General features: G+C 39.8%; 1 protein-coding gene and 1 pseudogene across 1 annotated transcript; both read right to left on the reverse strand.

The window, feature by feature from the left end:
- Positions 1-3088: 3088 nt before the first annotated feature.
- On the reverse strand, positions 3089-59555 carry SPMIP7 (sperm microtubule inner protein 7). Its single transcript, XM_027124178.1, has 9 exons — positions 59003-59555; positions 50752-50849; positions 35483-35559; positions 32985-33123; positions 32078-32145; positions 19311-19352; positions 17951-18058; positions 8014-8121; positions 3089-3283 (listed from the first exon to the last, which is right to left on the reverse strand). Exons 1-9 carry the CDS (start codon positions 59553-59555, stop codon positions 3160-3162), a joined length of 1317 nt encoding a protein of 438 aa, XP_026979979.1. The 3' UTR covers positions 3089-3159.
- Positions 47064-47642, reverse strand: LOC113629592 (aspartyl/asparaginyl beta-hydroxylase-like; annotated as a pseudogene).
- Positions 59556-61662: the final 2107 nt, after the last annotated feature.

Genomic DNA, 61662 nt, shown 5'->3' on the forward strand with positions numbered 1-61662 from the left:
GTATATTCATGGACAGCAGTTTATTAAATTTTCTCTTGTTGAGCATTGAGTTGTTTCTAATTTCTCAGTCATGAAATGCTGTACCTTCAACTCCTTTGTAAAACATATTTGCTCACTGGTGAAATTATTTGCTTGACAAAATCCTAAAAGTGAAATTGCTAAGTCTGAACTTATGCCACTTGGAAAAGCTCTTGAAACATTTTGCCAAATGCCCTCTGGAAAGGTGTTAGCAATGTCAAGACCGACTAGTGGAAGGTAAAGGTACGGATCTCTTCCCACGAGCACCGACCATGGAAAGAGAAATACTACTGTTATTTCTCTAATACTCCAACATTTATTTATTGGCCACTTATATTTCTTGCTTTGAATGTATTTGTTAATATCCCTTGTCTTATTTCTATTGGTATAATATATATATTTTTATCATTGGCTGCTTTTAGAATGAGGATATGAATCTTCTGTCTGACGTATTTTCCCAACAGGTTTGTCTTAAAATTTTTTGGCGGTATTTTTTAATATTAAAAGTTTATTTTTTTCTTCATGATTTCTGGCTTCAGCGGCCTCTTTGGAAATATTTTCCATTATCCACATGTTATAAACCAGTTCTCCTGTATTTCAAGGTCACCTGTCGAAGGCTGTAAATTATCCATTTAAAGCTGTATTCCAGGAGCAGTTTTCTTTTGTTCTATGGTGAGACCTGGATCTTCCTTTCTGTTTTGTTTCCAAATAGTTGCCACCATATCATCTATTGAAAAAAATCTGTCCTGGGCTCAGGGGTTTAAAATGATTTCTTTATCTGTCCATTTCTAGATTCTCTCTTCTGCTCTCCCATGACTGTCATATTTTCCATAGTGTTACACTTGTGTAACGTTTTTACAATATTACGCTGCAATATGTTTATCTGCTAGAATAAGCTCATTCGTGTGCATTTTCTCTTCCAAGTGAACTCTTTAATAATTTCCGACACTCTCTTCCACCTATGCTTTACAAAAGCTGCAGAGGTTCTCTGTGTCTGTGTCATCCCTGGTGATAAATGAAAGCTGAGGCGGTAACACTGTAGGGAAGACTGGGCTTGGGGACAGCAGCGGCGGGCAAGCGTCAGAGTAATCCAAGACCAGAATTCAGAACCTGGAGAGCAGATGCAAATCCCTGAAGCTATCTTCCTTGATTTTTATGGTTTTCAGTTGAACTGCTGACCATGGAAACCCAAGTCATACAACTTGCACTTGGAGGTAAGGGCCACGGACACTGGTGTTGCTATGTTGGCCTTGGACTCTGGATCTGTGGTGAGTGGGGTTTGCATTTGAGCTTCACAGGTGAAAAATCTGAGCCAGTTGTTGTGAAAGTGAAGAGCTGCCATCTCTTTTCTGGATGTGGTCCAGGGATGCTGCGGACCAAGCCAGCAACCTTCTAGAAGCAGCTTTGGAGGTGCTCAGTGCTCTGATGGGTGCCCAGGGACCTGCACCGTGGAGGATGGAAACAGTTATCACAGGCTGCAGGGTGTTAGGATCGGGTGCTGCTGGTGCCCCGCCATAGAAAGGCCCAGAATGATAAACAGGCGCCTCGGACTTGGAGCAACAACTCCTCCTGACAAAGTGACCTGCCGGGGATGTTTACCGCAACTGTGATCTCAGGTCTCTGAATTCATCTACCCCCTGGACAGGGCTCATCCTTCCCATCTGTGTTTGGGTGAGAATCTTGCAGAGGTGAAGATTTTTGCTTTAGTCCGATTTTTTGATAGAATTGCTCTTTCTGAAAATAATTACACTGCACGACTGGGTTCAGGTGAAGCCATTCCTTTTCTGTGAAGGCAAGTCAGCTCCGCAGGATGGTTGGAGGGTGGACGCCTGCCTTCCTGTGCATCCTGGCAGAAAAGCAGTGTGCAGGGGGGGTCTGCAGTCAGCATCTAGGTCTGTAGAGGTGTCAGCTCAGGCAACAGATGAGTCCCAAGCCAAAACAGGTGATTTTGCCCTTCCGATGGGAAAGCAGGGCCAAACTACCCCAGGTGATTTACGCATCTGTTTGGAGTTCTGTGGGATCCCTAGCTCATTCTGAATCTCTTGGGAGAAGGAGAAGTCATTCTGTCTCTGTTTGTGTGTTTTTTAATAACTCAGGGAAGGTTATTCGGTGTGCTGAGAAATGGAGTGGCCAAGGTTCTAAACCCGGAAAGCCTGGGTTCTAGTTCTAATTCTGCTAATTATGAGCGTGTGACCTTCAATCAGTATTTCCCTTCTCCTAGTCTCAGTCTGCTTATTCATAAAATAGCAAGAGATTTGAAAAATGCCTGCTGTGGGGTTGTGGATCAAATGTGCTAAGATTGGGCTTCCTGGTGGCGCAGTGGCTGAGAGTCCGCCTGCCGATGCAGAGGACACGGGTTTGTGCCCTGGTCCAGGAAGATCCCACATGCCATGGAGTGGCTGGGCCCGTGAGCCACGGCCGCTGAGCCTGCACGTCTGGAGCCTGTGCTCCGCAATGGGAGAGGCCACAGCAGTGAGAGGCCCATGTACCGCAAAAAAAGAAAATAAAAATGTGCTAAGGTTTATGCAAGCTAACGGGATCTACAGACATGTGGATACAAATATAACCACGTGTGGGAGGATGGAGGGATCCCACACAGCCCGCATCCATGCCTGAGAGGTTCTGGAGCTGGAGCTCCACTTGGTCATGGCCCAGCCAGGCCACACGCTGACCCTAATGTGGTTATGTGTGGTCACTCTTGCCTCAGACCCCCACGGAGCCTGGGGTGCTCTTGTCTCTCAGGAAGAGAAACACTGGAGCCAGGCGAAGGCCGGCTTCTGTCTTCTGTATCACAGGCGCTGTCCCCATGCGATACACTCTGTGTGAAAAGAATGCCCCTTTCTCTCTTCATATTCAGTTTTCTCATCGACAGCATACGGGCCTTGGACTGGATAATCTGTGATCATAGAATCTGTGATCTAGGCTCCACCGTTAGAATTCCCCACATGAACCCCAGACCTCTAGGTAGCCTGGGGGCTTCCAGAAGACCTTGGCTGCCATCCTGGAATGGTGGCACCACCAAACCTTGTCCAACTTATACAGACACACTGGGAACGTGCTTTACCTGATTTCTTTTATTTCCCCATTGTACTGTGCATGGCGCCTCCCCAAGGCTCAGGTGTCACTCAGGGCAGGTCCCTTTTAGTAGCCTACTGTTTCCTTTTCCTTCTTATTGAAGGGGTTGTAGGGTTTCACAGTTGTGACCATTCTAGACAGTGGCCCCTGATGACGGAAGAGGTCAACTGCCGTTTCTCTCCGTAAGATGCTGTAAGGGAATGGAGGGGAAAAAAGACACATAAAATAAAATAAAAGCATATAACCTCATCTATCCTCCAACTAATGATACACACGTCGGGGTGCAGGGGGGCAGGGAGAGAGAGAGGAGGAGCACAGAACAGAAAGAAAATGGTTAGTCCTTGTGTGTATTGTTTCCTTTATTTCATTTATTTGCATTCAGTTCATTGATTGCATTCTATGCATTCTATTGCCATCAGTTTCATTGACTGAAAATCTACTTTGTGCCTAGAATTACAGTAGGTGCTAAGAATACAGAAAACACAGACAAAGGAGGTGAGGCTGCAGAGAGGCAGCTGAATAACCCAGGGCTGCCACACAAAGCCTCCGTGGGGGTGGGCTCAGGGTGTGAGGGCACCCAGAGGCAAGGTCACCTTTCGGGGTTGGGGAAGGACATCCACCCACTGTCTATGTCAGGGAGGAATCAGGAGGGTCACAGTAAAGGCCAGCTGGTGCAAAGGTCAGAGTTCAGGGAGACAGGAAGATGGGAGGGCATGGAGCATGCCGGCGGGGCTGGGAGGGGGAGAGGGAGACAAGGGCAGAGGCTGGAGGGGCCCCGTGCAGGGCTGAGCGCTGGCTTCACCCTGCAGGTGGGGTAACCTGGTGGCTCCCTCATGATACGCTCAACCCACACCTTAGTCTGCTCGTCTCTCCAATGGAAATGATGCCCTACCAAGTTTCTGCTGAGAATTACAAGAAAGGAAATAACCGTGAAAATGTAGAATACTATGCATGTAAATGACGCTTTCCAAACACCTGTTGTGTCCAGAGGTGTCCACCTCAGCATGGACCTGGGTCACGCCATCTCTCTTGAGCAACTGCACACAGCCTGTAGCGATTCTCCCATGAATCTGCTGCTACTTGAATCACACACACACCGCGATGCTCATATGGGGCAGAAGTTATAGAGGACACGGCAGATGAATCTCAAGCACGCTGTTTTTATGCTGCGATTATCATGAAGTAACAATAGTTTTTTCTGATGTTGTGAAAAAATGCTGTTGAAATGAGAACTCCTGCTTCTGTGAAGGTTGAATTCTGGTGTGAGGGATGCACAGGAAACACTGAGCTGTGATGGAAACAGGAGTGGACGCCCTACCTTCAGACCTGGAGACTCACAGCATCCCTCTGACCCATCTCCTGCACCCCGTCTCCCTGCCTTGAACCCCTGTCCCATAATCCCTTCCCTGCTCCTTTGCCTCTCCTCTCAACAGTACCCATCCTAGGGCACTGCTGGTGTCCTGCACACCGCCCTCAGCATGTGTTATGGGGGCCGCACAACCCTCCCTCCCTTGGCATCGACATTCAAGGCCTAAGCCACTCAACCCCACTCAACCACCACTGCGGCCCATCGGCCACAAACTCCACCGCAAGTGCGCCATTCTTGCCCTGGGCAGGAAGAGGGGCCCTCAGTCCTTCCCCCGGTTGTCCTGTGGGAGCTCTTCATGTGACTGCGAGAGGAGAGCCATGAGCTGGAGGAGGGAGAGGGCTGGGGGGGCGTGGAGCTGCAAGGGAGGGCAGGCTGGCTGCTCCAGGGGAAGGTCTGATGTAGGGAGGCCCTGGGCCTGGCCAGCCAGCAGCGAGGGAACAGGGTTGAAGGGGAGCTGGAACTCACAGGGAAGGAAGAACCTTTGAGGCAAGTGGGAGGTTGTCTTTCCGGGAGGAAAGGAAACAGGAGTAGTGGTGGGAGTAGCGATTCTGAAGTGGGGGGAGGACACGGGGGTGGTGGTCCACTGGAACAGGTAGGCGGGGGGCCTGGGGAGCGGCAGGGCGGCCCTCTGAGGGGGAAGGTGGAGGGCTGCTGCCACCACGGGGCGGAGCCAGCTTTCCACGGAAGGAGAGCCACGAGGGGAAGCCGCGAGGAGAAGCCACGAGGAGAAACAAAGAGCGCCTGGAGGCCGTCAGCTCACTAAGGGCTCGTGATACTCAACAGACAGAGACTCAGACTCTCACGGCCGCTGGAAGCTTTTAGCGAAGAGAAAACAACAAAAACACATTAAGTGTAGTGTCACAAAAAAGCAGAGGCACTACTTCGCCACGGAGAACCTCAAAGACCTGACTTTTTCTGATCACAGGGGCCAGGACAGGTGCAGACCACTGGCCACCCTGCTGCAGGCCACCGGCCTGTGTCAGCAGAGTGCTGTTAAAAATCTACGCGCCTCCCTGTGCCTTCTCACCGCAGAGCCCCGCTGCCACGTCAGGAGCCCTTGTTTGGGGGGACGCAGGGGTGATCTGGGCTCCCAGCCCAACACGACTCTGTCATTTCGTGTCACATAGTGGGTGACACTGTCTGTGTTTCCAGAGCCGGTGTGCACCCTGAGAATGAGAACCCCAGAGAAGACAGCTCCACGGGTCCTTGGGCCCCACTCTGGGACAGCAGGTGACAGCTGTGTGTGCAGTATGTGTGGGGTGAGTGCAGGGCTGCCAGGGGTCCGCAACCAGCCTGAATCTGCCGTTGTGGCCATTACCCCAAATGGCCTAAAGACTCAGCCTCTTTTCTCAGGTAGCAACAGTGACCACAGTAGGAACAGAAGTAGTAACGGTGGAGGCTAGTTTCCCACGTAGGAATAAAGATTCCTCTGAAATATATTAGGGACTTTGGACCGCTAGCTCACGTGGCGGCAGAAAAACGCCAGACCACAAGGCTGTCGGGGACGAGGTCTGAGAGATTTGGGGTGAGAAGATGGGCTGTGGACAGAAACGGCGACGGGTGAGAACCGGCTGCATTTGCCAGAAAAAGTATCCTCGAGTTTGCTCTCTCCTCGATCGTGAATTGCCCAGACGCAGGGCGTTACCCTGACTTTTCTGGGCAGTAAGTCTAAACGACAGATATAAGGATGCATTTAATTTTCACGTAGTTTCTTTAGGTCCTTCAGAGGAAGTAAAACACTGTGTCTAAATTTCTACCAGCCCTTCCTTTGGAATTTGTGTGACGTTTGACAATGTGTCTTGAGAGAAAACGGACTGAATGCAAAACACCAGCCTAGAAAGCCAATGACCCGCTTTAAAATGTTTCCCACCGGGTGGCCCAGAGATGCCGGCCAGTTGGCAAACTGTCCGAGCTAAGCTCAGTTGACGATGCGCCCCGTCGCCTTGTGGTCACTGCCCTTACCACGCGGCTCTCTACACGCAGTTCACACCGCGGCGGGCGGTGACCTGAGAGCTGCCTCCCTAAGACCCCACGGCTGCACGATGAGGGCTGCCTGGGGCAGGCAGAGGCCTGCCCTCGAGTATCTGTGAGACGAAGCCCACTGCCCCGAGAATCACGGCGTGGACCACCTCCTCCTTTCGTGAAGTCTTCGCTGCACCCACACAGATGCCCTGCTGGCCTGGAGCCTCAGTTTCCTTACCTGTCAAATGGGAAGACAAGAGACCTTCCTCACAGGGTCACAGGGTTGATGAGACCAGTCAGTCCTTACAGGGCAGTGTCCCAGAAGCCCTCAGCTGTTAAGTGACTGTCACTATGAAGACACTGGGCATCCTCCAGGGTAACTGTTTATCCCTCGCTCACCGCTAGACTGGGAGCTCCTTGCAAACTGGGTCTAACTCTTGTGAATTCCTGGCACCGTAAACATTTGTTGACACAACATTTGTTGAATGAACCACACACACACGAGTGTGTGACTAGTGAACTGATGTATGAACTGTGGGCCGAGGTCCACGAGGCCCCGCCACGTCCTGCCTCTCGGGATGATCAGGAAGCCCATCAGGGCAGGAGCTCGGACTCTGCCTGCAGGTCAGCACCCACCAGCCCCCCTGACTGCCCAGCTTCCTGGGTCCCTGCCCAGGCTCTCTCTCCGACGTCACCCTGCCTTTTCTTCTGCATAGCATGTGTCTCTGTCCAAAATCGTTTTAATTCATGTCTTCAGATACTTGTATGCCTCTTTGCTTCTGTCTTTCACGCCAGAACGTAGGTTCCTGAGAGCCTGGAGCTTTCCCGCTCAACCCGGTGAGCACAGAGCCTTCAGCAGTGCCTGGCCCAGGGTGGGTGCTCAAAGAATGTTTCAGGAATGAGTGGATTCTCCACCAAAAAGGAGAAAAGGCACCAATGGAGGTGGGGGGCTGCATTGGTCCCCCTCCCAGATGCACACCCACCGACCCACCACGAGAGCGTATTTACTGGCACGGGGCCAGCCTCTGGACCCCGCATTTGCATCTTCAGAGCTGTGTTATCTTATTTGCAAGGCCAGGACGTCCATAAGACGCTTTCAAATTTGAGGTGTAATGAGCAATAATGCGTTGCTTCTCACTGGCAGCTTCAACACACAGGGTTTGTGCTAAACTCCCATCAGATGTCTCCTGTTTTCAATTTGCAAAACAGTGTTTAAAAATATATATGGCTTTCAACCGAATGTTGTCTTTCGTGAAAAGTAAGGTGGCTATTCACAAGAAGTGAATACGTGTCCCGTGCAGTGTGTTCCATGCACGTTCTGAGGATCATGCAGAAGGGTGATGTGTATGCAGAGCTGAGCCCAAGAGGCAAAGATGCCATCCACCTAAGATGCATTAAACACCTTAATATGCTCCTTTGAGCAGCAACAGTAGGGAATGGACTCTTCTGTCTTTTTGGACCCGACACCCTATTTTTTAAACAACGTAAATGTACTCTCAGTACTGAATGGCTCTTTAATGGGCTAATCATCATTAGGACACCTCCCCACCGCGTATCTGAGCGCACTGAGTAATAGGACTCATACTTACTGGTGCACTCCTGGATCGGGCGAGGGGGTCGTTGATGGACGACGAGAATTTGCTGGATGGGTGGCTGCGAAATGAACCTTACCAGTGTATCCTGGAATATTTGCAGAGCTAAAGGAAAGAGGGCAAGAAAGGAAAGGAAAATAACCATCTGTGAAATAGTCACGGTCACCAGCACCCAACTATGAAAACACAAAGGAGGACGCAGTCTAAAGGTTTTGTCCCACGTCAGGGCTGGAAATCTGGCTGCCAGACAGGAAAGCGTGCAGGCAGGGGCCAGAGATGTGCAGATGACAGCCCTGCTCTAGGACTAAAGAAACTTACTTCAGGTCCATGTTTTTCTACTGTTTCAATTTGCATGTGTTTTACATACATGATTCACAGCTGAGCTCTGTTTTCTAATGAAGGAGGACAGGCTTTCCTTACCAAAGAGTGGACCTGGGTCCCACACTGAGCTCTGTGACACCAACTCCAATATCAGTCACAACTGTGATTTTGTTTTTTTGTTTTTTGTTTTTGATACGCGGGCCTCTCACTGCTGTGGCCTCTCCCGTTGCGGAGCACAGGCTCCGGACGCACAGGCTCAGCGGCCATGGCTCACGGGCCCAGCCGCTCCGCAGCATGTGGGATCTTCCCGGACCGGGGCACGAACCCGTGTCCCCTGCATCGGCAGGCAGACTCTCAACCACTGCGCCACCAGGGAAGCCCACAACTGTGATTTTTAAATAATATTTATGTCTTGCCACCGTTAAAGTACTGATTTCATATAATTTCCTGAAATTGCACAAATTTAACTCAATTCCACTTACTCCTCTGCTTCCCTGGTCCTTTTCCCCTCCAGAGAGAGAGAGAGAGTAAAAGAACAACACGAGAAGGTCTGGCAGGGTTTTTCAGTGTGGGTATAAAGTCCCTCTCTAGAGCGGCAAGCAAACTTCCAAAAGAAATACTTTAGTGGGTAATTCAGAGAAGTGTGAATAATAAGTATTGTTTTTGCCATTTTTACAGCGTATAAAACCCTTTCCATGGATTATTTCCTGAGGAAGAGGTGGGCCCAGTCCCAGAGCCGCTTAAGACATGCAGCCTCACCCTCAGGTGCGAGGAAATGTGAGGTTGAGACTATTTTCAAAGAGCAAGCACACGCTCTCTGCAAATCACAAGGTTCCCTCCAATAACACCCATCGCTGTGAAGTTCAGCTCTCAGGGTCCTCTTGCTGCCATGGCCAGGAGAGCACCAGGGCTCAGCTTGCCGCGGCCACTCCAGGGCCCCTCCTCGGGAGCGTGACATTCCTCTGGCGAGGGTCCTTATCCTCGACGGAGGCCCAGACGCAAGGCGAAGAGCAGCGAGGACCGAGCCCCCATGGAAGGCAGAGGGACGGCTCCTCCGAGGGTCTCCTGGTTTCGTCTCATGCTTTCCACACAACCAATAAGACAAGGAAACCTCCAATCAGCACTGACCGCAGGAGGAATTTCCAAAATATGGAGCTTCAGGGAGGGTGCGGCGTACAGCCAGGGACGGGCAGACAGTGGAGGGCGGGGCAATGAACGGGGTGGGCTCAGGGCCGGGGGCTCAGATCTGGGCCTCAGCTACGAGAGGGGCGACAGTACCAAGCTCAAGGGCATGGGCAGGAGGGAGGCCAGATTCTACTTGTGTCTGTGGGCAGGCACATCCTCTGGTGTCCTTCTGGGCACTGATGACGTGCCCCTGGCATCAGCACGTTACGGGAAATGACGTATCAGGTAGGAATTGCACCAGTAAAGTCCTGTGTCTCTTCCAAGCGCATCAGTCTACGACTTGCTGGCTTGCAGGCAATAAAGCAGGGGACCCCGATGCAGACAGAGTGAAGGGCAAGCACATCAAGGGCAACAGCAGGGTAAGCAGTGCAAGCTGATGGATCTTGTGAGGCCAGGAATATCAGGGAGCCAGGCCTGCCCTGCCCTTGTCTCGGCCAGCTGCAGCCCGAGGGTGCACGTGGCCTCCCAGCGCCCTGGGGGTCAAAGGGATTCAGTGAAGGTGAAAGCAACTGGCAAGTCTTTAGCACTTAGTAGATGCTCAATTAATCGAGCATGTAAGATTGTAAAGAAATAAGAACTGTACAAAATAGGGGCCTGGCAGGCGAGGAATGCAGTTCGTCCAGGACAGGCAGCCTGAGAGAGGTGAAGACAGACAGTGGTTTCCAAACGCTGCTGCGCCCTGACGACTCACGGGGATTTTTAAAAGGTACTGATGCCTTACTCCTACCCCCAGACATTCTGATTTAATTGGCAAGCCGTGTAACCTGGGAATTGGGGTTTTTAATCTCTCCAGAAAACTCCCATGGGCAGCTAGGTTTGGAAGTCTCTGTTTCAGGCTTGTTGCAGGGACCTGGGTGAGTAAACCATTGCTGTCCAATTCTAGGCAGGGCCCTTCAGGTTTTCCCGGAATTTTCTTAAAGAATTGCAGCTGTATGTCACAGAGGTAACAAAAAAATGGGGCAAAATCATTCATGTATTGTGTCTCTCCCCAAACATTCATTAAAGCTTCCATGCATGTTACAAAGGAAATCCCCTTCCTCCGCGCGAGAGGTTTTTTCCACTGCCCCTAAAACACCTGCAGAATGAAAATGCTTCTGAAGTCATAACCTTTCATCAGAGCAGTTAAGAAGTCAAAGGTGGAAGCAAGTGATGTGTCAATCACAAGAAGGGCTTGATATAAAACATCACCCCACTATATGTGCCTTGTGGCATTCAGGTTATTGATGTTAAACGGTATTATACATTACGTTATAATAATGATATTATATTACATCATATCTAAAAATAACACCCATGCACGAGTGGACTGAATTAAAGATAAGCTACTTAGGCCTGAGAAATGAATTCAGTTGCATAATAAACTGTCACATATTTGAAAACGAAAGTCCTCACCCACGCTGCTTCTAAAATCTATTCCATTTAACCCTTTGGCAGGGACATCACAGGGGGACTTTTTTCCGTCTTCAGTGCAACATGTTGACCTTATATCAAGAGGAGAATAGTCTCTGGGGGACACTCTGCAGACCTGCGGCTGATGGGTGACACGATTTTTCAGATGGAAGAAACAGAGATATTAGAGACACGGAAATGTACAGGCTCTAAGAGAATTTCCAGAGCAGTTGTACGTTCAAACCCACTCCCCCATTTAAGGAAAGCGAGAGAAACAGGAAACCATTTAAAGATAAGTGAAGTCTTCATGTTTGCCTTTGCTCCATAGTCTTTTGGACACCTTCTTTGGTGCCCAATTCCCACAATAAGCCTAGAGTTGGTTCACTAATGGGTAAATTTGAATAAATTGTTGCCTAAGTTTACAGCTAATTGGTTTTGCTCAGCAAAGCATAATAAAATAGAAATTAAATAACTTGAGAAATAAAAGGAACTTCAGTAAATCAGTTAGAACGAGGGAGCCCAGATGGTGTGTAATGAAAAGCTAAATAGAACATAAGGAAAACATGGAGGAAACCATGTTATATGTAGACTATAGGTCATGCATACGTGGATTAAAATTCCAGTGCGCACACGTTCTCTCTCTGTACCACAGGCCTGACGAATCCTCACTGAGTGTGCGCCCTTTGTGACACTTAACGTGAGTTGACTGGTTTAAGCTCCCAACACTCTGGGTCGCTGGTCCTGGTATCATGCCCATTTCATAGATGCAGGCACTGGGGCCTCAGAAAGAGTCTAAGTCATGTGCCCAGAGACAACCAAGCTGGCAGGCGGCGGGACTGACCCGACCCAGAAGGCCCTGACACCCAGACTGCCAGCCGTGCCGGGAGAGCTGTGCTGGGTCAGGGTGGTCAGCGTCACTCAGGGTGTGGGTGTAGTGCACATTCAAGCCACGTGGGCCCTCGTTCATCGAGAGCTATTCTGTGTCAAGTACAGATCGAGAAGAACTCAAACAGGCCTGACGCCTGACAGCTTTCACGTTAAGCAGTAAAGTTGTTAAATGCATGACTAGAGGTTTACAGAATCCAGGTGGGGCAAAGACCGCTGATGCAGAGTAAGAGCCAGAGGGTGTGAGAGGGACGCAGAGGGAGGCGCGGGCTCAGACTGCCCCAGGGCTGGCATCGGCCTTCAGGGCTGCCCCCGCCAGCCCTGTGCTCCTGGACACAGGATGGGAGCTTTCTGAACCACCTCTGCCCAAGTCAGGGGTGGGGGGATGTGCAGCTCCCTTGCAGGGGGCTGGGGGCCGGGTTAGCTGGGCCAAGTGCTGGCCCAGTGCACGTGTGGCCAGAGAAGCTGGCGGGCCTGGGAAGGCTGAGGGGAAGGAGGGCCTGGGAACTGGGACTGGTTTTGCTGACCGTTCTGTGAGAAATCTAGATAAGACCAGAGTCATGCTGGCCACTGGGCTGTGCCTCCCTGAATGTGGTAAGATGTGGTAAGATCCCCAGGACCTGCTCAGGAATTAGTGTCACTCCTACCGTCACCATGCTCTAGAGGATGTGCTTCTCCCTCTGTTCTCAGGGAACCTTCCCCTCTGGCATCCGGGAGGGGACATGGAAAGGAGCCGACAGCCCCATCAGAGCAGGGCTGATGCCCAGGAAGCGCTCACTGGCCAGAGGCTGCCCTGGGGACTGAGCGCTCATGGAATGAGTACCTGGGGCTCTTACATAATTTACTCTGCTTCAACCTCCCCATCTGTAAAGTGGGGAGAGAACCTATTCCCGCACCTCTGGCTTCATCACACTGCTTTGAAAAACAAATGAGAGAGTCGATGTGAAAGTTCTCAGAAAAGGCAGAAGTGTGGGCTAGTGTAAGGAACTGCTATTCATAGCCTGTCTTGAACCTGCCTTGTGGTCAGATTTTGTTAAAGGTGCAGTGCACCCGGGACAGGGGCAGGGCGGCCCCTTCTTCCATCTTAGACCTTGGCCCAGGGGTGCCTGGAGGTCACTTTGGACAATTACTCATGATTTGCAAATGCTTCATCAGAGAGACGACAGAGGTAAAGGCACAGTGAATACGAAACTGGGTGAAGTCCTGAAATAAAAGATTATGATTTAGTGGAAGACAGAGCGGTGGAGGCACCAGGCTGGTTTGGGAAACCAAACGGCAAACAGTGTCTGGAAAGCACCGGGTATGGGGTCGGAGGGCGCAGCCTCTGCTCTGTCACCTGGACGTGCCTCTCTCCTGCTCAAGCCCCAGCGTCCTCCTCGTTGGTAAAGGGAGGGGCTGGACCAGCTGAGATGCACATACATGAGCGCCCACGTGGTCCATGGCAAAAGAAAAACATTCTCCCTTTTCTTAGGAAAGGGCAAGGTTCCATGCTTTTGGATCCCAGGTCTGCACAGATCTGCTGTTACACATCATTCTCTAGTCAGGCTCTTTGCACTGATGACTCCTGAATGCTAGGCATTTTCAAACAATGTGGGCCACAAAATAATTACTAACTGAAAACAAACTTCTCTTCCATCTCATTTTATAATAAGCTCTTGCAAAGAATATGGCTCTAGTATTTAAGAGTAGGATGAAAAAACAGATTGGGAAAAAAATGGGGGGGTCCCTACATTAGTCTTACCTTGTTTGCTTGACACAGATTGTGAGTGAGGATGGACTTTTTACCTTTTTTTTGTGTGTGTGTAATTTCTACTCAGTGCCTGAGCTTCAAGAACTGTTGAAGCCAGTGGATATCGTGGATTCTAGCTCCTAAACTAGGCCCAAGTTAGAAGTTAGGAACCTCAGTGGAAACTGAATTAATGTCTTGAGTTCCTTAACTAAATATCTTTTAATAACTGGCCCATCACTACCAAATCAGAAACTATTTTATTAATTTTAATGAGAAAACTCATGCAACAATTCTGCTCTTAAGGATTTGTTCTATAGAAATGGATGCATAAAACTGTGCAAAGATATATGTGGAGGATGTTTACTGCTGTATTTTTTTTAACAATAGGAAAGATTTTAGTAACTACTCGGCCTACGTAAACTATGATATAGCTTGTAGTGGAATATGACGCAGCCATTAAAAAAGATTTCCAAAGCCCTGCATAGAGCCTGGGAAAATGTCCATTGCACCTGTCGACCCAACACCGCCCCACACTCACATGCACACACAGCGACATGCAGCTACCTACAGGCAGAAATTCATGCACGTTTGGCGGTAAAGTCTAAAACATGTATCACTTTTCAACACTGGCCCTGAAAATGAAAGAGGTATTCTGCTTTTGACAAACATATTTGAATGGTTTTTATAATAAACACATTTGGAAGGAAAAGAATATGCTATTTGGTGAGCTTTAAGGCTAGCATTGAAGGTGTGTGTGCATACACATTGCACATAAACTCTGGTTCCACTGTAAATTTTTATAATACTTCCAGGAAAGGATTTTGTAACATGCTTAAAAATGTTTATATATTTTGACCTCATAATCCATTTCAAGGAGTCTCCCTTAAGTAAATAACTCCAAATTAGAAGAAGATTCACTTAAAGAGTGTTTGACAGCATTATTTATCATAGCAAAAAATGGGAAGAATTTACATATGTAACCTAAGTGAACTAGTCAATGACAGTACATCTACACCAATAAAAATCATGATGAGTTCATAATAACATGTACCCATGATGATGTTGCAATGTTAAGGTAGTAAAAATTATATATGTAATATGATCATAGCTATATAAATATACAGATACAAGATTCAGGATGACAGATGGAAATATGTCAAAATATTAATAATGCCTATGTTTCTGTGTAAAAGTTTAGTTATATTTTTATTGTTATTAATTTTTCCCATACTTTTTTCTATAACGATCAGATTCAGTTCTACAACTTTAAAAGTTATTTTTAAAACTATTAGTATAGGGCTTCCCTGGTGGCGCAGTGGTTGAGAGTCCGCCTGCCGATGCAGGGGACACGGGTTCGTGCCCCGGTCCGGGAAGATCCCACATGCCGCGGAGCGGCTGGGCCCGTGAGCCATGACCGCTGAGCCTGCGCATCCGGAGCCTGTGCTCCGCAATGGGAGAGGCCACAACAGTGAGAGGCCCGTGTACCGCAAAAAAAAACAAAAACAAAAACAAACAAACAAAAAACCTATTAGTATAATCACCACCAATACATTGGGCATGTCGAATGAGATGGTGGCCAGAATACAAAATCAACGAATGAGGAAAATTTGAAAACATTTACCCTTTGGGGAAATTGGTGATTCCAACCACCTGAACCCAAGAGGCAGTAGCCTTGACTCTGTCTGCAATGCGGCTTCCACTGAAGGATTCGGGGCAAGTACAGCTCCTGTCCTAATTGTCACGGGTTATGAGAACCTTAAAGATGATCTCATAAACGTATTTCCCTTTAAGAAAGTTTAAGATGAGGAAACAAAGGAAGAGTCATATTTGCTTTTGAATAGGATGGTACTCTACTGGGCACAAAGCAAGTTGACGTGTTTCTGGGTTTTGGACCTTATGCAAATGATGTCATGTTGTATGCATTCTTCTATACTTTGCTCAGTGTGGTACTGTGGAAAGGACATAACATTTTGTTTAGAGATTCAAGTATATGTAGCCAAACTATCAAGCAAAGCAAGCAAAGGATAAGCACAAAGTCTGATGTGATGACTTCTGGGTTGGGGAAGGAGACCAAGGAGATGAGGTTGGGAGGAATATACAGGTGGCTTAAAAGATACAGTACTATGTCCTTAGCTAAGCCCGGGATGCACAGGCATTTCCTTGTTATTTTGCTTTATATGTTACATATGACACTATACATTTTGTATCAATACCTCATAATAAAAATGGAAAACCTTTCTTTGTGTTAAAAGGTTAAGATTCTGTTAAAAAAATGAAACCTCATCCAAAGAAGAAACTTTGCAACCTCGGAGGCCCTCTAGTGGCCAATTTGGGGAAGTACAGTTAATGTCCAATTCTTTTACATAATCCATTCAATTTCCTTTCCTTAAAAACACTAATTAACAGCAAGATGAGGTAGAATGCCTGCTCCCAAATTTACTTAAGTTAAATGGTATGTTCTACATCAAATTTTTAAAATGCTGCCAGACTGCTCTTTACTATCCTTGAAGAATGACCCAGAAGAATACATTTTATTCTTTAGCAAGAATGTTTCATAAAACATTCCAAAATTCAGATGTACATTTCAAAGGAGAAATAAAATTTTATGCCAGTAGGATATTTTCAGTTGGGTTTATCCTCATACTCTTTCCTGAAAATTTTTTAGAACTGCCACGTTTAATAGCAATAATTTCCTTGCAGAAATTATGGAAGAATCATAACCAACGAACCCTTCCTCAGGACTCAGCTAAAACATCACAGCCTTCAAGTCTTGTGGGTGAAAGTGACCTCTCTGTACAACTGAGATCAAAAGCACTAAGCTCACGGCTCAAGAGACTCACTCCACGCTGCTCTATATTATCATTGTTGGTGAGCAGAGCTCACCGGCCCTGCAGGTTTGCAAGCTACGTGAGGGCTAAGTCCTTGTCACAGTACATGGAATATTTTATGTATTCTCTCCTCTTTTTTCTTTCTTTTTTGTTTTTGGTTGAAATGAATCAACTCATTTAATTCTTCAATGCAATAAGTTACAGAAATATATTTTAAAACCAAATTTAGTTTTGAAACATATTTTAGTTTGGCCAACTAGTCAAAAGAATTAGAGTCAGAATATATAACACAGGGAGATTCAAAATTATTATAGGGTGTAGAATAGGTCTGAAGGACAGCCAATGTGAAATTTAGCTATTTCGTCTCATGGACACAACTGATGTTTAAAGAAAATAGAAAGCAGCTAACATTTAAAATACTGTCGTGATTCACACTATAGGCTTGCAGGACACCTACTGCAAGGTTTTCAGTCACCACAGAAACTGATGGGGTAACAGCCATGATGTGTAGCAGCTCAGTGGCGTAATGAAGAAGATGTGGTACGTATAAACCACGGAATATTACTCAACCATAAAAAGGAATGAAATAATGCCCTTTTCAGCAACATGGATGGACCTAGATATTATCATACTAAGTGAAGTAAGTCAGACAAAGACATATCATATGATATCACTTATATGTGGAATCCAAAAAGAGGGTAGAAATTAACTTATTTACAAAACAGAAATAGACCCACAGACATAGAAAACAAACTTATGTTTACCAGGGGGTAAGGGGGGAGGGATAAATTGGGAGATTGGGATTGACATATACACACTACTTTGTATAAAATAGATAACTAATAAGAACCTGCTGTATAGCACAGGGAACTCTATTCAATACTCTGTAATGACCTATATGGGAAAAGAATCTAAAAAAGAGTGGATATATGTGTATGTATAACTGATTCACTTTGCTGTACACCTGAAACTAACAACATTGCAAATCAGTTATACTCCAGTAAAAATTAAAAAAAAAAAAAAGAAGACACAGAATGTCAGCTCCCTGTAGTGTATCCTGTGAATCCTAGGGAAGGAATTTCTGAGGCTCAGTAGTTCCACTGGTGAAAGTGAATATATACATACTTTTTGTATATATTATATATATATATAATATATTCATAAAACATAGCATGTAAAGATATATTGCGTATATATGTAGGCACTCAGGTTAGTCAGTGCTCAAAACTATAACCTCCTTTGTGAGAAACTACAGTCCTTTCAGGTACCTTTCTTTCAGGTATCTTTCCTCTTAAGCCGTGAGCAGCACGAGGCTGTTTTTTTTTTTTTTAATTTTATTGAAGTCGAGTTGATTTACAATATTGTGTTAATTTCTGCTGTACAGCAAAGTGACTCAGTTATACACATATACATTCTTTTTCAGATTCTTTTCCATTATGGTTTATCCTGGGAGATTGAATATAGTTCCCTGTGCTGTACAGTAGGACCTTGTTGTTTATTCAGGGCCGTTTTTTAATTGCTCCATTCATTGCAAAGCCCATGACCATGTTTCCTCCTGAATAATAAAGTGAGGGGAATAATCATAAGTGGAACTCACCAACTTGAGCTCGTATAAAGAATTTCAGAGCTGCGAGGCTTGGCGAGAGATGTGACGTCTCCACAGGGGTCGTCAACGTCATCAGCATTTGTAGAATGCACGCAACCACTGTTAGGATGAAAAGAAACATAGAAAAAATAGATGAACATATCCTAACTTGCAAAGGAAATCTTGCCAAAATAGATCAAAATGCAAAAAATTAACCACGGTGATGGAACAATTTGCCTTAAAAAAAATAAAGTAAGGAGACTTTCTCTTTTTTAGAGTGAGAGCAACAGCTGGTTTGTGTTTTTGAGCAAAGAAGCAGCTGCTTCTGCAGCCCTGAGCCAACTCCTCCCTGGAGCTTGGAGGCAGCTGGGGCAAGGCAGAGATGGGTGTCTCCATAGCTGAGGGGCCTCCTGTGGGGACAGAAACGGGGCAGGTGCCTGGGGTTGTGGGCAACTGGCGATGTGCCTTCGGGGCCAATTAGTCCACGGCAGTGAGAGGGTGTCCTGCAGGCACTTCTGGGGCCACTGGTAGGAAGGTGAGTCAATTCTACTGTGGGGTAGGAGAGGCTGGAGTAATGAGGGGGGAGGGTAGAGATGAAAGGCCCAGATTCCTCTGTTTGCTTGGATTTACTTTGTTCCAAGGTACTGTGATCTGAATGTTTATGTCCCCCCAAAATTCATACGTTGAATTCCTAACATCCAAAGGTGATGGTATCAGGAGGTGGGAGGTACTTGGGTCATTAGTATTCTTATAAAAGGGACACCACGAGCTTCTTGCCCCTGAACCGTACGTGGACACAAGTCTGTGACCCCTTGGCCATCCCTACCTTCCAGCCTCCAGAACTGTGGGAAAGAAACGTCTGTTGTCTACAAGCCACCCAGTCTGTGCTATGTTGTGACAGCAGCCCAAGCTGACTAAAGCACAAGATTTTTTCTCCAATATAAAGCAGAGAAGACCCCAAAGGGTGGTGACGCACATCTGTGCCACCCACGGAGAGCCAAATTTAAATAGAAAAGCAAGAGATCGCATTTCCTGCCCTTAGCTTTGGCGAGCACATTGTAGCTTCCACACCAAGTGTAAAAGTCTTTCTTGTTGACAACACCCAATATTAGTAGCATCCAAGGTATTTTATTTCATAAAATAACTAATTTGGGAACACCGAAGATACTGCTCCCCCTTTCTTTCTCTTATTAAAATCTTTAACGCATTTTTGATGAAATTCCTGACAGGCAGCATGCTAGGAAAACATTAGAAATCTGTTAGAAAGCGTAAGCTGTTTCAAAAAGTGAATTACAAACATGAGTGAACTGAAAGCAACTACAATTTAGATGTAAATCTAGTAATTTTTAAAACATTAAGAAACATTACTTACGTATAGAGAGGAATGTATTTGCTTCTGGAACTTGGACTCACACTTAGAAAAAGAGAAAACATAGGCAACTGAGTTATCGACATTAATAAACATCACGATTAGAGTATTTCTCTTATTAAAAAAAGTCTTCAGAGATATCCCATAGAAATGGGCTTCCAAAAGTTGGTAATTTTAAGCAGAAAAGATTTAAAGATGTAGTTTTTAAGTGATGAAAGTCAAGCACAGAACAAATTCACTCCAAACAGCCAAGAACACGTAAGTCCTTGTTGACTCTTACGATTTAGCTCCAAAGCCTCTTCTCCTGGGTTTTTCTTTGCTGTTTTTGTCCTCAATGGTTAGACATGTCATATTTGGCAAAGCTGACCTCTCATTTTCTTAGACACACAGAGGGTCCACATTTGACTGGCTCTTACTGACCATTTAGTGTAACTCTCCATGGTGGAGAGGCAGCGACTGTGGCCCAAAGGAGTTCAGTGACGTACACAAGATTGCAGTTACTTAGGGCGCTTAGAGGAGCTTGGGTTTATTGTGTACTTTCCCTGCTCCAACCCTAGAATCAGCCATTTTTCCAAGGATCTCACAATGTCTTTTATTGGAGAGTGGCATTTTAAACCAATATTTTGGAGCTAGACATGCTTCTGGCTGCTTGAGTGTCCCTGCTTCTAGGCCCTCCCAGCGGACAGAGCTAGGAATATCTGGGTGTATTTGAACCCGTGTGTATCCATATATCTACATATATTTCTGTATTTACTTTCTGCAATATATATATATATATATATATATATATATATATATAAAGGGACACCTCAGAGATATTATGGGTTCGGTTCCAGATCACGGCAATAAAAGTGAATATCACAGTAAAGTGAGTAACACAAATTTTTTGATTTCCCAGTGCATATAAAAATTATGTTTATACTAAACTGTAGTCTATTAAGTGTACAATGTCATTATGTCTAAAAATGTCCATACCTTAATTTAAAAATACTTTACTGCTAAAAAATGCTAACCGTAATCTAAGTCTTCAGCAAGCTGAAATCTTGTTGCACTAGTAACATTAAAGATCACTGATCACAGACCACCATTACAAATATAATAATAATGAAAAAGTTTGAAATATTGTGAGAATGACCAAAATATGACACAGAGATGCAAAGGGAGCAAATGCTGTTGGAAAAACGGCCCCGATAAACTTGCTCGAGGCAGGGTTGCCACAAACCTTCCATTTGTAAAAAACACAGAACCTGTGAAGCACAACAAAACGAAGTGTGCCTGTAAACATGAGTTCGTGGATGCCCCCAAGTCTAATCAGCACCACGGGGCTCATTCTCCGCCTTCTCTGACAGTGTGAGACCTGCCTCTCACCATCTGCCAAAGATTTACTTTTTGTCACATGTAACAAAATGTGACAAAAAGGCACAAGTCACACTACATGTTCTTACATGGAGTATACATGTAAGAAGTTTAGAATTGCCAACCTGTTTCTTGGTGAGAAACACATATACCAAGTAGAGTACAGATAGTACTTACATACAGTTCTTTTTGTCATTAGCCTTACAGCTCTGTGTCAAAATACTATTTCCAAGTTTATGAAGGTCCAAATTTAGGATCACTCCTGTTTTCCCCCATCCACTTAAATGTAGTTATGTCATTTGTTTGTAATACAGATTCACTTGTTACCTTCTGAATTCCATCCTGGATTTTCCCACCATCCTGGTATACATTTCTCTCTCTTTCTCTATTTTTTACTTTGCATTCAGTACAGTTTGTTCTCTATGGTGTACAGAGAGTTCTATGGGTTTGAGAAATACTGTCATGTGGCCAGCACCACAGAACCATATAGAACTGTTCCATCATCCTAATGTTTGTTTACAGGCTCTTTGTCTTCAACGCTGTCCCCCTCCCCCAAATCCTGGTAGCCACTGATCTACTCCTACCCTTGTAGTTTTGCCTTTTCTAGAATGTCATATAAAAGGAATCATGCAGGGCTTCCCTTGTGGCACAGTGGTTGAGAGTCCGCCTGCCGATGCAGGGGACATGGGTTCGTGCCCCGGTCTGGGAGGATCCCACATGCCACGGAGCGGCTGGGCCCGTGAGCCATGGCCGCTGAGCCTGCGCGTCCAGAGCCTGTGCTCCATAACGGGAGAGGCTGCTTTCATTGAGCAAAATGCTTTTTAGATTCATCCATATTGTTGTGTGTTGCGTTTGTTCTTTTTCATTGTGTAGCTCTACTCTAGTATCTTTATCCAATACGTGTTTTTCCATTCACCTGTTGAAAGCAATCTTGGTTGTTTCTAGGTTTTGAAGATTATGATTAGAGCTGTTATGAGCATTCACATATAGGTTTTTCTTGCTAATGGGAGCAGCATTCACTAGGGGTAGGCTCCAAGGTGAGTGGATCCCTCAGGAGTTCTGAGATATGGCAGAACTGACTAGGACTTACAGCTTTTAGTTCAGTAGATGATTCATCATTAAAACAATAAATGCAATGGATGCATAGAAACTGGGTGAGCTATTTGCCATTTTACCACATGACATGTAAATAGAAAGATGCTAATAAAGTTTTTCTTTTCTTTTCTTTTTTTTTGGCTGTGACACGTGGCTTGTGGAATCTTAGTTCCTCAACCAGAGATTGAACCTGGGCCCATGGCAGTGAAAGGGCCTAACCTAACCACCATGGCAGTGGTTAGGTCGAGTCCTAACCAATGGACTGCCAGGGAATTCTCGCTAATAAAGTTTTTTTATTAGCACTCACGTAATATTAAGAGTTAGCACCAGCAATTTATATCTTTATTCTTTTAAAAGATATTTGAATGGGATTATCAACTATTCCAGCTTGCTGTGTTTATAAGGAACTTGTATTTTGAATGTTTTAATCTTTGATTTAAATTATTACCATTCAATTTATACATTGGAATCTATTATTTTTATTGGGGTGTTTTATACCTTTGGTTAAACCACTTTTTAAATAATCTTTATCAAAACTTTAAATACTGATTTTAGAATATGGCTCAATAAAATCAGTTTGCTGACACGACTCAATATTTTTCTCAATACTGTCATTACTTGCAATTCCAGATTCAACATTTAAACTTGATTATGATTTTGCATATTTCCACGTCACTACACTTTTTTATTCTAAAATTTTTAAAAAATCCTTTTTTTAACATCTTTATTGGAGTATAATTGCTTTACAATGTTGTGTTAGTTTCTGCTGTATAACAAAGTGAATCAGCTATATGTATACATATATCCCCATATCCCCTCCCTCTTGCATCTTCCTCCCTATCCCACCCCTCTAGGTGGTCACAAAGCACCGAGCTGATCTCCCTGTGCTATGCGGCTGCTTCCCACTAGCTATCTATTTTACATTTGGTAGTGTACATATGTCAGCGCTACTGTCTCACTTCGTCCCAGCATACCCTTCCCGTTCCCCGTGTCCTCAAGTCCATTCTCTACATCTGCTGCCCCTAGGTTCCTTAGAACCATTTTTTTTAAGATTCCATATATATCTGTTAGCATACGGTATTTGTTTTTCTGTTTCTGACTTACTTCACTCTGTATGAGAGATTCCAGGTCCATTCACCTCACAACTAATAACTCAATTTCGTTTCTTTTTATGGCTGAGTAATATTCCATTGTATATTGTAATATTATAATATTGTAATATACAATATATATTGTAATATATGTTGTAATATTCCATATATACAATATTCCATTGTATATATGTGCCACATCTTCTTTATCCATTCATCTGTCGATGGACACTTAGGTTGCTTCCATGTCCTGGCTATTGTAAATAGTGCTGCAATGAACATTGTGGTACAGGTCTCTTTTTGAATTATGGTTTTCTCAGCATATATGCCCAGTAGTGGGATTGCTGGGTAGTATGGTAGTTGTACTTTTAGTTTTTTAAGGAATCTCCATACTGTTCTCCAGAGTGGCTGTGTCAATTTACATTCCCATGAACAGTGCAAGAGGGTTCCCTTTACTCCACACCCTCTCCAGCATTTATTGTTTGCAGATTTTTTGATGATGGCCATTCTGACCAGTGTGAGGTGATACCTCATTGTAGTTTTGATTTGCATTTCTCTAATGATTAGTGATGTTGAGCATCCTTTCATGTGTTTGTTGGCAATCTGTATGTCTTCTTTGTAGAAATGTCTTATTGAGGGCTTCTGTCCATTTTTGGATTGGGTTCTTTGTCTTTTTGTTATTGAGCTGCTTGTATATTTTGGAGATTAATCCTTTGTCAGTTGCTTCATTTACAAATATTTTCTCCAATTCTGAGGGTTGTCATTTCATCTTGTTTATGGTTTCTTTTGCTATGCAAAAGCTTTTAAGTTTCATTAGGTCCCATTTGTTTGTTTCAATTTCCCGTACTCTAGGAGGTGAGTCAAAAAGGATCTTGCTGTGATTTATGTCATAGAGTGTTCTGCCTATGTTTTCTTCTAAGAGTTTTATAGTGTCTGGCCTTACATTAAGGTCGTTAATCCATTTTGAGTTCATTTTTGTTTATGGTGTTAGGGAGTGTTCTGATTTCATTCTTTTACATGTAGCTGTCCAGTATTGCCAGCAGCACTTATGGAAGAGGCTGTCTTTTCTCCATTGTATATTCTTGCCTCCTTTATCAAAGATAAGGTGATCATATGTGCATGGGTTTATCTCTGGGCTTTCTATCCTGTTCCATTGATCTATATTTCTGTTTTTGTGCCAGTATCATACTGTCTTGATTACTGTAGCTTTGTAGTATAGTCTGAAGTCAGGGAGCCTGATTCCTCCAGCTCGTTTTTCTTTCTCAAGATTGTTTTGGCTATTCAGAGTCTTTTGTGTTTCCATACAAATTGTGAACTTTTTTGTTCTTGTTCTGTGAAAAAGGCCATTGGTAGTTTGATCGGGATTGCATTGAATCTGTAGATTGTTTTGGGTAACATAGTCATTTTCACAATGTTGATTCTTCCAATCCGAGAACATGCTATACCTTTCCATCTGTTTGTATCATCTTTAATTTCTTTCATTAGTGTCTTATAGCTTTCTGCATAGAGGTCTTTTTTCTCCTTAAGCAGGTTTATGCCTAGGTGTTTTATTCTTTTTGTTGCAATGGTAAATAGGAGTGTTTCCTAATTTCTCTTTCAGATTTTTCATCATTAGTGTATAGGAATGCAAGAGATTTCTGTGCATTAATTTTGTATCCTGCTACTTTACCAGATACACTGATTAGCTCTAGTAGTTTTCTGGTACCATCTTTAGGATTCTGTATGTATAGTAACATGTTATCTGCAAACAGTGACAGTTTTCTTCTCCTTTTCCAACTTGGATTCCTTTTATTTATTTTTCTTCTCTGATTGCTGTGGCTAAAACTTTCAAAACTAAGTTGAATAATAGAGGTGAGAATGGACAGCCTTGTCTTGTTCCTGATCTTAGTGGAAATGGTTTCAGTTGTTCACCATTGAGAGCAATGTTGGCTGTGGGTTTGTCATATATGGCCTTTATTATGTTGAGGTAAGTTCCCTCTATGCCTACTTTCTGGAGGGTTTTATCATTAATGGGTGTTGATTTTTTTTTTTTTTTTTGCGGTACGTGGGCCTCTCACTGCTGTGGCCTCTCCCGTTGCAGAGCACAGGCTCCGGACGTGCAGGCTCAGCGGCCATGGCTCACAGGCCTAGCTGCTCCGCGGCATGTGGGATCTTCCTGGACTGGGGCACAAACCCGTGTCCCCTGCATCGGCAGGCAGACTCTCAACCACTGCTCCACCAGGGAAACCCGGGTGTTGAATTTTGTCAAAAGCTTTTTCTGCATCTGTTGAGATGATCATATGGTTTTTCTCCTTCAATTTGTCAATATGGTGTATCACATTGATTGATTTGGGTATATTGAAGAATCCTTGCATTCCTGGGATAAACTCCACTTGATCATGGTGTATGATCCTTTTAATGTGCTGTTTGATTGTGTTTGCTAGTATTTTGTTGAGGACTTTTGCATTTATGTTCATCAGTATTACTGGCCTGTAGTTTTCTTTTTTTGTGACATCTTTTTCTAGTTTTGGTATCAGGGTGATGGTGGCCTCGTAGAATGAGCTTGGGAGTGTTCCTCCCTGTGCTATATTTGGGAAGAGTTTGAGAAGGATATGTGTTAGCTCTTCTCTAAATATTTGATAGAATTCTCCTGTGAAGCCATCTGGTCCTGGGCTTTTGTTTGTTAGAAGATTTTAAATCACAGCCTCAATTACAGTGCTTGTGATTGGTCTGTTCATATTTTCTATTTCTTCCTGGTTCAGTCTTGGAAGGTTGTGTTTTTCTAAGAATTTGTCCATTTCTTCCAGGTTGTCCATTTTATTGGCATAGAGTTGCTTGTAGTAATCTCTTATGATCCCTGTACTTCTGCAGTGTCAGTTGTTACTTCTCCTTTTTCATTTCTAATTCTATTGATTTGAGTCTTCTCCCTTTTTTCTTGATAAGTCTGGCTAATGGTTTATCAATTTTGTTTATCTTCTCAAAGAACCACTTTTAGTTTTATTGATCTTTACTATTGTTTCCTTCATTTGTTTTTCATATCTTTCTGATCTGAAAGATATGATCTGATTCCTACTGCTAACTTTGGGTTTTTTTTTTCTTTCTTTCTCTAATTGCTTTAGGTGTAAGGTTAGGTTGTTTATTTGAGATGTTTCTTGTTTCTTGAGGGAGGATTGTATTGCTATAAACTTCTCTCTTAGTGCTGCTTTTGCTGCATCCCATAGGTTTTGGGTTGCTGTGTTCTGATTGTCAGTTGTTTCTAGGTATTCTTTTATTTCCTCAGTGATCTCTTGGTTATTTAGTACCATATTGTTTAGCTCTCCATGTGCTTGTACTTTTTACAGTATTTTTCCTGTAATTGATATCTAGTCTCATAGTGTTGTGGTAAGAAAAGGTACTTGATAAATTTTCATTTTCTTGAATTTACCAAGGCTTGATTTGTGACACAAGATATGATCTATCCTTCAGAATATTCCATGAGCATTTGAGAAGAAAGTGTATTCTGTTGATTTTGGATGGAATGTCCTATAAATATCAATTAAGTCCATCTTGTTTAATGTGTCATTTAAAGCTTGTGTTTCCTTATTTATTTTCATTTTGGACGATCTGTCCACCGGTGAAAGTAGGGTGTTAAAGTCCCCTACTATTATTGTATTACTGTTGATTTCCCCTTTTACAACTGTTAGCATTTGGCTTATGTATTGAAGTTCTCTTATTTTGGGTGCATAAATATTTACCATTGTTATATCTTCTTCTTGGATTGATCACTTGATCATTATGTAGTGTCCTTCTTTGTCTCTTGTAATAGTCTTCATTTTAAAGTCTATTTTGTCTGATATAAGTATTGCTACTCCAGATTTCTTTTGATTTCCATGTACATAGAATATCTTTTTCCATCCCCTCACTTTTGGTCTGTATGTGTCCCTAGGTCTGAAGTGGGTCTCTTGTAGACAGCATATATATGGGTCTTGTTTTTGTATCCATTCAGCCAGTCTGTGTCTTTTATTTGGAGCATTTAATCCATTTACATTTAAGATAATTATCGATATGTATGTTCCTTTTACCATTTTTTTGATTGTTTTGGGTTTGTTTTTGTAGGTCTTTTCCTTCTCTTGTGTTTCCTGCCTAGAGAAGTTCCCTTAGCATCTGTTGTAAATCTGATTTGGTGGTGCTGAATTCTCTTTACTGTAAAGATAATTGTCTTTAAAGGTTTTAATTTCTCTGTCAAATCTGAATGAGATTCTTGCTGGGTAGAGTAATCTTGGTTGTAGGTTTTCCCCTTTCATCATTTTAAATATGTCCTGCCAGTCCCTTCTGGCTTGCAGATTTTCTGCTGAAAGATCAGCTGTTAACCTTATGGTGATTCCCTTGTATGTTATTTGCTGTTTTTCCCTTGCTTCTTTTAATACTTTTTCTGTGTATTTAATTTTTGATAGTTTGATTAATGTGTGTTTTGTCATGTTTCTCTTTGGATTTATCCTGTATGGGATTCTCTGTGTTTACTGGACTTGATAGACTATTTCCTTTCCCATATTAGGGAAGCTTTCAACTACAATTCCTTCAAATATTTTCTCAGTGTCTTTCTTTTTCTATTGTTCTTCTGGGACCCTATAATTGGAATGTTGGTGTGTTTAATGTTGTCCCAGAGGTCTCTGAGACTGTCTTCAATTATTTTCATTCTTTTTTCTTTATTCTGCTCTGAGGTAGTTATTTCCACCATTTTATCTTCCAGGTCACTTATCGGTTCTTCTGCCTCAGTTATTCTGCTATTGATTCCTTCTAGAGAATTTTTAATTTCACTTATTGAGTTTCTCATAATTATTTGTTTGCTCTTTGGTTCTTCTAGGTCCTTGTTAAATGTTTCTTGTATTTTCTCCATTCTATTTCCAGGATTTTGGAATATCTTTACTATCATCACTCTGAATTCTTTTTCAGGTAGACTGCCTATTTCCTCTTCATTTGTTTGGTCTTGTGGGTTTTTACTTTGCTCCTTTATCTGCTGTGTATTTCTCTGTCTTCTCATTTTGCTTAACTTACTGTAGTTGGGGGGTCTCCTTTTTGCAGGCTTCAGGTTCATAGTTCCCATTGTTTTTGGTGTCCACCCCCAGTGGGTGAGGTTGGTTCAGTGGGTTGTGTAGGCTTCCTGGTGGAGGGGACTGGTGCCTGTGTTCTGGTGGATGAGGCTGGATCTTGTCTTTCTGGTGGGCAGAACTGTGTCCAGTAGTGTGTTTTGGGGTGTCTGTGAATTTATTATGATTTTAGGCACCCTCTATGCTAATGGATGGGTTTGTGTTCCTATCTTGCTACTTGTTTGGCATGGGGTGTCCAGCACTGGAGCTTGCTGGTGATTGAGTGGAGCTGTTCTTAGCATTGAGATGGAGATCTCTGTGAGAGCTCTCACTGATTGATGTTACATGGGGCTGGGAGGTCTCTGGTGGTCCAATGTCCTGAACTCAGCTCTCCCACCTCAGAGGCTCAGGCCTGATAGCCAGCCAGATCATCAAGACCCTGTCAGCCACACGGCTCAGAAGAAAAGGGAGAAAAAAAAGAGAGAAGGAAAAAATAATAAAATAATAAAAATAAAATATAAAAAATTATTTTAAAAACAATAAAAAATTTAAAAAGTAATTTAAAAAATGAAGAGAGCATCCAAACCAATAAACAAATCCACCAATGATAACAAGTGCTAAGAACTATACTGAGATAAACATAAAAGTCAGAAAGAAAAGAGTTGCAGACAGCAAACCCCAAGTCTACTGTTGCTCCCAAAGTCTACCACCTCAATTCTGAGATGATTCATTGTCTATTCAGGTATTCCACAGATGCAGCATACCTCAAGTCGATTGTGGAGATTTAATCAGCTGCTCCTGAGGCTGCTGGGAGAGATTTCCCTTTCCCTTCTTTGTTCGCACAGCTCTTGGGGTTCAGCTTTGGATTTGGCCCCTCCTCTGCATGTAGGTTGCCCTCTGGCATCTTTTCTTTGCCCAGACAGGAGGGGGTTAAAGGAGCGGCTGATTAGGGGGCTCTGGATCACTCAGGCCAGGGGGAGGGATGGGTACGTAATGCAGGGCGAGCCTGCGGTGGCAGAGGCCAGCGTGACGTTGCAACAGCCTGAGGCATGCCGTGTGTTCTTCGGGGGAAATTGTCCCTGGATTATGGGACTCTGGCAGTGGTGGGCCGCACAGGCTCCCAGGAGGGGAGATGTGGATAGTGACCTGTGCTTGCACACAGGCTTCTTGGTGGCTGTAGCAGCGGTCTTAGCATTTCATGCCCGTCTCTGGTGTCTGCACTGATAGCCGTGATTCGTACCTGTCTCTGGAGCTCATCTAGGTGGTGTTCTGAAACCCCTCTCCTCATGCACCCTGAAAAAATTGCCTCTTGACTCTTAGGCAGTTCCAGACTTTTCCCCAGACTCCCTCCTGGCTAGCTGTGGTGCACTAGCTCCCTTCAGGCTGTGTTCACGCAGCCAAACCCAGTCCTCTCCCCGGGGTCTGACTTCTGAAGCTCAAGCCTCAGCTCCCAGCCCCCACCAGCCCCGGCGGGTGAGCAGACAAGCCTCTCAGGCTGGTGAGTGCTGGTCGGCACCGATCCTCTGTGTGGGAGTCTCTCCACTTTGCCCTCTGCAACCCTGTTGCTGCACTCTCCTCCATGGCTCCAAAGCTTCCCCCTGCTCCCCACCCTGTCTCCACAAGTGAAGGGGCTTCCTAGTGTGTGGAAACTTTTCCTCCTTCACAGCTCCCTCCCAGTGGTGTGGGTCCCGTCCCTATTCTTTTGTCTTTGCTTTTTCTTTTGTCCTATCCAGGTACGTGGGTAGGGCAAAAGAAAAAAGGTATGTGGGGAGTTTCTTGCCTTTTGGGAGGTCTGAGTTCTTCTGCCAGCATTCAGTAGGTGTTCTGTAGGAGTTGTTCCACATGTAGATATATTTTTGATGTATTTGTGGGGAGGAAGTCTTACTCCTCTGCCATCTTGAAGGTCCTCCCAAAAAATCCTTCTTTAAAGGGCAATTTATGCTGGTTTTATTGAAGTGCTACATACAATTGTTAAACATTTGTAAAATGTCACCTTTGATATTATTTTTCCATAACTTAAATTTATTAATAACTTATTAATTTTGCTGACTAAGGCCTAAAATCTCCCATACTTTGCTTTGCAATTAATGATGGATTAGGTAAATATAAAATTAAATGTACAAGATTAAAAACCCTCCCATTGAGGTGATGATCAAATTGACCATCATCAAACCAGAACATCACATGAAACTCCAGGGAACAAAAGATGGGATTATCTCACTGTGGACGCATGCATTCTTCTTATGCATTATCTGTCTGTCTCACACTATTCTTCATAACCAGCCACAGTATTTGTTGCAAAATACACATATCTGCGTAAAGTTCCATGTGATTCATTCTTATGTTTTCTATTCTATTTAATTTTCACAAAATGCTGGTTGTGACTCTCCACTAATGGGTTGCAGGCTACAAATCACTCATTAGTCTGCTCAGCAGTCTACTCACTAAACTGGGACGGGACAACTGCCGAGCCATGCTGAGAAATAGGTCCCTGGCTCAGATCATAAGTGAGAATCGACTTCAAATGTTTTAAAGAGATAAATATGAAAAGAAAAACTTTAATTATTTTTAGGAAAAAAAGTAAATGAAGGATAATATCCTTTTTACTTCTGGATAGAGAAAGATCTATTAAAAATTCCACAAATATAACAAGGTATGGAGGTAAATATTGATGAATTCAGTTATATTAAAACTTTGAACTTCAGTTCAGCAAAGGGCACTATAAAATAGAAAAGTCACAGCCTAGAAGGAGATATGCATATTGCCAATAAAGGATTTTAATCCAGAATAATAGACTTAAAAATTTGCATGATCAATCAGTAAAAGACAAAATATATGAACAAGTAAGTTATACATGTGAACATGCAGTAAGTTACAACTTACAAAAAAAGTGGTTATTAGTAACCAGGTAAATGTTAAAATTATAATGAAGTACAATTTCATGCTTCTAAAATTAGAATTTTTCTAATTTGAAAATTCCAAATGCTGGCCACAAAGTTCAGTAGTGGGAATTCAAGCATTGCTGATGGTTGGTCCATTGGTAAAACTCATTTGGAGAATAACGTAGCAATATTTAGAACATAAAGAAGTTTACACCTTTTGATGTAGCAATTGTACACGTAAGGATGTCTATATAAAACCCAGAAATAGCTTTATACTTTATAAAGATATGGGGATATTGTTTCCAACTCCAACAGAAATAAGACAAAAAATTAAGTTATGAGAATGGATGAATAAATTGTGGTATAACGATTCAATGGAAGACTATGCGTCAGAGAAAATGAACACCTAGAGATGTCAGCATGAGTCTCACAAACACAGTACTGAACAAAAATGTTAAGTTGTATGAATATACGTTTGATACCACTTATAAACATGGAACACTTATTTACCACTTGTAAACATGGAGCACAATTCCACATCTTGGTTAAGAATAACACACATGTTTTAAGGGTGCATGAAAATGTGAAACTTCACAGCTGGAATAATGGTCATCCCTTAGGAAGGCACATGTGCTTAGAGAGAAGTACGTAGGGGCTTCTGTGGTGTTAGTAACGGTTTGTTTTTATAGTTGGGAAGTAGACACGCAGATTATATCATATTTTTATTTTACATTTTTATATAGGAATTATTCAAAGATAAATTTAAAAAATAAAAACAGAGATGATGGCTGTATTGTGGGTCAAAAGAAGAAAAAAGAGACAAAATAGTGACATTTTCAAAGACAGAAACACCAAACTTTTTAGACTAAATGCACAAAATTACCTATGTGGAAAGATTAGTAATAAATCATTGTTTCTAGCATTAATAGAAGTCAAAATAACTATATGATACAAAAGTTGATAGAAAATAATTCATAATCCCTTGAAGTCCATGCATTTTACAACATTATAATTCTTCATATCAAGGGACATATAAAACACTCTTTTTTTTAAATGGTTGTGGTATATTTGATAGTCTAAATTTTAAGAAGGGTTAAGAGAAAACAAGAGAAAGCTGGCAACACTGAGTGACTGAACTGGGATTTGTGTTCTCTTTCCAGCCACAGGGACGAAGTCTGAGGGCCTCTGGGATGCTCTCCGGAGGACATGCCCCTCACCCATGGGCTAGAGCCTCTGATTCTTATGATAAATATGTGACGGCAAAAGGTCTACTGATGAGAACATTAGGAGATAAAACTTACAAATTGACTGGTTTGACTGGTGCCAAGAAAGATCTTGTTTGAAATCTGTCCCATAGTCCACCAACCATCTAAAATCACCATCAAAATGAATGACAAGTATTTAACCAAGTTAGTGTAATTTCTAGTATTTAAGTTCCAATTACTGTAATCTCTAGTATATATGTTCTAAGTTACTGTAATTTCTAGTATACAAGCTTCAGTCCTCTCGTATCACAGGCAAGAGCCCCGGTCACCCAATGGAAAGCACTCCCCGAGCACCCTTAGTCACTCCGGGGGTTGCTCCAGAGCCACTCCTGGTCTCTGCTCTGCTTGCAGACCCTCAGGGTCAGTTTGTTTTCTCACAGCTGGAATCTGCCTCGTTACCCACCTCCTTTGGGCTGAAGCCCTTGTGAAAGGTCTGGTTTGGATTTTCATCCCAAGACTGTGCTTTCTTGGCTCCCCATTAGCCCATGCTCCACAGCCCCAGGCTAGTCTCCCCCACCCAGAGCTGTCATCTTAGACCATCATCTCACCAGGAAGGACTTTGGATACAAGTATAATTCAACACTAAACAATATGTAATAAAAGACCAATTTTCACAAGGTATAAAAATATTTTAAAGGAGTTGAGAGATTCTTAAAAATAGTTATAGGAATCCAGACACATTTTTGGTCCTTTAATTGGTTTTAATTTCTGTGCACAAATCCTGTGCTGAAATTTTATATTAAAACTGTATTTTTCCTCTCTAATTATCATTTTTCTCTGTAAAAGCTGAAGTTTTTCAAGATACTGTGGGCTTCTTAACCTGTAGTTCACAGACCTCTTAGGAGTCCATGTTTAGAACTGTATTTCAATATAATTGATTTCCTTTTTAGTTTTGTGTACTTTGATGTATTAAAAAACTTCATTATGAGAGGTGATCACTGACCTGAGTTATTGCTGGCAATCCTTCATATCTTTTCAGTGTAAAACACTGTGAGATAGGGTCAGCAGCTTTTTCCACTGTTGTTTCTTCTGGATCAAGTTTTGGTGGTAGCATCTTATCCCAAGGAACCGTTTCATAAGCCCTATGAAATTATTAAATAATGACATTTTATGAAAAATACATATTCAGCTGGCATAGTTCTTAACAATAGCATATTCTGCGGTAGGAAGAATTCTAAATTGCCCCCCAAGATTCCTGCCCCTGGCGTACATACTGTATGTAGTTACCTCCCCTCAAGTGTGGGCAGAGCAAATGTATATGGTAGGGTATCACTCCTATGATAGTTTATATGGCAACTTTATATGGCAAAAAGGGATTGTGCACAGATAATTAAGGTCCCTAATCAGTTGAATTTGAGTTATTCAAAAAAATAAATAAATAAAAGGCAGATTATCCTAAGTGGTTCTGACCTAAACAGGTGACCCCTAAAAAGAAGCAAGAAAACAGCAGCAGACACACTTCAGTTATCCTTAAACAAATCCTGAGAGTCCTAGAGCTGCGCTGAGCTGAATTCTGCCAACAATCCGAATGATCCTGGGGGACTGGGACTCAGCCGCTGCTGACATCTTGATTCCAGCCTGAGAAACCCTGAGCATTGAACTCAGTGGGCACTTGCCAGCACTTCTGTCTTATGCAAACGTGAGCTACTAAATGGGCATGATGTAAAGCTGCCATATTGTGGTAATCTGTTACACAGCAATAGAAAACGAATGCATACACGTATATACATCTTACACTTTACCGAAAAAAAATTCATTTGAGCTTTGCAGCAGGGCAAGAAGAACATTAATTTATAAATAAATAAGCTATGGCTTAGAAAACTGAATTTGTTTGCTTAAGGTCACTCAGCCACTGATGGTCGAAGTTAGACCTCTGATCTTGATTACCTGCCACTGAGGAGTCAGTAACATTCACATGATGTTCACTCCCCTGCCCCCTAAAGCACTTTCTTAGTTTGCCACCCAAGCACTAGGTCTCTGCATTTCCTCCCCCCAACCCCCCATTGGTTCCCTCCTCTCAGTCCCTTGTGCTGGCACCACCCCCCTTTTTCTCCTCTTTCTTGATGTACAGATGCCAGGACTCAAGCTCTGTTCTCCTCTGGCTCATCCAGTGCTGGGGCTTGACATCCCTGCCCATAAGCCATGACACCCAGACTTGCTCCTCCAGCCCAGACCTCTCCCCCAGACTGCAGACCCACAGACCCCGTTGCCTACTTGACGCATCCACATGGGTGTCTAATGAGCATCTTTATATTCAGCACATCTAAAACTGGCCTCTGTTCTTTCCCTCCAAACCTGCTCCACCGGCCTTCATCTTGATAAGTGATGGCTTCAGTCCATCCAGCTGCAGAGCCCTAACCTTGGAATCATTCTCCATGCCTCTTTGTTTCAGGCTCACAATCTCCAGTCTGGAAACTGTGTTGACTCAGCTCTCAAAATGTATCCAGAGGCCAGCAACTGTTACAACTTCCTACCACACTCCTCCAAAACGCCATTATCTCTGACCTAGATGACAGCAGCAACCTTCTGCCTGGTCTCCCATCTTCTCCCATCACCTGGTCCACTTTGAACCCAGCAGCCACCATGACTACTTTGATACACAAGTCTGATCTGGCCACTTCACTGCTAACACCCTACTGTTTACAGTCTCTGCAAGTGCCCAGCAAGATCTGGTTCCTGGGTACTCCCTGACCTCTTCTTTTGCTACCCCTCTCTTACTGCACTGTAGACCCCTGGCCTTTGCTCTTCCTTGACACCTCAATCACACTTCTGACACAGGGCTTTTGCTCTACGTTCCCTTTGACTGGGAAGTAGTCAATCCAGATATCTGCACATCACTCACTTCCAAGTTCCTGCTCAAATCTCATCGCTCAAGGAGGCCTACCCAGACCTCCTAGTTATTCTGGAAGCCGGTTACTCCACACAGGACACTCTTGATATTCTTATCCTGTTCTATTTTTTCTCTGCTATTTTTTCATTGACTCATCACCTTCTAAGATATGATCTATTTACTTATTACGTTTGTGGCTTATTGTCCGTCTTCCTTTAGAGTGAGTGCTCATTGGAGGAGTCTTTTATTCACTGGTGAATCTCACAGCCTAGGGCATGGACACATAACAGATACTCTATATGATTTTCAACTGAGTAAAAAAGTTCTCCTTCAAACTTCTCTGCTCTCATTTTCTATGATGCTGGACATCCTTATCTCGTCCTCTCTCTCTGAGCCTTTCCTTTCTGTTTTGGTTTTATTTTTCTATTAAATATAGGTTTTCTTCCTTTAACTGTTTATTTTAGCAATCAATGTAAGTAAGTAAAGAATTGTGTCTGATAGTCTTTGAATTCCTCACAGGATCCAGGATATTGTGGACACAAAGGAGATGTGTTATTAAAGAAAAAAGAAATACATTTTTAAATCAAATTCTACTCAGGAAAAATGCTTACTTTTGTGTAGAGGACTTGTAAAATGAGTCTTTTGCATTATATTTCTTGTTTGATTGTAAAAGTGGTTCTCCATCATCCTAGAAGGGGTGAATAATAAGTTTAAAAAGATTAGATGTAAATGAAAATTGCTAATGTTTTATATTCACCATGCTTTCTTTTTCTCTCATTCTGCATTTTTCTTATTTCAAAGCACGTCTTGGATCCACCAGATTTAATGCTTTCCCACTTTCCTCTATTGTCTTGGAAATTTACATTTTGTGTGTGTGTGTGTGTGTGTATACTCCTACTAATTAAATTAAAACTTACAAATATATGTTATTCTACTCATTTCTGATTTTTGGCTTAATAATTTTTTTAAGATTGAAATGTATGTAATTAATTTTAGACCTTTCTTGTTTTCTAATATATACACAAAAGACTATTTTTTTCTTCTTAGCACAGTTTTAACTCCTTTATACAAAATTTGATATGTTTCATTTTCAAATTTATCATTCAGTTTAAAACATTTTCTAATTTCTCCTGTGATTTCTTCTTTGACCCATGGATTATTTAGAATTGTGGTGTTTAATTTAAAAATATTTGATGCTTTCCTAGACATCTTATAGTTATTTATTTTTAATTTAATTCTGTGGTGGTTTGAGAACATATATAGTAAATTACAGTCACTGATTTTTGAATGCTACACAAATCTTGCAATCCTGGAATAATCCCCACTTAGTTGTGATGTATCATCCTTTTTATATATTACCAAATTCAATTTAGTAAAATTTTGCTAAGGATTTTTTTGTCTGTTCATATCAGACTAATTTTTGTTGTAACATCTTTTTCATATTTTGGTGACAGGCTTCTTTTGTCCTCAAATATATTATTTGGGTAAAATGATATTATTTCTTCCTTAAATATCTGATCTTCTCATTAGTAAAACTACCTAGCCCTGGAGTTTTTTCTGTAGAAAGTGTTTTAATAATCAATTAAACTATTTAATAGGTATAGGGCTCCTCAGACTTTCTTACTATGTCAGTTTTGTTGTGTTTTCAAGGAATTTTCTCATCTTAGCTAAGTTGTCAGATTGACTGGCATAAAGTTGTTTATCATATCCTTTATTAAAAAAATAAACTGTATTGAGGTATAATATACTGCAATGAACTAAATTCGATAAATGCATACAACTTGATGGGATATTATAGCTGTGTATATCCATGAAAACACAACAGACAAGATTCAGAGCATTTATATTTTGCAGAAGTATTTCTCATGCCCCTTTGCATCCATATCTCCCCCTGTTCCCAGGCCAGGGCAACAAATGATCTGCTTTTTGCCACTCTATATTGGTTTGTATTTTTAGAGGTTTATTTAAATAGAATCAGTTGGTATGTAATATTTTGTTTCTGGCTACTTTCATTCAGTATAATGATTTTGAGATTCATTCATGTTGTTGCATGTATCAGTAGATTTTTATTGCTGAATACTATTCCATTGTATGACTATGCCACAATTTGTTCATACTTTCACATGCATGTGAATATTTGTTTCCACATTTTGGCAATTATGAATAAAGCTGCTTTGAATATTTATGTTCAAGTCATTGTGTGGACATACATTTAAATTTGTCTTGGGTAAATATCTAGGAGTAGAATGGCTGGGACACTTGATAGGTGTGTGTTTAACTTCTAAACAGTGTTAAAGAGTTTCCAAAGTATCTGTAATGTTTCACAATCCCACCAGCAGTGTGTGAGAGTTCCAGTGTTCTGGATCCTTGTCAACACCTGGAATTTTCAGTCTTTTAAATTTTAGCCATTGTGGGGATATACTGTTTTTCACTAATGACTCAGCATGTTGAACATCTTTTCATGTATTTTTTAGCCATTCTTATTTTTTTTGTGACGTGTCTGTTCAGATCTTTTGTTCATTTTCACTTGGGTTGTTTGTCTTGTTATTGATTAATTTTAAGAGGTTTTTATACATTATAGATACAAATCCTTTGTCATATATGTGATTGTGAATATTTTCCCATTGTGTAGCTTGCTATTTCATTTTCTTAACAATGCATTTTGAAAATCTAAATATTTAAAAAATTTTACAATCTTAATTTTATATTGAGCCCTATTATCCATTTTAAGGTTAATTTTTTGTATATGTTAATATAGTAAAACTTGATTTTTTTCCCCATAGGATATCCAGTTGTTTTAGTAATATATTAAGACTTCCCTTTCTTCACTAAAATGCCTTGGCACATTAAAAAAATCAAATGGCAATATATTAGGTGGCTCCACTTCTGGACTCTCTTTTATGTTCCGTTAATCTGTATCTATCATTTTCCCTTTTGTACTGATTATTGTAACTTTATAGTAAGACTTGAAATCAGGTGGCATAAATCCTCCAAGTTTATTCTTCTTATTCAAAATTGATTTAGTTATTTTAGGTTTCCGTTTTATATTGATTTTATAATCAGCTTGCCAATTTCTTCAAAAGTGTCTCTTAAGATTTTGATGGAGTTTGCATTGAAAGTATCTATAGATCAACTGGGGAAGCATTAACATATTAACAATAATAAGTCTTTCAGTCCATAAACCTGGTTTGCTTTCCATTTATTTAGGTCTTCTTTAATTGATTTCATTCATCAATGTACTCTAGCTGTCAGTGAAGAAAATGTGCATGTGTTTCACTAAATTCTATGTTGATTTTGGCCCTATTGTAAACAGAATCTTTTGAAATTTCATTTTCCAATTGTTGTCTTCTGATATGCACAAATACAATTGGTTTTTGTATATTAACAATAAACTTATGCCTTTAATAAATTCAGCTATTACTTTTAGTAGTTGTTTTGAAGATTCCTGAGGATTTTCTATAAATATTAGGTCATCTCTATGTAAAGATAGATTTGTTTCTTCCTTTCCAATATTTATGACTTCTACCTCTCTTCCTTACCCTGCTGCAATAGCCATTACCTCCATTGGATGGAAAATAAAAGTGGTAAGAGCAGGCATTTTTGTCTTTTTCCTGATTTTAGAGAAAGAAAATTGTCTTTCATCATTACTTTAGCCTTAGTTCATCACAGATGCCTTAAATATCAGGTTGAGGAAGTCCCCTCATAAATCTAATTTGCTGAGAGTTTTTATTACAAATGAATATTGATTTTTCCCTTCTTCCTAAGAATAGTCTTGGTTATTTCTGATTCTTTGGTTTCTGCATCCATTTTATAAAGAAATTTTCAATTTCCACAAATACACAGATAGGATATTGATTGAAATTACATTGAAACTATAAATCAACTTAGAAAGGTCTAAAAAAACTTTAAATGTTGAGCCTTCCAATCCAGATAATAGTATATTTCTCTATCTATTTGGGTATTTTAAAATTTCTCTCAATACACGTACTAGTTTTGCCACAGGTTCTTGAATATGTTTTGTTAGATTTATTACTCAATAGTTAACAATTTTGATGCAATTTTAAATGATAGCTTAAACTTTTAAAAAATGTTCTGCTTCTCACTGATATTTAGAATACAATTAATGATTTTATAATAATATTTATTTCTAGAAAACTTATTATACTCATTTTTTAATTTCAGTAAGTTAACTGCAGATTTATTTGGATTTTTAACATGCATAATCATATTATCAAGAATAATAGATTTGTTTAACACTTTCTAAGTTTTATACTATTTTTATGTTTCTTTGGTTCAGCTGGCTAGGAACTCCAATGTGTAGAGTTCAAATATTGTTTGATTTACCTTTTCATAGATATCTATTGTTAATTTGAGGATAATTTTCAGTTCTTTTCATCAAACTTTTTTCTTTTTTTGCCTATGTTTAGATGAGTATATGACTTTTCTACTGTGATACAGTTAGTTATGTTTACCGATTTCCTAAAGTTAAGCAAATTTTACATTTCTGGGGTAGACTTCACTTTATCATGACTTAACTTTAGTAACCACGTGCTATATTGCTAGACCCTAAACATGTATGTGCATCTTCAGTCTTTACCTGATACCTTTCATTACTGATTTCTACCTTAATTCATTTGCAATCAGAGCGTATTCTGTGTATAATTTCAATTCTCTTAATTTATTGATTTATTTTATGTCCCAGAATACAATTTACCTTGGTGAACCCTCTGTGTGAATTGACAAGAATTCCTATTCTGCTATTGTTGTGTGGACTATACCAAGTAGGTCAAGTCAGTCAATAATGTTTTTTTATATCTTCTTTTTATATCTTCTTTATCTTCACTTTTTTTTTCTGTCTACCTTTTCTATCAGTTACTAAGAATGGAGTGTTTAAATCTCTGATAGTGATTGTGGATCTGCTTTTCAGTTCCATCAGTTTTTTGCTTCATGTATTTGAGTTGCGTTATTAGGTCATTTTATAAATTGACCTTCTTTTTCGTCATGGAATATCTATCTGGTAAAATTTCTTGCTCTGAAATCTACTTCGTTTGATATTATTACAGATATTTCTGTTTTCTTTAACTCTTTTTTGTGCAGTATATATTTTCCCATCTTAAACTTTTATCTATTTCTATTTAACATGGTTTTCTTGTAGCCAGAATATAGTTGGGTATTAATTTTTTTAATCCAACATAAAAATTGCTGACTTTAAATTTAATTATATATAGTTAGAGTCAATATAACAATCGACATAATTTGGTTTATATCTAGCTTTAAAATCTAGCTTTATTTACTATTTGTTTCACCTCCTTTTCCTTTTGCATTACTTTGTTTTGGATTAGTTAAGGTAATTTTTTTCCTCTTTACAATTTAATTTTATCTCTGCCTATTAGCCTTCTTTCTTTCTCTCTTTCCTTCCTTCCTTCCTTTCTGTGTGTCTCTCTCTCTTTCTTTCTTTTATCATGGTCACTCTAGGATTTACAATACATGTCTTTAATTCTAGGGTTTACAGTATATTACACCATTTCACAAATGGTGTAAAAATTACAACAGCATATCCCCTGACATTTCATCCTGACATTCCCTGGGTTACTGTTATACAGTTTACTCCTACATATGCTATAACCTCTAACTACTTGTAATGGTTGTTTCTTTCTTTTCTTTTTTTTTTCTTTTTTTGCTGTACGCGGGCCTCTCACTGTTGTGGCCTCTCCCATTGTGGAGCACAGGCTCCAGCCGCGCAGGCTCAGCGGCCATGGCTCACGGGCCCAGCCGCTTCGCGGCATGTGGGATCTTCCCGGACCGGGGCACAAACCCGTGTCCCCTGCATTGGCAGGCAGACTCTCAACCACTGCGCCACCAGGGAAGCCCTGTAATGGTTGTTTCTTTAACAGTCAGTATACTTTAACTTAAAAACAAAACATAGTATTTTATTCTTACCCACATATTTACCATTTCTGTTGATCTCAAATCCATTTCATTGTGGAAATTCAAATTTCCATATACTTTAGTTTTTTCTATCTAAAGAACTTCCTTTATGTCTGCTAGCAATGAATTTTCTCAGCTTGGTTTTTCTGAAAATGTCCTTGTGTGTTTTGACATTATTTTTGAAATGTGTTATTTCTGGTTAAAGTATTCATAGTTGATTTTTTAAAAATTTAAAATGTGTTTTCATTTTATTCTGGCTTGTACAGATTCTGACAAGAAACCTACTGTCAGTTTTACATGTGTTCCTCTGTACATAATTTTTTTTCTCTAACTATTTTAGGATTTTCTCTTTATCACTGTTTTTCCACAATGTGGTTGATGTGCATGGTTTTATTTATCTTTACTCAGCTTGGCATTTGCTGAATTTTTGGGATGTGAAGATTCATAATTTTCTTCAGTTAGGAACAATTTGGGCCATTATTTCCCAAAATATTTTTTCCCACTTTCCTTTTTACCCTGGAATTCCAATTACATGTATGTTAGACTGCTCGACACTGTCCCACAGCTGACTGATGCTTTATTTGTTAATTTTCTCTCTGTATTTCATGTTCGAGTTTCTACTGCTATGTCTTTAATTTCACTGACCTTTTATTCTGCAGTGTCTAATCTGTTCTTGAAGCTATCCACTTATCTTTCATTTTAGACATGGTGTTTTTCTCTAGAAGTTCTTCTGAGTCTTGTTTGTATGGCCCATTTTCCACATCATCATAGTGTGGTCTCCTCTACATCCTGAATGTAGGGAACACATTTGTAATAGCTGCTTGAACATATCCCTGTCTGCTTGTTTCTTCATGTCTGTCACTTCTGTGTCTGGCATTACTGACTTACTTTTGCTCCTGACTATGGGTAATATTTTTCTTCTCCTTTGCATAAATATTAATTTTTAATTGAGTTTTGCTTATTTTGGATGTTAGTTTATTGGTTACTAGAACTTATTTTAATACTTAAATAGTGTTAGATTCTGTTCCAGCACAAAGTTCAGTACTTGAAATCAGTTGGGTGCTTTTGAGGGTTGCTTTTAAGCTTTGTTTATTAAAGTCCAGAGGAAGCTTTAGAGTAGGGCTAACTAAGCCTGACTTCAGAGGTGACATCCTTCTGAAGTGTCCACCTGACATCCCATGAACTAAAAAGTTTCTTCCTTCTACTTTGTGGGGACATGGACATCCCCTGCCTGTTTGAGCTTCAGAAAATGATCATGCCAGTTCTTTACAATAGGTGTTTCCTCAGCTTTGGTAGTTTCCCCTTAAGGAGGCACAGATCATTGCTCAAAGATCTGCTCATTCTCTCTCCCAGATCTCCAGAGCCCCCTTGCTGTAGCTCCCTCCTCCCTGGTATCCTACTCTGCAAATTATGCTTGACTTGCCCCTTACCCCCAGAACATCAATCCCTGTCTCCTCAACTGCATGAAAGTGTGAAGCTTTGTATGGATTTCCCTTCCCTGGACTGTGGTTTAGAAACTGTCTCCGGGTAGTAAGCCAGTATGATTGTGGAGTTCACAATGTTCTTCCTTCCTCAGAGAGCTTAGTACTTCACTGCCTCTTGTCTAGTGTCTGGAAGCCATTATTTCTCAAAATTTGTTCAGTTTTCTACATTATTAAGGCAGGATAGTTGAGTGCATGTTACTCCATCTCCTGTACTTCTTTAATTTCTTCTGTTATCTTTTTTCTCGCTTTGTACTATTGTTGTTTTCCTTTGCTGTCCATTTTCTAGCATTTTGAGAATGGATTTTCATTCATCAAGAAAGGTGCTACTGGTGTTTAGTGGGGAGAAGCCAGGAATGCTGCTAATCATCCTACACTGCACAAAATCTCTCCCACAACAAAGAATTATCCAGCCCAAAATGTCATTGCGCCAAAGTTGAGAAACCCTGGTTTAACATATTATTTCCATTCTATCATTTAGTTTTTCTTCAGGGACTCCAATTATACATATATTCTTTCTTCTTTGCTTATCTTTGCTTATCTTCCTTTTCAACCATTTTCACTCAGATATTTTTAACTAATTCTTCATTCTTCTTCTCTTGGATGTCTTCCTGCCTTTCTTCAAAGTCCTCCATTAAATTTTTATTTTAATTAAATCTTATTTAATTTTAGTTTCCTTGGGCATCATGAAATTAGGTCTTAATTTTGAAATGAATTTTCTTTCACTTGTTTCACCTAAAATTTTATTTGTAAATCTTTGAATTTCTTTATGCAGGCAATTTTCATATTCTCAAATGCTTGCCTGAAAATATATAACAAACTTCAGAGTGTTATATTACAATATTTTTTAAAGTTGATTTGGGGAGGAATTTTCTTCACTAAAGTATTTTGATTCTTGTTTTCTGTTTTATTACAGTTTTCTTTAATTAATTCTGTGAATTTTGTGTGGTTTAATATTTGTAGTTCAGTGGTACCCTCTTCTGTCAGTGTAGCAAAGTACAGTTTCTTTAATAAAGTTTTTTCCTTATCTTAGTTGACTGTTACCAGAGGGGTTGTAAAATCTCCAATTAAATAATTCTTTTTGCCTTTCAGGATCTTAAATTTTCCTCTTTTCCTTCTTTTTTTTCTTTTAACCTTCTTCTCCTACACAATCAATTCCTTTCAGAAACTGCCATCTCAGATCACATGTTCTTTTAACTCCTTCTCTGTAGACTTAGACTTTGACATTATCTATATTTTTAGTCCTAGACTTTGTCTATTTATCCACAGTTTTGACCAATTTTAAGCTGGCTTCTGTCTACCATGTAATTTTTCCAAAGCTGTCCTTATTTACCAAAAAAAGGGTTTCTGTTGAGATGTTGAGACATGACTTGTTAGGATTTTCTGTTTTCTTTTCTTTTGAACTTGCAGTAATTTGAAATTTAGAATTTCTCTGCCTTCTAGTTATGGTGATGGTAAGGCTTTTATATACTGTCATTTGTCTTGTTCTGCACTGTTTTTGAGGCTATCTGGGGATTCACAGTTTTATGAGGTCAGCATTATATTTGGCTTCCCCAAAGTTATATATTTTTGTTCTTCTTGATTGACAGTGGCAGATATTTATCAATTGTTTATCAATGAACCAACTTGTGGCCTTGGTGTTCTTTTAAAATATATGTTTGTTTTCTCTTTTCTCATTTTATCTTTATTATATCCTCCATTCAACTTAAAAAACTATTATTTTTTCTCATTTTGAGATGGATGCTTGCTTAGTTCTTAAATTTTCAGGTTTTCTTCTGTTATAACATATTCATTTAAGATTATTAAAAAAAAGATTATATATTTTCCTCCAGGCACTGTTATAGTTGCATTCCCACACATTGCTACAATAATTCTATTTTATTTTTTTATTTTATTATTTTTAGTGATAATTTTTGTTTTTATCCCTTAGAAGTGTGTATACAAGGAGACTAAAAGTAAATGAGCACCAACAGTTACAATTCCAGATCCCTTCCTTTTTTAGAATTAGCAGTAGTCAAATTAATATGAAGAACCTGGAGGAGGCCAGGTAGCAGAAAAATATATAAATTATTGGCCTAAATATCTTGACAAGCTATGTAAGTATTAGAAAATCACTTATTTCTCTCTGGGTTTGTTTCTTCATCTGTTAAATGAAACTTCAGAATTGTATGATTCTTACTGAAATAGTTATAGATGAAATTATATGATGCCTGGTATTTTCTTTAAAATAACTGAGTGAGTTTAGGATTGGAGTATAGATTATATAAAACTGGCCAAATAATAACTGCTGAAACTGTATGATGGGTACATAGGAGCTCTTTACATTATGGCCTCTACCTTTGTATATGTTTGAAATTTCCCATAAATTTTAAAATTAATAATATTTTAAGAAGAAACAGATGATTCTTTGCCTCTCATTTTCACAAATTTTACTGCAAGAGGCAAGTACTATCTGGGATCGACACACAAAACCAAGATCACAGGCAACATCTTCAAAATGTTAAAAAGAATAAACTATGTTTAATCTGAACAGAGTCGATAATCTTCATATTGGATGTGTACTATTTTTAAAAACTGATGGTCTTGATTTCTTTTTCACAGATCATGAGAACCAGTCCATCCTGACCGCATAAGTGATTTTTTTCTTCTTCTCTGGTTTGTGGTGATTGTCTTAGATACTGACAATGTAAGCTGTAGTTCTGATGTATTATTTGGTTTCTGTTTGACAGTGGAGAATCTGGAGCAGGAAAGACTGTGAACACAGAGGAGCGTGTCATCTAGTACTTTGCAACAATTGCAGTTACTGGAGAGAAGAAGGATGAAAGTGGCAAAGTGCAGGTGGGTCTGATTGGTGTGTCTGAATCAAGAGTGTCAGAGTGCTCAGGAAGCCCAGATGTGAGGACTGCTCTTGCCTTTGCAGGGAACTCTGGAAGATCAAATCATCAATGCCAATCCCCTGCTGGAGGCCTTTGGCAATGCCAAGACAGTGAAGAATGACAACTCCTTGCGCTTTGTGAGTCTCTGGGTCACAGAGGGTTTTCTCAGGGCTTAAATGCCCCAAAAGGCATGTATGAGTTATTATTCAATCTCTTCTTACTCGTGCACTTCCAGTTTTGTATGTAATGTCATCTTTTTCACTTGCAAGGGTAAATTCATCAGGATCCACTTAGGTACCACAGGGAAATTGGCTTCTGACCTGATCCAAGTCCCTTCTGCCATGTCTGTATCTCCTGTAGTCTGGGGATGATTTGTAACTTGCCCTCTCTCTAGGTTTTCTTCGAAGCTGGCCTGCTGGGTCTTCAGTCAGGGACCCTCACTGGCTCCAGGCTGGTCCCAACCATGGCGGAATCACTTCTGGCCTTTCCTTCCCTGGAGGTGCACTCCTCCCATGATTGATTTTATTTTTTAAATTGAAGTACAGTTGATGTACAACATTATATAATCTACGGCTGTACAATACAGTGATTCACAAGTTTTAAAGGTTATACTCCATTTATAGTTATTGTAAGATATTGGCTATATTCCTTGTGTTGTACAACATTTTATTATTCAGTTCAAGATATTTTCTAGTTTCCTTTATGATTTCTTCTTTGGCCCATCACTCATTCATAAATACATTTTTATATTTCCAAATGCATGATTTTCTAAGGTGTTTTGACCTGTCATAATAGTCTTGTGGGCAAAGAATATACTTTGTATGACTTAAAACATTTGAAATATTTTTAGACTTGTTTTATGGCATAGTATGTGGTAATTTTTGTAAATGGTCCTTGCAAAAAGATTTATTTTTGTATGTCTATTAGGTTGAGTTGTTAATTGTGCTGTTTTATTCTACTATATCTAGTTCCAGTATATCTATATGTACTATATTCCCCAGTATCCCGTTGTCCTGTTGATTGGCACACAGTTTATGATGATTCCTATCAGCCTGAGTCATTAGCAAATATTTCAGTGCCTTTGCAGATAAAAATCCATGTTTAGCATAGAGGTCACCCAAATAAACCTAACATTGTTAGTGTTATGCACTACTAACAAATATGATATCTTTGACAAAACAATTTCTGCTACATCAATATAATTTCTACATCTTTTCTGAAGATTACACATAAACATGGGTAAGAATAAGAGCTGTGTGAGAGATGGAGCAAACAAGCAAATAAAACCAATGGATCTACTGTCAAAAATGAGGCATGTAGAAATGCAAAATCACATCAATTTTTTATTTCTAAAAAGTATTCTAAATTACAATTGACTACAATTCATTTAAAATGTTTTAGATTATGAGCTTTTCAGCAATTTACAAGATTTGTCACAATTACTTGTTTCCTGTGGGCAATGTATTGATAAAGTTGGTGAGTGATGTGTGGATAAGATTGGTCCTCCTCTAGTTTTACGGGCAAAGATTCTGAAATCTGTCATTTCCTATTGTTCTTCTTCAAGAAGGTAACTAAATATTTCCTAGCAGGGTCTGAATTTATGTCTCCCCATTTTCTGGTGGTTCATATTATTGTTCATCATCATCTTGGTTTATCATGTCATTGGTATCATGGCACAGTCTTTCATTGGAATCTGGAATTTTCTCAAATACACATTTTTCTCAAATGCACAGTCTTTCATTGGAATCTGGATTTTTCTCAAATTTTTCTCATTTTCTGGTTGTTCATATTATTGTTCATCATCATCTTGGTTTATCACGTCATTGGTATCATGGCACAGTCTTTCATTGGAATCTGGATTTTTCTCTTCCACTTCCTGATTAGTCTTGTAAGCTGCCACTTCTATGTTATGTAGCTTCAATTTCTTTATGAAATGTTTTAGTTTCCAGGTCCTCAAATTTATCATCTACATAATTTCCTAATAAATATTCATTTTCTAGTAGCTATTCTTCTGCTGGTGCGTCTTCTATCTCTGTTCTCTGAATGTTTTGTGTGTACTATTTCATAAAGAAGTGATTAAATTTGATCTTTGACTTCATCTCTAGTGCTCTTGGAATCTGATTCAATGGGAACCTCTACTAATAAATCTAGATATTTCCTAGTTTCTTCTGACAAGACTAATAACATTGAAGGAGATCTCTCTTTATGTCCTGATACTTTAGCATCCACATTAAGATCCTCCATCACCAACAATATCATGTTTCAATTTCCTAGAATTTCATGTTCAACAAGACCTAACAAAAGATAACAACTGATGCCCAGATTCTAAACAATGCAATTACCATAAACAATGTGAAGAAATAACTTTCAAAAATCTCCTTCTTTCCATTTTTGTGTCTTCTGTGCTTTGTCTGTTTTTTGAGACTCTTGCTGCCATTTTTGTTGGTGCTGGGGCTGACACCAGCAGCTGCTGCTGCTGCTGTCATGATTGGCTTACTAATAATTAATCCTTAATGTACAGCAGAATATGTGAGGGGATGCCGCAGGGAACTCCATAAATAAACAGCAGTGGATATGATAATTGTGTCTTCACATGTTGCTTCTCTCCTATTCTCTTACACATCTAGAATTCCAAATAAACATATGTTTTTCTTTTTCACTGTATCCTCTATGATTTTTACTCTCCCTTTGGTATTTTCCATCTTTTTGTAAATTTGTGCATCATCAAGAGTATTTTCCTCTCTTTTATCTACAGTTCTCCAATTCTCTCTTTAACTGTGTCTAATCTGCTACAGCACCCATCTACCTTATTCTTTGCTTACTGTATTTTTCAGTTCTGGTACTACATTTTTCTCATTTTTCTAATTTTGCATTTTCTAATTTCTAACTTATTTACAAAAATTTCGAGCTTAATCTTTTTTTTCTTTTTGAACATTTTATGCATATTTCCAACGTCTAGAATCAATTTTTGTCTCTTTGTTTTCTCTCATTTCTGCTGATTCTCATTCACAGTGTCCTTTCTCTTTATGCGTTTGGTTACTGTTGATTATGTGTTAAACATTATATTTTAAAAGTTATTGACAGAAATAATTTGAGGCTTAGTAATTAATATACTATCATCCTCCAAAGAAGTTTTATTTGTATGTCTGGATTCTGGGAATGATAGCAATCTAGGATCACCTTAATACCAGTCCAAGACTTGGTTTTCTCTTTTATTGTGAAGCAGCTGTAGTCTGTTCAAGGCTTTTTACTATTGATCTACCCTTACTTCTAAGGTGAAAGCCTTCAGGTGTAGTGGGTGGTTTTCAAAGACCAATTCTAATTTTTGGTGTTTTATACCCACGAGGCTAGGAAATGTTCAGTTAAAGTTTAGTTTCCCTTTCCAGAACAGCAAATTGCTGTAAGGCTGAAGTGACCCTAAGTGATAGCTTAAATTTTAGAGTTTCTACCCTCTCATTGGCCCAGTAATTTCTCTCCACCTTATTAGCTTTTTGATATTAAAAAAATGTTAATCCAGTTGTTTTTCCATTGGAAGTACTGTCCAATGTTACTTAGCTCCCACTACTGGTAGTAAAATATCAAGATTTTGTCATAAAAGTCTAAGCTTATTTTAAATTTAAATAAGTATGCTCTATAAGCTTTTGCAGGACAAGCACAAACTTCAGAATTCTAATTCTACAATATATAGCTAAGTAAAGCATGTAGCCTTGCCATAAATTTGTAGCCTTAGATGGAAAAAAAAAGGCATTAATGCCTTCAATTTCTTATAATGTTCCCTTTCATTTGCTTTCACAGGACTTACCAGAAGGAGCAATAGACTCTTTGAAGAGTCTGGAGATGGAATAAGTGAAACTAACAAATTTTCTTTACCCTTGTAAACAAATTCTGCCTTTTATCTGAATTTAGAATAGCTCAAAACAGGTCAAATCTCCCTCATTTCTAATGCTTTAATTTTCTTATAGAGAAAAATGCATAGACAAAGAAAGACATGAAGCCCTGGCATGGGTGGATGGTATCTTGAGTAAAGGAGGCATTGGTGACATTTATTTTGAATGACCTTTTTATTCCATGGCCATATACCCTAGTACATGATTTGTGGGAGGTATGCTCCATTCCTCTTTGTGGTAAAATTAGAAAAGGCAAAGGGAGAGGTGGGGAAAGAGGGAAAAGAAGAAATCAATCTGTATCTCTAAGTACAGATAATTTATCAGGCAGATCAACTTTAGGAAGGAGTACATACAAGAGTAACAGAAATGGAAATTGACTCCTTGAAAGCATCCGTATCTTTACTGCTAATAGGCATGGGTTTATTTTTGGAGTGATGAAAGAGTTCTAAAATTAGATGTGGCAATGGTTGTACAATTCAGTGAATATCCTAAAGAAATGAAGAAAAAAACCCCACTGAATTGAACACTTTAAGTGGGCAAACTTTATGGTGTGTAAAACATACCTCAGTAAAGCTGTTTATATTTTTAATCCCTTGTCATATCTATGTATTCCTTGGGGAGTCTTCAAGTAATTTAAATACCATGGGTTTAGAATCTATTAATCCATATAGGATGATTCAGACATATATCTAGGTTTAAAGTTTGTGGTCAAAAGTCAGTTGCTTAACATCACAGGACTTCAGATTTCTCAAATAATATGGGGATAACAACACTGTCTTGTCCAGAAGCAGGGACTCAAACACAATTTTTGTTCAATTAATACATGGTAGAAGTGCTCTAGGTGAAGTGTAGGATACAACAAGGAAAACACACCAGTGGGAATGTGGTTTCAGCTGAAATCTAGCTTTATTCTGTTTCTTCAAGGAAGTCAGTCATTGGCCAAAGACTGAGTGGTCAATGTGGGAGGGTGCAGTGTCCAGCTGGCAGCTGGCAGACATTTAGTGGCTATTGCCTACTGCCACTGGGGAGGGTGCACTTGCCAGTAGAGGGGCCTGTGTTGGGCACTACCATCATCTACTACTCATTCTTCTTCCATAGTACTGTTCTGTTGTAGGGATGCACAGACATGCATAATATACAATAACTGTGAACTTCTACATAGTGCCTGGCCCATAAGGAGTACTTTATAAATGGTAGCTATTTTTTTTAAACTTTTTATTTTATATTTGGAGTATAGTTGATTGGCAATGTTGTGTTAGCTTCAGATGTACAGCAAAGTGATTCAGTTATACATACACATGTACCTATTCTTTATCAAATTCTTTTCCCATTTAGGTTGTAACATAATACTGAGCAGAGTTCCCTGTGCTATACAGTAGGTCCTTATTGGTTATCTATTTTAAATATAGCAGTGTGTACATGTCAATCCCAAACTTCCTAACTATTCTTCCCACACCCCACCCTTCCCCTCTGGTAACCATAAGTTTGTTCTCTAAGTCTGTTTCTGTTTTGTAAATAAGTTCATTTGTATCATTTTTTTTTTAGATTCTGCATATAAGCAATATCATATGATATTTCTCTTTCTCTATCTGACTTACTTCACTCAGTATGCGTAGCTATTTTTTACAGGGCATAAAATATCAAATACAGACAAGGAAATAAATTGATTACAAATACTACATAATGCTATGCAGTAAGAAAACCTTACGGTACATGTTGCTTTCTCATCAAATGTATATAGGTGATTTACTGAGTATTCTTCATGATGAGGTTGTAAGGCAGTAACTCTCAGTGGGCTTGTCCAACCTGAAAACAAAAATGTATGTGCTTTGGGTACATACGTAAGAAATACAAATGTACACAATGCAATAGGAATTTCTTCTTCCACCAGAAATACTTCCTACTAGAAAGCTAAACTGTGTGGTATTGATTTTTCCATGGATTATCTAACAACTTTTCTCAGCAGTGAGAACAGAAGTACTCTGGAATTTAAGTGTTAGATTAATTAAATAGTGTACAATTATTTGTTATTTATTATTTATTATTGGAAGAGATCTCTTGGGCACTATTAATCTGTGCATGTGCACACAGACAGGTTGGGGATGGTGGTGACACAAAGGAGTTTACTATGTAGATAATTCAACCTAATGATAAGAGATGGGCATATATAAAAGCTGCCTTCAACAAATATTTACCTCACCACAAATGAAAGCAGATGAATGTATAAAGATGGAAAACAGATTTCCTGGTTTTGAGGTGCTCATGAACAAATGGAAAAGACAGACATGTAAGTAGATAATTTCAGTACAATGTGGTGACTGTGATCATTGTTGAGCTCTGAGTGCTGTGGGAGTGCAGAGGAGGAACATCTAATCCAGCCAGATTGTAGGGAGTTAGGAACATCTTCCTGAAGATAAGACCGGACCTCATCTTGACAATTGAGTATGACTTGGATAACAAAGGGGAAGTGGAGGAAGAAGAGTCATTCCAGATGCGGGAACAGTATGTACAATGGTAGGCTTGCCCTGTGACAGCAGCATCACAACTCTTACTGAAGGTTGGGTATAGCTACATCTTGAAATGGCAGCCAGGGAATGGTGGAAGATGAACAAAAGAGGTAGGCCAATGTCAGGACATGAAAGCCTTGGACCTATCCTCCTTGGTAAGTCTTAATAAGAGAGACTGATAACTTTGGCAAATTACTCTGGTTTGGACAGGGGACTAGTGTAGGTGAAGATAGCGGTTGTACCACAGAGATCCTTTTCCTACTGCATGGGGTCTTCTAACTTGGTCCTCCACTTTTTAGCTTTGCCCCATGAATTAATCTAACTCAGCAAAAGATGAACTAAAATGCTAAAACTGGGAGCTAGCTGGACAGTACAGAGATATCTAAGCATAGGTGAGATGAACTGTGAGAGGGATTTGGGATAACACAGGAGCACCCTGGTCACCATGGATAGCAATCTGGCGAAGCTCCATAAGAGACTGCAGCAATACTTGGGGCTTAATAATGTATATACTTCTGGCTAAGGTGCCACTGTGACCTCGTGAATTATTTGACCCCCCTGAGTCTTATTTTTCTTACCTTTAATGATTGCTGTCAGAGTTGTAAAAACTACCATTAATGTATTTAAAGGAATTGGCAAATTTCTGGCATGCAGTTTATAACATTATCAGTTAGTAGTTGTAACATTATTAGTACCTACAGTAGTAAGTAATATCATCTTCAGAATGATGATGTTGATTCAGTCAATATTTGACCAAGCAGGACAGAACCTGCAAACTCAGAAGTGGCAATGAAGGGCTGGAGAACGGGGGGGGCCCCTCTGTGGATTCTCAAGGTAAGTGACAGAAAGTAGCAAGTGAGAAGGCCTTGACACAGCACTGCTGACTGTGAAGATGGAGCAGGCCATGTGAGAAGACTCCAGGAGCAGAGTGCATCCCCTGCTGCCAGAGAGCAAGGAAACGGGCGCCTCAGATATCAGGGACTGTATTCTGCACAGTTAGAATGAGTCCCAAAGTAGATTTCTCCCCAGACCCTCCAGATATGAACAAAGAGCACACCTTGACTTTGGCAGTTGGATCTCAAATAGAGAACAGAGTTAAGCCTGCTCAGGTTTTTGACCCACAAACTTGTCAGTAATAAATGGCCTTTGTTTAAAGGTGCTAAGTTTGTGGCAGTTTGTTATAGCAGCAAGAGAAAACTAATACAGAAGCAGAGGCAAGAGGCCAAGGCAGAGTGAGAGAGGCCGTGCTGAATTCCACGATCTTTTCAGTTTTGAGAAGAAGGATAATTCTGTCTGTGACTCAGCTGGCCAAAGAAAACCCTCCAGTAGATTCTCATGCCATCAGCAGCAATATGGTGCTTTTTGGTATCCTCTGATTTGAAGCCATTCTAGCAGCTACTTAGAAAAAAAAAAAAAAGGAAAGTAGAAAAAAAGAAAACTAAAATTTTGACTTTAAGCCAGAGTAGAAGTAAACAGGGCAATGAATTACAACTATATACCTCAGGGGCACTACGCTTACATCTAAGTATGATGACATCCTTTCTTCTACCTTGTTTCAGTAACTAGTGCTGCAAAATAACCTCAAACCTAGTAGCTTAAAACAACCATTCATCATCTACTGGGACTCTGAATTGTTCTGTCATAAGGCATAGATCCGATAGCTGAAAATGTTCAAAATGACCTCACTCACATGGCTGGCAAGTTGGTATTGACTGTTAGCTGGGAGCTCAGCTGGGCCTGATGACCAATGCCTTATTTTTCTTCCCCTCTGGATCTAGGTTGGGTCGCTCACAAAATAGTGACTGAAACTCCAGGGGAACAATCCCTAAATGACCAATCTCAATGTGCAAGTACTTACCAGGCCTCCACTTGCATCATGCTTGCTAATATCTTATTGGCTAAAGACACTCATATGTCCAAGCCCAGAGTCAACGTGAGAAGGAAACAGACCTCATTTTATGGTTGGAAAAGTGGCAGGCACACACAGGAAGGGGTGAGCTGCCAAAAGCCACTTTTGGGAACAGCTATTACACACCTCTCCTTCATAACCCACAGTCTAACTTCATTGCTTTCATGCCACCAAACAAATATCAAGTCTTTTGTCAAGGAAAGCACTGTATTATTTCCTTGACAAAAGTATTTCCTCATTTATTAGAGATTTAACATGTTTAAAACTGTGATCGTATTTTTACAGTGAATGGGTTTTGTGTGTAACCCATGAAACTGTATGAGTTTGGAGGAGTCTACTATGAACACTATTTTCCTATAGGCCTTATTATTTTTATTATAAAACATTTCCATAACAAGGTGTTTTTAAGGAAGCCAAAACCTTAGAAGAAAGATTCAAGGACTATTCTATGTATTTTTTCTTTTATTCATGTGTTATCTCTCCTCTAATGGTTACAGACAGGTTTTTTTTTTTAAACATCTAAAATACCCTTTGTGAGTGGTCTTCCCTGAGTTTTCTTCTCAATATAGCAAAAGGTAGGTTAATTATGTTGATATTTTCAAAGAACCAACTTTAGGTTTAGGTTATTTTTTCTGCTGTTTTTCTATTCTCTATTTTATTTATACGAACCAAACATCCAACCTTCAAAATACGTGATACAAATATTGACAGAATTGAAGAGAGAAATGGCCCTACAATAACAGTTGAAGACTTTAGTACCCTACTTTCAATAATGAATAGAACAACCAGACAAAGATCAGCAAGGAAGTAGAGAACTTAAACAACAATTTGACCTAACAGACATTTACAGAACACTCAAACCAACAGAATACCCAAGCGGAATACACATTTTTCTCAGGTGCACTTAGAACATTCTCTAGGCTATATTGTAGGTGACAAAGCAAGTTTTAGTAAACTTAAAAGGACTGAAAGCATGTAAAATATATTAATACTTTCTGAACACAATGGAATGAAACTAGAAATCAATAGACTGGAATAAAATTAAAAACTGATATATGAAAATTAAACACCACACCCCTAAATAACCATTGGGTTAAAGAAGAAATAACATGGGAAATTAGAAATTATCTTGAGACAAATGAAAACAAAAACATAAGTAATGGGGTTCAGCAAAAGTAGTGCTAAGAGGAAAACTCATAGGTATAAATGCTTGTATTAAAGAAGAAATATCTCAAATCAACCACCTAAATTTACACCTTAAAAAACTAGAAAAAGAACAAACTAAACCCAAAGCTAGCAGAAAAAAGAAAATAATAAAGATTAGGTCAGAAATACACAAAATAGAGAATAGAAAAACAATAGGGAAAATCAATGAAAGCAAGAGTTGGTTCTTGAAAAGATCAACAAAATTGACAAACATTTAGCTAGACTGACTCAGAGAAAAAGAAAGAAGGCTCAAGTAACTAAAATCACAAACAAAAGAAGGGACATTACAACTGATTTTTGCTGGAGGTCATTGAGAGGATGTGACCACCCACTGACCCATGAGCTGAACTCAGGCAGTCAGAGGCTCCTACCCCCTCCTCTGTCCTTGAAATGAATGTATGTTCTGCCCACTGTTCCCACAGGAGGAGCTGTTTCAGGAACACAGCCTTGAGAGAGTAACGCTTCGTTGAGACCATCTGGACAGTATACGTGACTGAACCCTGTTAAGTCCTCTACATAAACTTGAAGATTCTGGAGGGTGGGTGCAGAGATCTACTCATCTTAAGGCACCTAAGACAAGCATAAGTAAGTTTCCTTGGTAATTAAACCTGCCACCTACCCGTCTGGAGAGTCTGCCTCTTTCTCCTTGCCCTGTGAGTACAGGGGCCAGTTTTGGATTTCATCTGGGGAACTCCTGAGGTTTAGAACCAACAATTTTACAGAAATAAAAAAGGATTATAAGAAAGTACTATGAACAGTTGTACACCAAATGATTATATAACCTACATGAAATGGACAAATTCCTAAAAACACATAGCCTACCAAGACTGAATCATGAAGAAACAGAAAATATGAACAGACCTATAACTAATAAGGAGATTGAATCAGTAATCAAAACTCCCAATGAAGAAAAGCTCCAGATCAGATGGCTTCACTGGTAAATTCTACAAAATATTTAAAAAAGAATTAACACTAATCCACTTCAAGCTCTTCCAAAAAAATTGAAGAGAACACTTCCAAATTCATTCCATAAGGCCAACTGATACCAAAGCCAGACAAAGACACTACAGGAAGAAATGGACCAATATCCTGATGAATACTGATGCGAAAATCCTCAAATACTAGAAAACGGAATTTAACACACATTTGAAAGGATTATACACCATGACCAAGTGGGGTTTATTCCTTGAATGTAAGGAATTGTAACTGTGCATTAATACATTGTGTGGCAATGTAAAATGGATTAGCCACTATGGAAAACAATAGCTGGTTCCTCAAAACATTAAACACAGAATTACCATTGAGCAATTCCACCTTTCGGTATATACCCCAAAGAACAGAAAGTGGGATCTTGAAGAGATATCTGTACACCCACATTCATAGCAGCATTATTCACAATAGCCAAAAGGCGAAGCAACCAAAGTGTCCATTAATGGATGAAAGGATAAACAAAACATGGTATGTACATAAAATGGAAAATTATTCAGCCTTAAAAAGGAAGGAATTCTGACATATGCTACAGCAAGAACACTGCTGTCCATGAGGACACTATGCTAAGTGAAACAAGCCAGTCACAAAAAGACAAATACTGTATGATTTTGCTCATATGAGGTAGCTAAAGTGGTCAAATTCATAGAGAACGAAAGTAAAATGATTGCTAGGGGTTGAGAGGAGGGAGGGAAATGTAGTTAGTATTTGATGGATATAGAATTTCAGTTTGGTAAGATGGAAGGAGTTATGGAGGTAGACAGTGGTGATGGCTGCACAATAATGTGCTTAACACCAATGAACTACACACTTAAAAATGGTTAAGATGGTTGTTACTGAGGGTGTGTACCCCAAAATTCATATGTTGTTGTCCCTACCCCAATATGATGGTATTTGGAGGTGGGGCCTTTGGGTAATTAGGTTCAGATGAGGCCATGAGGGTGTGGCTCCCATGACAGGATGGAACTAGGAACAAAAAACAACTGACCACGGTTAAATGTCTAGATAAGGTTGAAATAGGACAAAAAATCAGTGATATAATCTTTCAGGATCTTGTTTTGATATTTATGAAAGTCCACTGAAAAGCATAATGGTGTGTGATATAATTAATTCTGAGAAGATATCCTTCTTTATCAGAATGTATGAGAAATTATGTGTATTTAGGTTTGCTAAAAACTGAAAGTATTTATTATTTATAATTAATGATTATTTCCAGAATCACTGAAAGCATAGGCCAAATTATATTGAAATCAATCCCTGAACTTCAAGTATTGTTCTTTGAAACTGTTAATAGCTCATAACAGCTACTACTAATTAAATGCTTTACTAGGTTCCACGAATTTTGCTAAGTATTTTACCCATCTTAATTCATTCAATTCCTACAATTTTATAAGATAATTTATGTATGAAGGAACTGAAAATTCTGGACTTTAACTTAACATGACTTTGTTTAACTTTACAACATCTAACAAATGTTATTGGTTCATTCCTTTGTCAGATATTTTTACATGAAAAACGGTAAATAGCCCTCGCTATTATAAATTATAACTAGTATCTGAATTTTATAAATAAGGATACACAGGCATAGAGATTAGCAACGAGTCCTGGGTCATGGTGCAAGTAAATTTCCTGCCAGGAATAGAGTACAGACAGTCTCACTCTAGAGCCTATCTTCTGCATTCTGCTGTACTTATCTAGGCAGTGAAATAGAGGCTAGATGAGCTCTATATTTGATTCTGAACTGTTGGTGCAATGTCTGTTATCCCTATTTCAGTCATAAGTTAGCTTCTTCACCTCTAATTTGTTGGAATGCTTTGACAGTTCACTCTTAGGAAAACTTAAGAAAACAAATCAATATTGTTCTTAAATTACACTAGGTTGGGATTTTCTGCTTACAAGCTAAGTGTCATACTTGTCTAAAATAGGACTACAATGAAAAATGACTTCGATTCCTTTAAAGAAGAGTTCTTGATAATGACTATTAGTGTACATTGAAACATTAACAAAAGATTGAGCTCAAGCTCCTTTCTGGACAGATCAGAAAATTAGTCACTAGTTCAGAATCAGTGAAAACTGTACTATGGCTGTAAGACTGGCCTGAACTCATCAATGGTTCCTTCAATGTGAATTGCATTTGATTCTCAGTAATACCTTATTTCCCTAAATGGTATTTCAAACGGATTATAAAATAATTATTTCTTAAAATGTTATTGGACCTCATTTATATATTTACGTGAACATTCCAAGCTAAGGAATTTCCCTAAGCCTACCCGCTGAGGCCACAACTGGAGTGCACATTAAAAGCATAGTTCTTATCCCTTGCTTATCTCTCATCAAATTGGTCTTTTCTTGTTCAAGAGTGGGTATCTGGAGAGTGTGGCTTGGGACCATTATGTTGTGGGGCTTTGCATTTCTACTACCTTTGCCCTGATTCGTATTCCCTTCCTAGTCCCAAGTGCCTATGGCCTCTCTTCATGGAGGAGTAGCAGGAACCATGAGCTTCCACGGCTCCAAAAAACAATGATGTCACTGCTCCTCCACACAGCCTCCCTAGGCTTCTGGTCTGTGGCTGGGCACTGCAGAAAAGTGGTGAAGAGGGCGCAGCCTCTTAAGGCTAGAGCAAGCTCAGCATCTCTTGCTATAGCACTTGGTCTTTGCCTTTCCCACATGCTCAAACATGTTAATCTCTTTTCACTCCCTGCCTACCAGGCACATTCCATACAGGAACACTGCCCGTGGATTTCTTCTGGAAGTTTCTCACCACTTCTGGGCCAGGCTTGTGACACCCTTTGGGAGTTACAGAGAAACCAAAAGGTGCAGCAGTCAGTGAGTGTTCATCAAATTCTGCCTCCAGGAATGTGGTGGAGTATGCAGGGGTTGCCTCTCTTCAGCTCCTGTCCTTACAAGACCTCAAAATTTACTTTCAACTACTTTCGCATTGCATTTCAGCTCCTGTAACCTAACTCTTTGATAATCATCAGCAAATTAATTATTTCAAAGGACATAGACAGATAAGGAGGCATGATACACAATTATCAAAGTTAAATATAAATTCCTTTGTGGCAAAATTAGGTTATCTGTGTGTTTAGAATAAATTATCTGATATATACTTTGTGTTGGCCACATACTGATGAATGTATTTTTTGAAAACCAACTATTTTTTTACAAACAGGTTTAAAAAAGGCTTATCATTCTTATTACTTTTTCCTTACAATCCATAATTTAAAAATAAGAATTCCTTATTTGGTCTTTTACAATTTTATGTCAAATCAACTACTAAATCTTAGATCCATGCTCTTCTCTCTCATTTGAGTGTTTAAAAATTACAAAGCCCATGTCACTTCATTTACCTCCAAGTCTTGCTCTGATGGAAATGTCTGGTACTGCCCTGGAATTCCATCTCCTGTCTTGTTTTAGTTCTTCTAGTAATATTTTTTTCCTTTTTAATGTCGTCTGAAATCCTGTGTCTGGCCTGGGAACTCGATGTTGAGGTTTCACATCACTGAAATCTACCAAGCTTGGTATGGTTCTGCCAACGCCAGGCTTTAAGTCAGCATCACCACCAGGACTCACAAACCCTGAACAGGTGTCACCTAAGGGTACATCATCCCGAAGTGGAAATAATGGATAATCTGGCCCATATGGTGTGGGATAAGGATAGTGTAAATGATAGTCTGGCAGGACTGAAGGGGGATAAGGGTGAAATTTAAGAAAAGTAGGGTTGCCTTTCTTTTCAATTCTGCCACAGTCATGTCTGTCCTCAACTCCTTTCACAAAAGGCATGTTCAGTTTTCGTAAGAGAGCATGATAGTGTGGGTAATCTATATTCTCAACAGCCTTTGTTCTTGAAAGGAAGGATCCTTCAGAGATACTTATCTTTCCAGGTGTGTGCTGTGAATCCATATATGCGGCCTTTCTCTTTAAAATTGTGGGTGACTGTATATTAATTGCTTCTGAAGTCTCCTTTCTCTTTAACTATAAAACTCTTATATTTCTAACCACTGATGACTGGTTAACCTAACATAGTTATTGATTTGGCTTTCTCAATGTCAATAGAGTTTTTTCTTTTAAAAAAATTTTAAGGTAAATATTTTTTCTCCATCAAAGGAAGTAAGGGATCAGAACAGAAAAAACTAAACGAAACAGAGCCCATGTTGCTTGGCAACAGCTAGAACTCTAACACACTGGACCATTTATTATATACATCATAATTTAATTCTTAGGAAAAACAAAAACAGACTTGTCAGTAAAATCTCCATGACAGTTTCCTCAGCAATGCTCAGGAAAACTGTGCTCATTTTTAAATTTTTCCATAAGTTGATACTTTATGGGTAAATGAGATTCAGTAAAGGGTATAAATAAAGCAGTTAATGAAGAGGCAATATATTTTTTAAAACATATCTCTGATATACTTTAAGTATTTACCTGATAGATATAAAAAAGTACAAAACACACTGCCTATATAAATTGTAAATTTAAATGCAGTGCAAAAAATGAACATGTATTACATTACAGTTAAATCAATGTATCTAATTTTTAAGGAAAGTAACTTGCAATTTATAGTCAAAGTACAGGTTCATCTTTTACGTGCCCTACATTATCCTTACTTACCTTTTTGCTACCATGATGGCAGAGTAAGAGCAATGAAGTTCTTAATCTCATTTCAGGAAACTACAGTAAGTAGCAGCTATTAGCTCAATGCAAAAAAAGACATCATCAATATACTGTTCATTTAAAAGCTCATTTCAACTAGGTAACTTGGTCTTGCACGAAAACTGCTATCAAAGGAATTCCAGACAGTAGAATTTGGGCACAAAAGCTAACACCATCCCTACTGGAGTAAAAAGTGCAAATATGAATAACAGACCCACTTTCTTTTTGATTTTCAGCAATCAGCTTTCCATCTTTAGAATCACACCATACATTAACTAAGATCTCCAATATTACTTCTTATTCTCAGGTTAAATATTAGGAATTTACACAGCAGACAAAGGCAGGAGGGACTGAATTACAGAAAACAGAGATTTCACGATTTAGCATGGTCTGAACAGTCCTCTCTGCCCTTTATTCTCTATAAGTCCACAGTCCAAAGTTCATTTGGTAAAAATCATGTTGTGCAGGTTGACTTGTTTATAAAAATTAAAAGGAATTTTAGCAGAATATATATCCAGACAAATATAGTGATTTATTGGGCACTATTCAGTAAAATTTGTTTACTAGGTGTGCTCAAAGGAAGTGCAAGACCTTGACCAAAATGCTGGCTGGATCTAAATCATGCAGGTCTCTTTACTAAGACATGCCTGAACAGGCTGTACTCAATTCAAGACTTTATACAGATTAGAAAGGATTCCTAAAGAAGTAAATCTACTCAGTAGAATAAACTGTACTGGATACATTTTACCAATTAGCACATGCACAAAGATAGCCAGAAAACTCAAGAAATAAGCAGAAATTTCAATTTCCTTTGTTAATAAGAACCAAGGACTTCTTTGGATATTTACATAATCCTTAAGAAATGTCTTCATCCTGGTCCTGGTCCAAAATGAACTCTCCTTCCTTTCTGCTAGATGTTTTCTGTTCTTTTCTTTTTTAAAAATAAACTGGTTATTTGAATGCTTACTTTATACCAGGAACTATCCCAGGAATTGAGGTTAACATGGTGGCAAAACAGACACGATTCTAGCTGTGAAGACATAGTTGGTAAAGCAGGCCAGCTGAAAGACAGCAAGGGATGATGCTCTCTGTGGCACAAACAAGATACATCTGAAGGCACTGATGTTCGAGATACGCCACCGAACAAGTGGGGAGGTGGACTCAGGTGGGTGCTCAGGCTGTCAGTTCGAAAACCCTCATCTGGAGAGAAGGACACCCAGTGATGGCTTTCGGACCACCTGGACCACTCATTTCTTCCGATTACACAGGGTTATTGGGCATTCTGTCTTCTGTTGCTTAAACTTCATTGTCCTATGTACTTGTACCACCTGGGTAAGATTTACTTGTATCGTAGCTC

Source organism: Aethalodelphis obliquidens, unplaced genomic scaffold (genome assembly GCF_003676395.1).
Source record: "Aethalodelphis obliquidens isolate GAN/ISIS:26980383/991018 unplaced genomic scaffold, ASM367639v1 scaffold27, whole genome shotgun sequence".
In the NCBI taxonomy this organism is placed as follows: Eukaryota; Metazoa; Chordata; class Mammalia; order Artiodactyla; family Delphinidae; genus Aethalodelphis; species Aethalodelphis obliquidens.

Coding starts and splice junctions, on each gene's coding strand:
- SPMIP7 (XM_027124178.1), bottom strand. CDS start 59,555: ATGGATTCACAGCACACACCTGGAAAGATAAGTATCTCTGAAGGATCC. Junction 50,850..59,002: donor CATCAGAGCAAGACTTGGAG/GTAAATGAAGTG, acceptor TTTTGTTTTCAG/GTTGGACAAGCCCACTGAGA. Junction 3,284..8,013: donor CCCGATCCAGGAGTGCACCA/GTAAGTATGAGT, acceptor ATTCCCTTACAG/CATCTTACGGAGAGAAACGG.